This window comes from Cibotium barometz, chromosome 2 (genome assembly GCF_041138505.1).
Source record: "Cibotium barometz isolate CiBa-2024 chromosome 2, ASM4113850v1, whole genome shotgun sequence".
Classification (NCBI taxonomy): domain Eukaryota; kingdom Viridiplantae; phylum Streptophyta; class Polypodiopsida; order Cyatheales; family Cibotiaceae; genus Cibotium; species Cibotium barometz.
Genome location: NC_141047.1, coordinates 75,326,191 through 75,398,279, shown reverse-complemented (window position 1 = coordinate 75,398,279; position 72,089 = coordinate 75,326,191). Strand labels below are relative to the sequence as shown.

At 42.1% G+C, this 72,089-nt stretch overlaps 1 protein-coding gene across 2 annotated transcripts; it reads right to left on the bottom strand.

Moving 5' to 3' along the window:
• Nucleotides 1-35,309: 35,309 nt before the first annotated feature.
• On the bottom strand, nt 35,310-53,962 carry LOC147641472 (uncharacterized). 2 transcript variants are annotated; one of them, XM_086821780.1, is made up of 3 exons: nt 53,343-53,962; nt 35,645-35,792; nt 35,310-35,467 (listed from the first exon to the last, which is right to left on the bottom strand). In XM_086821780.1, the coding sequence occupies exons 1-2, from the start codon at nt 53,898-53,900 to the stop codon at nt 35,655-35,657; spliced, it is 696 nt and encodes a 231-aa protein (XP_086677906.1). In that variant the 5' UTR covers nt 53,901-53,962; the 3' UTR covers nt 35,310-35,467; nt 35,645-35,654. The 2 variants fall into 2 exon arrangements, with proteins under 2 accessions (XP_086677906.1, XP_086677903.1); XM_086821777.1 differs by having other exon boundaries at nt 35,310-35,792.
• Nucleotides 53,963-72,089: the final 18,127 nt, after the last annotated feature.

The following is a 72,089-nucleotide window of genomic DNA, read 5'->3' as shown; positions in this document are numbered from 1 at the left end:
CCCATCGGACTGGATGGGGTTAAGCTGGACTGATGAATCCGTAAATCGAGACTCAATTTCTGTTTAGCTCGATAGATAAAGTAAATCCCAGAGAAAAACTATTCTATGGAAAAAGAATCAATGGTTGTGCCCCTCGATGAGGAAAAAAGCGTTGGTCTCTATGATCCAAGTGCAATCTGTCCCTTGATTTAACTATGGAACTTACGAGTTCGGTCAGATCAGTTCAGTTAGTTAAGGCTTTTGACTACGTTAGGGAATCGCCCGTGCTTTCCAGGCAAGGGAATTTTTTTCGGGTTCGGTTTTTGGAAAAATCGATAGATTAGTCTCTTGTCCGGATATCCATGGGCGAGGCCCCGAGCGTAGGACCCTGCCCCGTGCAAGAAGTGCTACTTCCACTGCTAGCACCCCAGAATTCGTTGCGCGGTGGGGACAGGGATCTTACAGTTGGTATCAGAGCCAAGTTGGCTAATGAGAATCAACCAAGAAGCCAAATATGTCAGAAATTTATCAAGAAGCACTAAAAGGTTGTAATTGTGTGATAAAATTCATACAATTTGATATTCAAACTGAAATTCGTAAATTGGTAATTGGGTCTTCAGATGGAAGTACCGCAATTATATGGAATCCTTGACTTGCGTGAGGCCTAGACATGATGGTATTTACCTTATAGTTCCAAGAACCATGACTACCCGTATATACCGAGGGTATAACTGCAGCTCTTTATTTGGCAGTATATACGAGTAAATCTAAGACTTGAAATTATAAGCATTAATGCTATCCAGATGATGAATTCGAATGTGGTTGATATGATTTTTAAATTCTGGTTGTGAACTGATGAGTTGATTTGGATTCTGATTGAAAAATGATGATTCTTGAAATTTGGTCAAAATGTAATAAGCTGAGCAAAGCCACAATGAGGATGAATGGGACGAGTCCCTGTGATGATGTTCATAATTGGAATGACGTTAATAACTCCAGCAAATCACTATAATATTAGTGGATTGTGCTGACAGATTACTGCTGTTAACACTTGACCCAGTGGATCAAGTTAAAGGAGGTCAAATTAAAATCTTCATAAATGAAAAATTTCCATGAAGGACTGTTCAGATAGAAATTTCGATCTAATGGACCATTATCGTGATAAGGAATTGAATGTTATGATCTGAGTGAATTGTTATTTAATAATGAGTTTTGTATAAGGGATCTTTATCCCAGGTTTCTATTTGGGTTCACCAAAATATGAGGAACCCATAATCAATTGGATCTTAAGAAAAAGAAATCTCCTCTAGTTTTGCGACATAAGGACATCTCGCGTTTTTTAAGTGGGGTAGAATGTAAGATTCCTCCCTAGCCTCTCAGGATGTCCAGTATCTTCCCCTGTAGTCAAATCCCTCTTCAGAAATATCAAAGATCTTGTTTCTACCTGTTTTGATCTAGAGAGAGAAAATATTCTAGAGAGAGATTATTTAGATTTTGAATATTTTTGGATAGAAAAATTTCTCATCCTATTAATATAAGTTCCCCTGAAACAGAAGTTCAAAAAGATTTCCAGAAGGTGCATTAGAAATCAAGTATAATCTGCTCAGAGGCAGTCAAGATTTTTTTAAAATTTTAAATTAAGGTTCCTATGGGCTAATAAGATCAATCCATGTGTGGGGAGGAGATAAATCCAATTCGTAAAAAAAATTACAAAAAATGAGTAAATGCTCACATAAGATGAAGAGTTGACTATGTACAAGGGTTATTAGTAAAAAACTACGAGTATTACTAAAAATATGAGATATTTTGGGTATAATCATTCCATTTTGACACATATGTAAGGAAGGGGAGTCCCTTCAAGGAGGTGCATACTTCAGATGCTTGAATGAGTTTTAAACTCAAAAAGATTGTGATATTTTTATCTCTCCTCTCTCTTGGATCAAACGGAATCAAAAAGGAACCAAACTAGGTCCAAATCTAGTCCAAACTCAACCAAACTGAAATCTAGAAAATTCTAAAAATTAGTTTGTCTTGGTTAAAGCCTCGCTCTCCTATAAATAGAACTTGAGTCTTTAAGTCAATATTAGATAATTTGGAAAAAATCTCACACTTTGGGAATCAATCACTCCATTTAATTTTGGATATATCCTAAACATGTTAACTCCAAATTTGTCGAAGATTGTAGATCTAGATTCTACTCTTTAAGATCTTTCCAATGATATGTCACATAAGGTGGTTTCACAAAATTTTGGACAAGTTTCCATTTTTCAAATGGGAATGGGATTTTAAAGAAATTATCTAATATGGTGTTCTTTGTAAAAAAAGATGAGAATTATACTATGCCAAAATTATGTTGAAATAATGCTAATTTTTACTATTCTCTAAAATTCTCTCTAAATTGAAGAAATTGGAGCTTCTCTCTTTCTTCAATCTCCATTGGTGACTCCATTAGCACACCAAACCAATTGATTGGTTGGGGGCCTCTACCTTGAACAAAGAATCAAGCAATTTGTAAGGTAAAAGGTGAATTTTGATCTTTTATATAAATTCTCAATGTTTCTCTCTTCTCAACCCCTCTCAAGCTTGAGAAGCTTAATTGGAATGGTTTTTGAATGCTATTGAAGTTAATTGATGAATGCTAGTAAAGAATTACATAAACTTCCATTTATGCTTAATTTTAATGGTTTTTATGTAATTTCTCTCTCTCACTCAAAGAACGGTCATTCTCATGACCTATTCTCAATCCAAATGAAGCTTTTCATAAAGCTTTTCTTTAATCCAAGATTAATCTATGCTTGAGGCCAAATTAATAGCTTTTTTCTATGCTTTTAGTTTATGTATTTCATGAATATTGATGATTCAATCCATTATGGGTTAATGATCCAATTAGGCATCATTCTAATCATTCCCTTAATGTTAAGCTTTATCCTTTAAAATAATTGAGATTTATCAGTCATAACAGCAGAGCTATGGCGATTTTTTTTGTAAAAATTGAGGTCTTGACCAGCCTCGGTTCGATTTAAATGGTGAGCTTCCGGTACGGTGGATGAGGGACCAAGGAAGCGGCCTATGAGTGAAGCGCTAGGTGACCTACGAAGGATCCTAGAGGGTGCTGACCATACGGTGCTCGGGCTCTGGGTCGCCGAAGATACCCACACGTGCGTCGTGGAAGATATTGGAACAAGGAGTAAAAGTTCTTTTTTGAAACCGGGCATGGATCTGGTTGATTGACCTTGTTGGTCCTCAACGGATGAGTCCATGGCTCTCTTATATGGATCTGTTGATTGATCTTGCTGATCTTCAACGAGGATTCCATCTTGATTTTTATATGTGAAAATATTGCCGAGTACTATGAGCTAGGAACTATTGAAAAGGCCCCCGAATGAACAGGTGGTGAGCCTTCTGGTTGCCAATGATGCCATAAGTACACCGATGAATGAATGATTGGAAATATGGATTCAACTAGAGATTTTGAGGATTGTCATCAGTGACATGATGGTTTCATTAAAGGATTGTTTTAAAGTTAGCTGATGTGCTGAGAAAAAGGCAATTTCATATTGGGTGTGTAAGTGGTGTGACTAGTTTTATGTTTGCATGAACTTCCGGCTAGGGGGCCTGGGAACTCTTTTCCCTGGTACCCGGGACAAAACCTAACCACATTCCTAATTGGATCCCATCACTACAATAATGGTTGGGCGGTTGGCTAACCCATCGGACTGGATGGGGTTAAGCTGGACTGATGAATCCGTAAATCGAGACTCAATTTCTGTTTAGTTCGATAGATGAAGTAAATCCCAGAGAAAAATTGTTCTATGGAAAAAGAATCAATGGTTGTGCCTCTCGATGAGGAAAAGAGCGTTGGTCTCTATGATCCAAGGGCAATCTGTCCCTTGATTTAACTATGGAACTTACGAGTTTGGTCAGATCAGTTCAGTTAGTTAAGGCTTTTGACTACGTTAGGGAATCGCCCGTGCTTTCCGGGCAAAGGAAGTTTTTTCGGGTTCGGTTTTTGGAAAAACCGATAGATTAGTCTCTTGTCCGGATATCCATGGGCGAGGCCCCGAGTGTAGGACCCTGCCCCGTGCAAGAAGTGCTACTTCCACTACTAGCACCCCAGAATTCGTTGCGCGGTGGGGACAGGGATCTTACAGTTGGTATCAAAGCCAAGTTGGCTAATGAGGATCAACCAAGAAGCCAAATATGTCAAAAATTTATCAAGAAGCACTAAAAGGTTGTAATTGTGTGATAAAATTCATACAATTTGATATTCAAACTGAAATTCGTAAATTGGTAATTGGGTCTTCAGATGGAAGTACCGCAATTATATGGAATCCCTGACTTGCTTGAGGCCTAGACATGATGGTATTTACCTTATAGTTCCAAGAACCATGACTACCCGTATATACCGAGGGTATAACTGCAGCTCTTTATTGGCAGTATATACGAGTAAATCTAAGACTTGAAATTATAAGCATTAATGCTATCCAGATGATGAATTCCAATGTGGTTGATATGATTTTTAAATTCTGGTTGTGAACTGATGAGTTGATTTGGATTCTCATTGAAAAATGATGATTCTTGAAATTTGGTTGAAATGTAATAAGCTGAGCAAAACCACAATGAGGATGAATGGGACGAGTCCCTGTGATGATGTTCATAATTGGAATGACGTTAATAACTCCAGCAAATCACTATGATATTAGTGGATTGTGCTGGACAGATTACTGCTGTTAACACTTGACCCAGTGGATCAAGTTAAAGGAGGTCAAATTAAAATCTTCATAAATGAAAAATTTCCATGAAGGACTGTTCAGATAGAAATTTCAATCTAATGGACCATTATCGTGATAAGGAATTGAATGTTATGATCTGAGTGAATTGTTATTTAATAATGAGTTTTATATAAGGGATCTTTATCCCAGGTTTCTATTTAGGTTCACCAAAATATAAGGAACCCATAATCAGTTGGATCTTAAGAAAAAGAAATCTCCTCTAGTTTTGCGAGATGAGGACATCTCGCATTTTTTAAGTGGGGTAGAATGTAAGATTCCTCCCTCCCCTCTCAAGATGTCCAGTATCTTCCCCTGTAGTCAAATCCCTCTTCAGAAATATCAAAGATCTTGTTTCTACCTATTTTGGCCTAGAGAGAGAAAATATTCTAGAGAGAGATTATTTAGATTTTGAATATTTTTGGAATTTTTTTTTCATCCTATTAATATAAGTTCCCCTGAAACAGAAGTTCAAAAAGATTTCCAGAAGGTGCATTAGAAATCAAGTATAATCTGCTCAAGAGGCATTATCCTGAGGGTCAAGATTTTTTCGAAATTTTAAATTAAGGTTCCTATGGGCCAATAAGATCAATCCATGTGTGGGGAGGAGATAAATCCAATTCATAAAAGAAATTATCCAAAAATGAGTAAATGCTCACATAAGATGAAGAGTTGACTATGTACAAGGGTTATTAGTAAAAAACTACGAGTATTACTAAAAATATGAGATATTTTGGGTATAATCATTCCATTTTCACACATATGTAAGGAAGGGGAGTCCCTTCAAGGAGGTGCATACTTCAGATGCTTGAATGAGTTTTAAACTAAAAAATAATGTGATATTTTTATCTCTCCTCTCTCTTGGATCAAACCGAATCAAAACCGAATCAAAAAGGAACCAAACTAGGTCCAAATCTAGTCCAAATTCAACCAAATTGAAATCTAGAAAATTCTAAAAATTAGTTGGTCTTGGTTAAAGCCTCCCTCTCCTATAAATAGAACTTGAGTCTTAAAGTCAATATTAGATAATTTGGAAAAAATCTCACACTTTGGGAATCAATCACTCCATTTAATTTTGGATATATCCTAAACATGTTAACTCCAAATTTGTCGAAGATTGTAGATCTAGATTCTACTCTTTAAGATCTTTCCAATGATATGTCACATAAGGCGGTTTCACAAAATTTTGGACAAGTTCCCATTTTTCAAATGGGAATGGGATTTTAAAGAAATTATCTAATATGGTGTTCTTTGTAAAAAAAGATGAGAATTATACTATGCCAAAATTATGTTGAAATAATACTAATTTTTACTATTCTCTAAAATTCTCTCTAAATTGAAGAAATTGGAGCTTCTCTCTTTCTTCAATCTCCATTGGTGACTCCATTAGCACACCAAACCAATGGGGGCCTCTACCTTGAACAAAGAATCAAGCAATTTGTAAGGTAAAAGGTGAATTTTGATCTTTTATATAAATTCTCAATGTTTCTCTCTTCTCAACCCCTCTCAAGCTTGAGAAGCTTAATTGGAATGGTTTTTGAATGCTATTGAAGTTAATTGATGAATGCTAGTAAAGAATTACATAAACTTCCATTTATGCTTAATTTTAATGGTTTTTATGTAATTTCTCTCTCTCACTCAAAGAACGGTCATTCTCATGACCTATTCTGAATCCAAATGAAGCTTTTCATAAAGCTTTTCTTTAATCCAAGATTAATCTATGCTTGAGGCCAAATTAATGGCTTTTTTCTATGCTTTTAGTTTATGTATTTCATGAATATTGATGATTCAATCCATTATGGATTAATGATCCAATTAGGCATCATTCTAATCATTCCCTTAATGTTAAGCTTTATCCTTTAAAATAATTGAGATTTATCAGTCATAACAGCGGAGCTATGGCGAATTTTTTTGTAAAAATTGAGGTCTTGACCTCGATTTAAATGGTGAGCTTCCGGTACGGTGGATGAGGGACCAAGGAAGCGGCCTATGAATGAAGCGCTAGGTGACCTGCGAAGGATCCTAGAGGGTGCTGACCATACGGTGCTCAGGCTCTGGGTCACCGAAGATACCCACACGTGCGTCGTGGAAGATATTGGAACAAGGAGTAAAAGTTCTTTTCTGAAACCGGGCATGGATCTGGTTGATTGACCTTGTTGGTCAACGGATGAGTCCATGGCTCTCTTATATGGATCTGTTGATTGATCTTGCTGGCAACGAGGATTCCATCTTGATTTTTATATGTGAAAATATTGCCGAGTACTATGAGCTAGGAACTATTGAAAAGGCCCCCGAATGAACAGGTGGTAAGCCTTCTGGTTGCTAATGATGCCATAAGTACACCGATGAATGAATGATTGGAAATATGGATTCAACCAGAGATTTTGAGGATTGTCATCAGTGACATGATGGTTTCATTAAAGGATTGTTTTAAAGTTAGCTGATGCTGAGAAAAAGGCAATTTCATATTGGGTGTGTAAGTGGTGTGACTAGTTTTATGTTTGCATGAACTTCCGGCTAGGGGGCCTGGGAACTCTTTTCCCTGGTACCCAGGACAAAACCTAACCACATTCCTAATTGGATCCCATCACTACAATGGTTGGGCGGTTGGCTAACCCATCGGACTGGGATGGGGTTAAGCTGGATTGATGAATTCATAAATCGAGACTCAATTTCTGTTTAGTTCAATAGATGAAGTAAATCCCAGAGAAAAAGTGTTCTATGGAGAAAGAATCAATGGTTGTGCCTCTCGATGAGGAAAAAAGCGTTGGTCTCTATGATCCAAGTGCAATCTGTCCCTTGATTTAACTATGGAACTTACGAGTTCGGTCAGATCAGTTCAGTTAGTTAAGGCTTTTGACTACGTTAGGGAATCGCCCGTGCTTTCCGGGCAAAGGAAGTTTTTTCGGGTTCGGTTTTTGGAAAAACCGATAGATTAGTCTCTTGTCCGGATATCCATGGGCGAGGTCCCGAGTGTAGGACCCTGCCCCGTGCAAGAAGTGCTACTTCCACTGCTAGCACCCCAGAATTCGTTGCGCGGTGGGGACAGGGATCTTACAGTTGGTATCAGAGCCAAGTTGGCTAATGAGGATCAACCAAGAAGCCAAATATGTCAAAAATTTATCAAGAAGCACTAAAAGGTTGTAATTGTGTGATAAAATTCATACAATTTGATATTCAAACTGAAATTCGTAAATTGGTAATTGGGTCTTCAGATGGAAATACCGCAATTATATGGAATCCCTGACTTGCTTGAGGCCTAGATATGATGGTATTTACCTTATAGTTCCAAGAACCATGACTACCCGTATATACCGAGGGTATAACTGCAACTCTTTATTGGCAGTATATACGAGTAAATCTAAGAGTTGAAATTATAAGCATTAATGCTATCGAGATGATGAATTCCAATGTGGTTGATATGATTTTTAAATTCTGGTTGTGAACTGATGAGTTGATTTGGATTCTGATTGAAAAATGATGATTCTTGAAATTTGGTTGAAATGTAATAAGCTGAGCAAAACCACAATGAGGATGAATGGGACGAGTCCCTGTGATGATGTTCATAATTGGAATGACGTTAATAACTCCAGCAAATCACTATGATATTAGTGGATTGTGCTGACAGATTACTGCTGTTAACACTTGACCCAGTGGATCAAGTTAAAGGAGGTCAAATTAAAATCTTCATAAAGGAAAAATTTCCATGAAGGACTGTTCAGATAGAAATTTCGATCTAATGGACCATTATCGTGATAAGGAATTGAATGTTATGATCTGAGTGAATTGTTATTTAATAATGAGTTTTATATAAGGGATCTTTATCCCAGGTTTCTATTTGGGTTCACCAAAATATAAGGAACCCATAATCAGTTGGATCTTAAGAAAAAGAAATCTCCTCTAGTTTTGCGAGATGAGGACATCTCGCGTTTTTTAAGTGGGGTAGAATGTAAGATTCCTCCCTAGCCTCTCAGGATGTCCAGTATCTTCCCCTGTAGTCAAATCCCTCTTCAGAAATATCAAAGATCTTGTTTCTACCTATTTTGGCCTAGAGAGAGAAAATATTCTAGAGAGAGATTATTTAGATTTTGAATATTTTTGGAATTTTTTTTTTCATCCTATTAATATAAGTTCCCCTGAAACAGAAGTTCAAAAAGATTTCCAGAAGGTGCATTAGAAATCAAGTATAATCTGCTCAAGAGGCATTATCCTGAGGGTTAATATTTTTTCGAAATTTTAAATTAAGGTTCCTATGGGCCAAGAAGATCAATCCATGTGTGGGGAGGAGGTAAATCCAATTCGTAAAAGAAATTACCCAAAAATGAGTAAATGCTCACATAAGATGAAGAGTTGACTATGTACAAGGGTTATTAGTAAAAAACTACGAGTATTACTAAAAAAAATGAGATATTTTGGGTATAATCATTCCATTTTCACACATATGTAAGGAAGGGGAGTCCCTTCAAGGAGGTGCATACTTCACATGCTTGAATGAGTTTTAAACTAAAAAATAATGTGATATTTTTATCTCTCCTCTCTCTTGATCAAACCGAATCAAAACCGAATCAAAAAGGAACCAAACTAGGTCCAAATCTAGTCCAAATTCAACCATACTGAAATCTAGAAAATTCTAGAAATCAGTTAGTCTTTGTTAGAGCCTCCCTCTCCTATAAATAGAACTTGAGTCTTTAAGTCAATATTAGATAATTTGAAAAAAATCTCACACTTTGGGAATCAATCACTCCATTTAATTTTGGATATATCCTAAACATGTTAACTCCAAATTTGTCGGAGATTGTAGGTCTAGATTCTACTCTTTAAGATCTTTCCAATGATATGTCACATAAGGCGGTTTCGACAAAATTTTGGACAAGTTCACCATGATCCCATTTTTCAAATGGGAATGGGATTTTTACCAAATTATCTAATATGGTGTTCTTTGTAAAAAAAAGATGAGAATTATACTATGCCAAAATTCTGTTGAAATAATGCTAATTTTTACTATTCTCTAAAATTCTCTCTAAATTGAAGAAATTGGAGTTTCCCTCTTTCTTCAATCTCCATTGGTGATTCCATCAACACACCAAACCAATTGATTGTTTGGGGGCCTCTACCGTGAAAAGAATAAGCAATTTGTAAGGTAGATGGTGAATTTTTATCTTTTCTATAAATTCTCAATGTTTCTCTCTTCTCAACCCCTCTCAAGCTTGAGAAGCTTAATTGGAATGGTTTTTTAATGCTATTGAAGTTAATTGATGAATGGTAGTAAAGATATACATAAACTTCCATTTATGCTTAATTTTAATGGTTTTTATGTAATTTCTCTCTCTCTCTCAAAGAACGGTCATTCTCATGACCTATTCTCAATCCAAATGAAGCTTTTCATAAAGCTTTTCTTTAATCCAAGATTAATCTATGCTTGAGGCCAAATTAATGGCTTTTTTCTATGCTTTTAGTTTATGTATTTCATGAATATTGATGATTTAATCCATTATGGATTAATGATCCAATTAGGGATCATTCTAATCATTCCCTTAATGTTAAGCTTTATCCTTTAAAATAATTGAGATTTATCAGTCATAGTAGTGGAGCTATGGCAAAATTTTTGTAAAAATTACACATAAAATAATTTCATTCAAAGCATGAAAAGAGGACTTCTTACCATATTCTAGGAATTATCATCCTAGATTAATTGAAAGAATTTCATTGTAATCATGGAGAAATTGATTTTTATGTTATGCATAATTGACGAATTAAGAAAAAGAGGATTTCTAGTAATTAAATTTTATGTTAAAAAGAGTAATCCCCATCGTATGAGTATTCTTAAAGGGTTATTTTCATTCTAGACATAGAAAAATCTATACTAGAAATATTTTATTATAAAAGTATGATTTTCATCATAATTGATTTTTATGCATAAGCAGATGCATAAAAGAATTTTTTTTATATTAAAAGTGTGATTTTCATCATAAAGGATTTTATGCATAAAAGAAATTCTTTTATATTAAAAAAATGATTTTCATCATAAATGATTTGTATGTATAAACATATGCATAAAAGATTTTTTTATATTAAAAGTGAGATTTTCATCATAATTGGATTTTATGCACAAATTAGATGCATAAGAGAAATTCTTTTCTTCTAAAAGTGTAATTCCTACTAAATTGGATTTATGCATGGAAATATGCATAAAGAAATTATTTTAACCCAAAAGTGTTATTCTCATCAATTTTGATTTTATGCATAGAAAGATGCATAAAGAATTTTATTTTTAATTCAAAAGAGTTATTCTTATCAATTTTGATTTTATGCATAGAAACATGCATAAAGAATTTTATTTTTAATTCAAAAGAGTTATTCTTATCAATTTTGATTTTATGCATAGATAGATGCATAAAAGATTTATTCTAAAAGTGTTAATTTCATTAAGATGGAAATTTATGCATAGAAAGATGTATAAAATATTTATTTTTATTTGGAAAGTATTATTCTCATTAAATTGGAATTTATGCATAGTAAATTGCATAAAAGGATTTTTATAAAAGTGTTATTTCCACTAAAGTTGTCTTTATGCCTAATAATATGTGTATGAGATGTGCTAGGATGTGATAAGAGGTGCATGAGATGTGCTAGGATGTGATAAGATGTGCATGAGATGTGATAGGATGTGATAAGAGGTGTATGAGATGTGATAGGATGTGATAAGATGCGTATGGAAAGTGATAGGATGTGATAAGATGTGTATGAGAAGTGATAAGATGTGATAAGATGCGTATGAGATGTGATAAGATGCATATGAGATGTGATAGGATGTGTATGAGATGTGATAGGATGTGATAAGAGGTGTATGAGATGTGATAAGAGGTGTATGAGATGTGATAGGATGTGACAAGATGCATATGGAATGAGTTAGGATGTGATAAGATGTGTATGGGATGAGGTAAGAAGTGTATCTGATGGGATAAGATCTATATGGGTTGTGATAGGGCGAGAATGGATGTGATGTAAAAGAATAGATGTGAAGGCGTATGTGGTTATATGAATGGGAATGTAGAAATGGATGTATGGATGTGGATGTATGAATGTGAACACGGATGTGAATGTATGGATGTGGATATGGACGTGGATGTATGGATGTAGATGTGAATGTGGATGTATGAATGTGGATGTAGATGTGAAAATGGATGTATGGATGTAGATGTGGATGTGGATGTATAGATGTGGATGTGGATATGGATGTATGAATATGGATGTGTATGTATGGAAGTGGATGTATGAATGTAGATGTGGATGTATGAATGTAGATATGGAATGTGGATAAGGATATGGATGTGGATGTGGATATGGATGTAAGAATGTGGATGTATGTGAATGTGAATGTGGATGTGTGAATGTGGATATGGATGTATGGATGTGGATGTATGAATGTGAACGCAGATGTGAATGTATGATATGGATGTATGGATGTGGATATGGATGTATGGATGTGGATATATGAATGTGAACACGGATGTGAATGTATGATATAGATGTATGGATGTGGATGTATGGATGTAGATGTGAATGTGGATGTATGAATGTGGATGTAGATGTGAAAATGGATGTATGGATGTAGATGTGGATGTAGATGTGAATGTGGATGTATGAATGTGGATGTAGATGTGAAAATGGATGTATGGATGTAGATGTGGATGTGGATGTGGATGTATGGATGTGGATGTGGGTGTGGATGTATGAATATAGATGTGGATATGGATGTGTATGTATGAATGTAGATGTGAATGTGGATGTAAGAATGTGGATGTAGATGCGAAAATGGATGTATGGATGTAGATGTGGATGCGGATGTATGGATGTGGATGTGGGTGTGGATGTATGAATATAGATGTGGATGTATGGATGTGGATGTGGGTGTGGATGTATGAATATAGATGTGGATGTATGGATGTGGATATGGATGTGTATGTATGAATGTAAATGTGAATGTGGATGTAAGAATGTGGATGTAGATGTGAAAATGGATGTATGGATGTAGATGTGGATGTGGATGTATGGATGTGGAGGTGGATGTATGAATATGGATGTGAAAATGGATGTATCGATGTGGATGTATGAATGTGGATGTGAAAATGGATGTGTGGAAAATGGATATATGGATGTAGATGTGAATGTGGATGTACGAATGTGGATGTGTATGTGGAATAATGAATGCAAAAATGTATGTGAATGGATATGAAGTCGATATGCGCGAATGGATGAGATGAGATGTCATGTGAATCAGAATGTGAATGAATAATATAAGATGTGAACGAATGAGATGTAATGAGAAATGGATGTGATGAGACGTAATGTAAATTAAGAAAGATAGGAATGGATGTTATGTGAAGTGAATGAATCTGATGTGATGGGATGGAAAATGATGTATCTGGTCAAGAATGAATACACATATGATTTGGAATTTGGTGAAGTAATATGGATTGATGTGGAACAATCTAGAAAGACGTGAGTTCATTATAGAAACTGTATTTATGACCTGTTTGTAAATGACTGTTTTATGTCAAGAATGCTGGGGAAGCATTTTGACCGTCTTGTCATTAAGGTCTTGGAGACCTAACTGATAAAGTTGCAACTGCTGAACGAAGAGTCAATGGAGGACGTCTCATGTAGCAAGGTCAGCCGAGGTCTTGACCAGCCTCGGTTCGATTTAAATGGTGAGCTTCTGGTACGGTGGATGAGGGACCACGGAAGCGGCCTATGAATGAAGCGCTAGGTGACCTGCGAAGGATCCTAGAGGGTGCTAACCATACGGTGCTCGGGCTCTGGGTCGCCGAAGATACCCACGTGCGTCGTGGAAGATATTGAAACAAGGAGTAAGAGTTGTTTTCTGAAACCGGGCATGGATCTGGTTGATTGACCTTGCTGGCCCTCAACGGATGAGTCCATGGCTCTCTTATATGGATCTGTTGATTGATCTTGCTGATCTTCAACGAGGATTCCATCTTGATTATTATATATGAAAATATTACCGGGTACTATGAGCTAGGAACTATTGAAAAGGCCCCTGAGTGAACAGGTGGTGAGCGTTCTGGTTGCCAATGATGCCATAAGTACACCGATGAATGAATGATTGGAAATATGGATTCAACCAGAGATTTTGAGGATTGTCATCAATGACATAATGGTTTCATTAAAGGATTGTTTTAAAGTTAGCTGATGCTGAGAAAAAGGCAATTTCATATTGGGTGTGTAAGTGGTGTGACTAGTTTTATGTTTGCATGAACTTCCGGCTAGGGGGCCTGGGAACTCTTTCCCTGGTACCCGGGACAAAACCTAACCACATTCCTAATTGGATCCCATCACTACAGTGGTTGGGCAGTTGGCTAGGGTGGACTGATGGATCCGTAAATCGAGACTCAATTTCTGTTTAGTTCGATAGATGAAGTAAATCCCGGACAAAAATTGTTCTATGGAAAAAGAATCAACGGCTATGTCTCTCGATGAGGAAAAAAGCGTTGGTCTCTATGATCCAAGTGCAATCTGTCCCTTGATTTGACTATGGAACTTACGAGTTTGGTCAAATCAGTTCAGTTAGTTAAGGATTTTGACTACGTTAGGGAAAAGTTATCCTGGTGGAATCGCCCGTGCTTTCCGGGCAAAGGAAGTTTTTCCGGGTTCGATTTTTAGAAAAACCGATAGATTAGTCTCTTGTCCGGATATCCATGGGCGAGGCCCCGAGTGTAGGACCCTACCCTGTGCAAGAAGTGCTACTTCCACTGCTAGCACCCCAGAATTCGTTGTGCGGTGGGGACAGGGATCTTACAGAAGCTATGGTGCCTATAGAGTTTTTGGTACCTAGTCTTAGAGTAGCAGTAACATACAAGCTCTTACATGAAGAATCATTAGATTACAGATTGGAAAAGCTTTCGGAATTAGAGCAAGACAGAATACAATCATCCTACATTTCAGAAGTGATTCAGAAAAGAAGACAGGCCTGGGTTAATAGAAATATAGAATTCAAGCTGTTCAGGGAGGGAGATCTGGTAATGTTGTATAATTCAAAGTTAGGTCCATATCCAGGGAAGCTGAAATTGAGGTATGTGGGCCCATTTCTGATTAATCAAGTGTTGGGTGAGGGAACTTTCTTACTGTCTGACTTGTCAAGAAATCAATTTTAGAAACCAGTTAATGGTTTTAGACTTGAGAAATCTTTTGGCCTAAGTCCAGTTGAAAGGGAGATTGATGTCAACCTAATAAGTCTAGTCGGTAGTATGATGAAGAATGTGTTATATAATGTGGGTGTAGATTTCATTAAGGATTCAAATCAGGTGAAATTGTACACAACTCTATAGTGTGGAGCATGTTGGATGCGACATCTGCATAGAAAAATCGGGCGAAAAGATGGGCGACATGCAAAAGCATTTTCTAAAGAATCGCATAAGCTTTCATGAATCTTTCTAAGCAGAAAAATATGATGAGGAGAAGCCCATGCATGAAGGACATGCCGCTTAGAGAGGATAGTTCATATGCCCCTTCAGAGGATGAAGCTGTATATGTTGGGGTTGGGAGACTTCTGCTGCGTTTCTAGATTCTAAGGTAACTTTAGACCTTACAATATCAAAGCATAGAGTGTGGCTGCAGACTGTAGGATTGCTAGATTTTACTTCTTTGCCTTGGGAATCATGGAGGGGCAATGACCAAGCAAAACAACAGTTTAAGTTTTTGCAAACAAGTGATGGATTTATTTCTCCCAATCTATTTATCTCTTTGGAGTTGGTGTCGTATGTCTTTAATTTATCCATGGAAGGCGAGATGCATTTTGACATAGCATCATTGAAGGTGTTAGAGAAGGAGTTTGGGCACCAGAAACAACAAGAAAGTATTATGTTATTAAGAAGGTCCAGGATCCAGAGAGAAGGCTTCAATTAGAATGGTTTCTAGAGAATGTTTTGTTGCTGATCAAGTTAGATAAAAACTATGGATATTTGCATATTGCAGAGAAGGGTAAGACTGTAGCATGGGCGCACATTCTACATCAGAAAATCATGTCAAAAATTAGGGAAAAAGACAAAAGAAAAGTGGATAAAACTTCAAGATTAGGGCCTATTTTGGCTGCAATCTTTTAGAGAGTGAAGAACCTGGAGTATCTGCATGGGGAAAGAAATGGTTATTACATATTGGCTTACAGAAATAAAGGTTACATTTTTTGCTGAATTGGAGGAGTTAACAACAAAGAAGAATACTGAGTTAGTAACAACTAATGAGATTCTATTACAGCAATCAACAGCATTAAAGAAAGTATAGGAGTAGTTGAGGGACTTTGTAGAAGATGAAGAGATTGATGTAGATGGGGTCTTTATAAAATAATCAGCACAGATTTGGAAACAATGAAGGGGAAATTAATGCAGACAGGAAATTTGATTTGGATTGGAATTAAAGAGAGAATTCATGATGTTCTTGGGAGGCATTTGTAGATGAGCAACGCAAATCACAGATACTTTTGCTTAAGGAGCAGATTATAGCTTTGGAGGAGGAAAACTTGAAGTTGCAGATGAAACAGCTGCGAGTTACCCAAGAGTCTCTCCACATAAAACCCCCTGAAAAGTTAGTGTGGGAGGATTCTTTATACTCCCTCAAGGGCTATCATGGTTTAGAAGAGGGTTTTTTTGATGACCGTCAGAGGTCTTTTAAGTTTGCATGTGATTTTATAGGAAAAGTCACTTTTGAAGGACTGAAGAAGCAAGATATGGAAGAGGATAGTGTTAAACTTATTACACCTATACTTGATGTTTCAGAACAGAATGTTGAAAGTTTAGGGATTGTTCCTGAGAAGATTTTTGATGCTCCTGTAAAGATATCAGATGATTAATTGGATCAAATTGACAATGTGGAGTAGATAATTCAAACAGATAATGAGGATGGCATAAAGGAAAGTGAAAACAATGATGTAGAGATGAAGACTGTAATTGAAAAGTAATCAACATACTTTTCAATAAAGTAATATTTTGGAAGTGGGTTCAGGTCTATAAATTTTGAAGAAAATTTTATCCACTGGTGGGTGTGCCAGGTGTTAAACTTGGAGTTTTACATAATCTCCTTTAGATACTTTTAACCTCAGTCTTTTACCTAAGATTTCAGGCGTCATCATTTGGAACTTATATATAGATGTAACTGTCTTGTATCGAGCATTCTGCGCAACTAGTAACTTAATTCTAGTCATCTCTGCAATTCTCTTGTTGTTCTCAAGGTTTACGTGATATTTCAGAAGTCTGTTTTCCTGATATAATGTAATGCTGCAAAGTTGGATTCTATATTCTGTGATGGAGATAGATAGTCAGTTTCTTATTCCTGTGATATGAAATGATGATGAGATGTGTGGGAAGTGTTTAAAGCCTATTCTCTATAATTTTAGATTTCTGTGTGTAGTATTTGTTTGGGGCTTTGTTTAGCCTCAACGATGGGATGACTGAGCTTACAGCTTGTGTAATGCCAGTCATAGGAAGGAATTGTACATAGAGCTAGGAAGACTAGTTTTGGGCCCCCAATTGTAAATGGGTGGCTGACCATTGTAAACTATGAGCTCTTATATATAAGACATTCATGAAATATGAAAAGGGACAATCCCATTACTCTCATTTGAGTCTTGCCTCTCTCTCTCTCTCTCTCTCTCTCTCTCTCTCTCTCTCTCTCTCTCTCTCTCTCTCTCTCTCTCGCTCTCGCTCTCATGAGCTTGTGGTTGTATGCTTGCTTGTGGTGCTTGCATGCTTGATTGTTGGTGTGTGCTTGTAGGGATGGTGATGCTCTAGCTTCTCTCCTTCTCTCCCCTCTCTTTGCTCTCTACCAAGTCCCTCTTGCATGCATGTGGAATGAGGTGAAGGTTTAGATTTCCATAGCTCCCTCCTTCTTGCTTGTGGTGCTTGCATGCTTGATTGTTGGTGTGTGCTTGTAGGGATGGTGATGCTCCAGCTTCTCTCCTTCTCTCCCCTCTCTTTGCTCTCTACCAAGTCCCTCTTGCATGCATGTGGAATGAGGTGAAGGTTGAGATTTCCATAGCTCCCTCCTTCTTGCTCTCTACCTAGCTATTGAATCTCTACTTGGGTGACACAAGTAGAGGTGGAGTGAGCCCCTAGCGGCTTCACATCGAGGAGTTAACCCTCATTAGGGTTGGCTAAGTGCACCTCTCCAGACTTGACCCTTGCATGTTTTTTCTCTTCTCTCTCTCTCTCTCTCTCTCTCTCTCTCTCTCTCTCTCTCTCTCTCTCTCTCTCTCTTGTGTGCAAGTAAGGATGCTAGGATTAACATCTTTGGCACCGCTATCAGGGAATGCATTTAGTTTAGGGTCCTCCACTATTCATTTGCTATAGTCCTTATTTGGCTTAATTGGAGTGCAAATCCATCGGTGGGTTAGTTGAGTTTGACAAATTTTTTTTGATGGTGGTGATTCCATGGAGCAATGGAGGTCGATTGAGCATTGGAGCATTGCGATCTTTACTGAGCACGAGAGAAGCAAGTAAGTACTCAAACAACATTGCCATTGACATTCATGTAAATCTCTAATTTTTTGTTCTTTTTTCATCAAGTTTGCACGTAGCTTAATTCACAAATTAATCTTAGTTAGTTAGGTTTCATTAAGCATTGTAGGCATCAATAGATAGCTTGAGACTAGCTCTAACTCTCTATTAAATCAAAAACCTACTTGAAATTGCAAGATTCTGAGTGAAAAACAAGGCAAAAATCACAATCTTCAAGCAATTTTGAGAAGCGAACGGCTGTTCCTTAACACAAGCCATGGCCGTGGCACTTGTGCCACACCCGTTCCATTCTCTTTGGCTAAATCTGGGAAGATCTCCATTCTTGAATGTGGTAGTTAGCATTAAAAACAAAATAATTTCATTAGGTGGACATAAAGAAATTCCATTCAACCAAGTAGGTACAACTGCATTATTAGGGAATATAGTGGGTGGCTGTGTCAGACCTGTAGCCGTAAATTCCCTTAAATCCCCTAAATAATATGAAACAATCTCTGAATCTGACAGTGCCATGGCTATTCCATTTTTGCCATGGCCGTTCCTTTTGTGCCACAGCCGTTCCTTTTGTGCCACGGTCGTTCCTTCCCCGAAGGGTACCGCCATTCCAAGGCTTCATTTCGTTTGCCATGTCTATGTCAGTTTTGCCACGCCCATGCCATTCTCTTTTGCCCCAGCTCTAGAAAAAGTATGGTCATTCCACTTGTGCCATGCCCATGCCAGTTGTTCTGTCTAAAGCGTACGCCCATGGCAAACTTGCCATGCCCATACTCTCTCCATTATGAAGCGCACACCTATGTCCTTTAGGAAGTAAACTCCCATGCTATCTTCTCCCTGAGAAGTGGTTTCGTATAATAGAGCAACTTGTGCTCAACCTTGTGGTTGTACTTCATTAGGTTGTGGACAATGTGGCTTCTGACTTGTCGCGTGAGGTCTCACCTAGGTGGGAGAGATGAGTAGGGTGCTTCCCATACTCCTTGAAACGAGGACCGTCGAAAGTCGTCTCTTCTTCTGGGGTGTATGAGGTAGGACCTCATAGGAGGAGTCAGCGTGGGCAGGGGACACCATGCTATTAAGGATAAAAAGCTGGCCAGGAAATGTGAAATATCACGAGAAAAAATTGTAAGAGTTTGGCTAGGGGAGAGAGATAAAATTGAGGGAAATGAAGGTGGTGGCCTCCTTTTATAAATTTCCCCGGAAGTGAATGGCCTTCGCTTCATGAGTGAACGACCATGGCTAAGATGAGTGAACGGTCGTGGCTTCATGAGTGAACGGCCGTGGCTAAGATGAGTGAACGGCCATGGCTAAACAAAGGGAACGGTCGAATGGTCGTGGCTTAGCAAATGACAAGGGAATGGACATTGCTTAACATTGGACAAGAGAACAGTTGTGGCTTAATAAATGGCAAGGGAACGATCGTGGCTTCCTGAGTGAATGGCCATGGCTAAGCAGAGTGAAGAGATTGTTAATTTTTTTTGGCACCCTGTAAACAGGTTTTGTACCCTAAGACTATATAGCCAACACCCATTACGAGTTTTGTACTGACTCCTTGCCCAGTTTGCAAGAGTGCGAAGGTAGCTCCAATTAGGCTTTGTGGGTAGCTCCATCAGGAGCTTGGAGGCTTCATTGGAGAGGGAGCAGCTGGGGAAAGGGGGATTGGAGAAGTTAAGGGTTGAATGGGGATGCATCGAGGGAGTCCGATGAGATAAGGACCAATGAAGTAGCTGAGATTGAAGGTATATCACTATCGGGGATAGTGGATGGGGGTTGTATTGCTGCGGCTCCCTCTTGGATCTTTGCTTTCCCTTTGTCTTGTGCAGTAGAGCAGTGGTGGTGACAATGGAGCTATCTTGGGCCGCCATTGGATTTTTTTGGGGTTCCAAGATCATGGGAGTAGGAATGGTGCATCTCGGTTGTCGCAGTACCCAGATGTGCCGATTGCCTTCATAGCAGTGTTAAGCTTGTAGGAGAGGCTTAGGGATCCACCTGTAGTAGGTGGTCGTAGTGTGAGGGCAAGGTTGGTGGCGATGATGGTTTTACTGCGTTGTGAAGGTCTTTGCCGGGGGTTCTCCTGCATCCTGTGGGCTTAGGGCTGTCTTATGGGAGGGCGGTGCGAGGTATGAGTCGTTGGTTTTGTCGGGTTGTGAATGGGGGAAGTGGATCTTCGGGGAATCCACATAGTTATAGCACCTGCATAATATCCTTGGGCTGCAAGGGTCCTTTTGGGCACCAAGTGTGAGGATTCTTGGGTTGTGTGCAGCGGGGCTGAAGTTATGCCTACGGTTGGTTAGTCTTGTTAGTGGGGTTAGCAGTGGTAGTGTCCTCCTTGTTGTGGGCTTGTTGAGGCGAGGGGGTATTCACTATAGGGAGGGGCCTCTTTTTGGGTGGCATGGTTTTATGTTGGTCGAGGAGCAGGGTGATTGTGGTAAGTGGAAGAGAGTGGTCAACTTGGGGCTGGTGATTGGGTGACAAGGGTTCTTTGTCTATCATCACGACTGTAACTTGGCTTGAGGCCAGTTTGCAAGGTTGTCATCCTTGCATCCCAATAAATTTGACATTGGTTGTGTCCCATTCATCCACGCCCTAGAAGGAGCTCTTCGCACATTGTTCCTGCATGCATCATATAAAACTTTCCTTCCAAGGGGTTATTGCCAATGTGAAGTAGAGTTGTAATTGTGCCTAAACATTGGACCAATTGTGAAGCAACAGTAGTGACCGTGGCTGAGGCATTCATTAATGGTGGGCTCCCAAGGGAGTGCCATGTGTCATAGGACATCAGATTATGATTAGCTCATGTATCAACAAGCACTAATTTTTGTGTGAAACTCGTCGAGGTAATCATTCCTAACCACAACCATGGTTTCACTTCCTAGTCCTCTTCTTCGAGGTCCACTACTTGGGCCATGTTTATGCGACGATGTTTTTGCCCCTAAGTTTTGGTTGCCGCTCTTTGGCTCCGTGTTGTGCCATTTCTTTCATTTCCTCATACTGGATCTTTTGTTGTTTTTTGGCATGAATGGCCCTTAATGTGGTTTCAGTGAGTGCGCCATACTAGCATTTTAGTTTGCTAGTATGGCATGAATGGCCCTTAATGTGGTTTCAGTGAGTGCGCCATACTAGCATTTTAGTTTGCTACTGTTGAAATATCCTCCTGCCATCTCGACGTCGTCGAGTGTTTCTATGTGCACTATGCCTTGTGGGTTATTTTAGTGACTAGGAAAGGTCCCAACCCTCTGAAGTTAAGTCTCTTTTTGTGGTTTTTAGTGCTATAGAGGAGAACCATGTCTCCCTCATTGTCTTTGAGTCATCAAACCACTGTTTACGCCTTAGCTTTTCCACAATCATACTGTACACAGCTAGGAGGTGTGTTTCATCAAGCCTTTCAAGTTTGAAAAGGTGACAGCTCAGGAGATTGCCCGTGAGTTTCTCCTTGACCACAATTCTTAGGCTAGGTACTAAGAACTCCATAAGCATGACTGCTTCATTACCATAGTCTGCCATCTATAAGTCTTTCTATTTCCTCCTGGACCACTTGGAGTATTTGGGGTTCATAGGGTACGCTCTTTTGCTTCTTTAGCTAAGAGGTCTTCCCCTAGATGGGTCTCGGATCTTCACATGGGTCTACCAGGTTAATTTCTTTAACTTTGGCCGAACCATCATAAGATGTTCCTGGCTCTCCACCATCATGGGTTCTTTGGGCCGAGTCATATTGTACAAAATGATCAACCATTTTGAAGGTCTTAAAGTGTTTGGGGACTTGTTTAGTCTCCTCAACTTTAGTGATTTCTTCTTCTATCAATTTCTTGGCTTCTTTTTCTACGAGCATTACTTTTTGTTGCATGCCTTGCGCATGGAGAAGAGAAGCTTTTGAGGTTTAGGTTGGGATTCAGTGGGTTCTATCAGTTTGGAGGTTACTGTGTGGACCGAAATGGGGACATTAGCGAGCTCATTTTGTCAAACTTGGCTAAAGTATGTGTGCGCATCAACAACCCCTACATATTTCAGCCAATGTGTTTCTGAGTCAATAGGGAAGACATATGTCTCTTTTCTGGGAAAACCACTGGGTTTATGAGTTTTGCACATATGGTTTCCCGTAAATGGTTCCTCTCCCTATTGTCATTCCCAGGCTCATGACTTGCGACCTTAGGCATACACGTGGTGCTTAGCATGTAGGGGGATGTGATTTCTTGCCCCCGTCAGTTGTAGCAAATCGTGTACATGTGTGTCTTGGAAGTATGTCCAAGGTAGCAAGGATATGCATCCAATTCTAAGAGTCTTCCAACTCTGGCAGAGGTGAAAATTCCATGTTATCCCTCTCCTCATCAATCATATTATTGCACGTTTGGCACAACTGGACTGCAGTAGCTGGACTGCAGTGGATCAAGTTGTTGTTATTGAATCCTTATGAAGGGTCGGCCACTCATAGGATGGACTTTCCAAGTGTGCAGGTTAACCTTAATCATTTGGTCTTTCTTTCAGATATGGATATGATCCATGTCCTAATTGTGGATCATTTTGGTTTCTCTCATGAAGGGACAACCTAGGATGCAATCCTAGGAAATAGGATGTTGGCCAAAATTCATCACCACCACAAATATGTTGAAAGTTGGTTTCGAGGATCTTTATCTTCGTATCTCACAGAAGGCATATGGACCTTGCAGTGGCTCCATCAACAAGTTTCACTAGTAAAGCCATGTCATCCATGGTAGGTTCTCCCCATTTCTCCCAGCATTGTTTGGTAATAATGCTCGCTCCCACTTCTCTGTCCACAATGGAAGTGACTTGAAGGCCATCAAAAGTTATGGGTAGTGTTGTGTTGATTTCATCTCCTTTGAAGTATTGCCCTAGTTTGTTAACTCGAACAGTAAGGGCGCCAGTGATTCCATGGGGCTGTATGAATCCATCCTCATCTGCCTCGTCAAATCTTTCGGTTCTATGGGCTCTTGCATTCCTGCTCCGCGGTGGCGTCCTTCCATCCAATCCTTCAAAATTTCCACAAGCTCACGCTACCTTGGAGTAAGGTTCCAATGGGGATTTGGATTTGAGAAGAAAGGAAGGAGGAGAGACCTGCAATGTCTCTAGGAATGGATGCAATTTCTTGAGCTGTATCACGCTTGCTTGTGTTTGTCTAGGCTTTTGTAAGTGTGGGGTATCGGAACAGGGACTTTCGTTATTTTTGGTTGATCATCTCCAAGGTTTTTGAGATACTCCGCAATCAGGTTTATAGCTGTTGGTAGGGGTGGGAGTATCTACAGCTATTGGTGCTACCATTTGAGGAAGTCTCTCAGAGGATGATTGGTCATGGAAACCTTTTTTATATTCTTGGGCTTCCTCAGTTGGTCTTATGTCGGGAATCGAGGGACATTCTTCAAGGTATGCTGTTTGAGGTTCCTCCTCCAATTGATCTTGACAGTCCTTGACCAACTCTTGCTGCCTTCAACCTTTCTTTCTCTTCAATGGGGTTAGGATATTCGGCTAACTTCCAGGGCACTTGTTTAGGGTCTATGTGTCCTCTGATGAGAGGGGCTGAAGGTAGACCTTTATCCTCTTCATCGGCCATGTTCTCTAAAAGCCAAAGAAGGCAAGAAAGAAGGCAGGTTATTTAAGTTGGATGTTGGGATTCCTGAGTTGAAATTGGCCATGTTCTCTAAAAGCCAAAGAAGGCAGGTTATTTAAGTTGGATGTTGGGATTCCTGAGTTGAAATCGGCCATGTTCTCTAAAAGCCAAAGAAGGCGGGTTATTTAAGTTGGATGTTGGGATTCCTGAGTTGAAATCGGCCATGTTCTCTAAAAGCCAAAATGTGGTACAAGACATTGACATGTGGTATAAAAGGATTGGACATGTGAACATACAAAGGTTAAAGAACATGCAAGCAAGAGGCATTGTTAGTGGGCTGCCTAGATTCAAGTATGATGGGAATATGTATGTCTCTGATGCTTGCCAGTTTGGAAAGCAAGCAAGGTTGCCATTTCCTAAAGAAGGCAACATGAGTAGCAGGCCACTTGAGATAGTTCATAGTGATGTATGGGGTCCTACACAAAACCCATCCATTAAAGGCAGCTTGTATTATGTGACATTCATTGATTGATGATTTCAGCAGAATGACTTGGATTTACTTTCTCAGAGAGAAAAGTGAAGTGTTGGGAAAGTTTATGGACTTTAAAGCTTTTGCAGAGAAGCAATATGGCTCTTGGATAAAATGTTTGAGGACAGATGGAGGTGGAGAATACACCTCACATGTTTTTGAGAATTTTTTGAGAAAGCATGGCATAAGAAGGCAGCTAACTTGCAGGTACACACCTCAGCAAAATGGTGTTGCTGAGAGGAAAAATAGTCATTTGTGATATGGCTAGGGCAATGCTCAATGAAAAGAGCATGATAGACTATTATTGGGCAGAAGCATGTGCCACAGTGGTGTATGTACTTAATAAGACACCCACAGTAGCCATACATGGAAGTATGCAGAGATGCGTCTTACAGGTTTTAGGCTAGACATTGGACACCTCAAAGTGTTTGGTAGCATAGCTTATGTGCATGTGCTAGATGAGAGAAGGAAGAAGTTGGATCCTAACGCAAAAAAGTGCATTTTTGTTGGGTATACACAGGATTGCAAGGCATGTAAATGTTACAATCCACAAACTAGGAAAGTGGTTATCTTATGAGATGTGGTGTTTGATGAACTTACTAGTTGGTACAAGGCAAAGGATGAGGGTGTCATTGATTCCGTTGATGCTGATGTGCATGTGAACTTGCCACAAGCAAGTTCTATTTCTATGTCTAGGCCAGCAGAGTCTGAGAGTAACACTACATCCATGGTCAGGACACTTGAGACATGAGAGTGTGAGCACTCAGAGTAGTGCTATGGATAAAGGGAAAACGAAGGTTGAAGGAATTGGCATTACAGGTTATGAGTCATCAAGTTCAGATTGTTTGGATGAGGAACCTGGCATACCAGTTTTACGCACACCAGGTGCAAGGCAAGATAGATATGTGCCTCCACATGCTAGACTGACAGGTGTTCAAAGTGATCCGCATGCATTGCGGAGGTCCCATGAAAAGATGCAGGGGGGAAGAGAGCTTGAGCTCTTGCAAGCACACACACACTCACAAAACCCTAATAGAGAACAGACAAGGTGAGAGGCTGAAAATCTTCTTCTTCTTCACTCAACACTCATCACTCAACACTCAACACACCATATACAAGATAAGAGTACACACAATATGAAAGGTACTCAACCAAATACATACAAGGGTTCTCTATAGTGTGAACCCGACTAAATGAGCTGGAGCTATAACTATGCCAGTCTCAGAATGGCTGTCACACAGCCTGTCATCCCACTGGCTGCATATCACCCAAGATCTCACCAACCATGCCAGTGGTGTAAGTGTGGGGCCTATCCCCCAGGCGGGTCATTAGTGTCCACCGCCTCACCAGATGAGCTCAATATCTCAACACTCCCCCTCGAGCTCAACTCCATCTCATGTACACCAAGTGAAGTCCTGAATCTGCGGAGCTTCTCTGTACCCAATGCTTTGGTGAAGATGTCAGCTACCTGATCTTGTGTGCTGACATATACAAGGTCAAGGTCTCCTGCCAAGACCTTCTCTCTGACAAAATGGTAGTGGACCTCTATATACTTCGTACGAGCATGAAAAACTGGGTTCCTGGCCAACTGTATACTGCTAATGTTGTCATAGAAAATGACAACTTGTCTATCCACTGATAGACCCAAATCTGCAACAAGTAGCTTTCTCAACCAAGCTACCTCACATGCTGCCATAGCATCTCCTTTGTACTCGGCCTCTGTACTGGATAGAGCAACCGTAGGTTGCTTCTTACTGCTCCAAGTCACAGCAGCACTCCCTAAAGAAATCATGAAGCCACTAGTAGATCTTCTATCTAAGATACTACTAGCCCAATCAGCATCTGTGTACCCATGTACACATATCTCTGTCCCAGTCTCATAAAATAGTCCACAATGCAAAGTAGACCTCACATACCTCAGTATGCATCTCAAATGCATCCAAATGCGGTTTTCGTGGAACCTGCATAAACTAACTCACCAACCCAATAGCATAGCTCAAATCTGGTCTGGTGATCGTCATGTAGATCAAGCTTCCTACTATGCGCCTATACATAGTAGGATCCTCCAAGATCTCTCCTGAATCTGCACTCAACTTGCCATTCTGATCCAATGGCACAGAAATAGGCTTACAGCCTGTCATACCATGCTTGGACAACATGTCCAAGCCATACTGTCTCTGCAGTAATCCAATACCATGTGGTGACCTAATCACCTCAATGCCCAAGAAATATCTGAGCTCCCCCAGATCCTTCATCTCGAACTTCTGTCTAAGCAAGATCTTTACATCAAAGATCTCTGCATCATGGTCCCCCGTAATGATCAAGTCATCTACATAGATGACAATAAGCACAACCCCTCTATCACCATGTCTCACATACAGCAAGAAATCTGCATTGGCTACATGAAAGCCAATAGTGACAAGATATTCAGAAATCTTGTCAGACCATGCTCTTGGTGCTTGTTTTAAGCCATACAAGGCTTTCTTCAACCTGTAAACATGCTCGGGGTGACTCGCATCCTCATAACCAGGTGGCTGCAACATATACACCTCTTCTTGCAAATCCCCATGCAAGAATGCATTCTTTACATCCATCTGATGTAAAGACCATTGCTTTGACATAGCCACTGCTATCACAACTCTCACTGTTGCCATCTTGGCAACTGGGCTGAAAGTTTCCTCATAATCAACGCCATATGTCTGCGTATACCCTTTGGCTACCAATCTAGCCTTATACCTGTTTATGCTTCCATCACTATTATGTTTTACTTTGTACACCCACTTGCATCCAATGGCTTTCTTGCCTTCAGGCCATTGCACTAAATCCCAAGTTTCATCTCCATATAGTGCATCCATCTCCTCATCCATAGCTTTCTCCCAACACACATTTCCAACAGCCTCATCAATGCACGTGGGCTCTACAACCTGCACAACCTTTGCCATATATGCATAGTGATGTGCCACATAACCATCATAGGTAAACCTCTGCATAGGGTTTTTCATTCAGGGTTTTTCATTCATGGCTTCCATAGCCTTCTTTACACCAGGTGTTCTCATAGCTGGGATCCCAAGCTCCTCATCAAGGCTCATATCTGAGCCACTAGACTCTCCATCAACATGAGAATGCCCTGCAAAAATGTCAGGCATACCAAGGGGCTCAACCACTTTCTCTTTTCCTTTACGTGATGTACTAATCACATTTGCAGGACTGGTATTATGATGCAGCCTGCCACTCCATGGTCTATCAACATACCCACTAGATGAGGACTCTCCTGGTCCACTCAAAGACTGTGATTGCTGACCTGCATTCTGTGCAACCACACTTCCACTCACATCATCCCCAACAGCTTCTTTTTCAGCAGCATACCAGCTGCTCAATCTCATCAAAGACAACATCCCTGCTTACCCTCAACTTGAAAAGATGCAGGGGGGAAGAGAGCTTGAGCTCTTGCAAGCACACACACACACTCACAAAACCCTAATAGAGAACACACAAGGTGAGAGGCTGAAAATCTTCTTCTTCTCTACTCAACACTCAACACACCATTTACAAGAATAAGAGTACACAATAATATGAAAGGTACTCAACCAATACATACACGGGTTCTCTATAGTGTGAACCCGACTAAATGAGCTGGCGCTATAACTATGCCAGTCTCTAGAGTGGCTGTCACACAGCCTATCATCCCACTGGCCGCATATCACCCAAGATCTCACCAACCATGCCAGTGGTGTAAGTGCGGGGCCTATCCCCCAGGCGGGTCATCAGTGTCCACCGCCTCACTAGAGCTCGATATCTCAACACTCCCCCTCGAGCTCAACTCCATCTCATGTACACCAAGCGAAGCCCTGAATCTGCGGAGCTTCTCTGTACCCAATGCTTTGGTGAAAATGTCAGCTACCTGATCCTCTGTGCTGACATAAACAAGGTCAAGGTCTCCTGCCAAGACCTTCTCTCTGACGAAGTGGTAGTGGACCTCTATGTGCTTCGTACGAGCATGAAAGACTGGGTTCCTGGCCAACTGTATACTACTAATGTTGTCACAGAAAATGACAACTTGTCTATCCACTGATAGACCCAAATCTGCAAGTAGCTTTCTCAACCAAGCTACCTCACATGCTGCCATAGCAGCTCCTCTGTACTCGGCCTCTGTACTCGATAGAGCAACCGTAGGTTGCTTCTTGCTGCTCCAAGTCACAGCAGCACTCCCCAAAGAAAACATGAATCCACTGGTAGATCTTCTATCTGAGATACTACCAGCCCAATCAGCATCTGTGTACCCATGTACACATATCTCTTTCCCAGTCTCATAGAATAGTCCACAATGCAAAGTAGACCTCACATACCTCAGTATGCGTCTCACAGCATCCAAATGCGGTTTCCGTGGAACCTGCATAAACTGACTCACCAACCCAACAGCATAGCTCAAATCTGGTCTGGTGATCGTCATGTAGATCAAACTTCCTACTATGCTCCTGTACATAGTAGGATCCTCCAAGATCTCTCCTGAGTCTGCACTCAACTTGCCATTCTGATCCAATGGCACAGAAATAGGCTTACAGCCTGTCATACCATACTTGGACAACATGTCCAAGCCATACTGTCTCTGCAGTAATCCAATACCATGTGGTGACCTAATCACCTCAATGCCCAAGAAATATCTGAGCTCCCCCAGATCCTTCATCTCGAACTTCTGTCTAAGCAAGATCTTTACATCGAAGATCTCTGTATCATGGTCCCCCGTAATGATCAAGTCATCTACATAGATGACGACAAGCACAACTCCTCTATCACCATGTCTCACATACAGCGAGAAATCTGCATTGGCTACATGAAAGCCAATAGTGACAAGATATTCAGAAATCTTGTCAGACCATGCTCTTGGTGCTTGCTTTAAGCCATACAAGGCTTTCTTCAACCTGCAAACATGCTCGGGGTGACCCACATCCTCATATCCAGGTGGCTGCAACATATACACCTCTTCTTGCAAATCCCCATGCAAGAATGCATTATTTACATCCATCTGATGTAAAGACCATTGCTTTGACGCAGCCACTGCTATCACAACTCTCACCGTTGCCATCTTGGCAACTGGGCTGAAAGTTTCCTCATAATCAATCCCATATGTCTGCGCATATCCTTTGGCTACCAATCTAGCCTTGTACCTGTTTATGCTTCCATCACTGTTATGTTTAACTTTGTACACCCACTTGCAGCCAATGGCTTTCTTGCCTTCAGGCAATTGCACTAAATCCCAAGTTTCATTTCCATATAGTGCATCCATCTCCTCATCCATAGCTTTTTCCCAATTCACATTTCCAACAGCCTCATCAATGCATGTGGGCTCAACAACCTGCACAACCTTTGCCATATATGCATAGTGATGTGCCACATAACCATCATATGTAAATCTCTGCACAGGATTTTTCACTCTCCCAGATCTTCGCAGCTTTTCATTCATGGCTTCCATAGCCTTCTTTGCACCAGGTGTTCTCATAGCTGGGATCCCAAGCTCCTCATCAAGGCTCATATCTGAGCCACTAGACTCTCCATCAACATGAGAATGCCCTACAGAAATGTCAGGCATACCAAGGGGCTCAACCACTTTCTCCTTTCCTTTACGTGATGTACTAACCACATTTGCAGGGCTGGTATTATGACGCAGCCTGCCACTCCATGGTCTATCAGTAGACCCACTAGATGAGGACTCTCCTGGTCCACTCAAAGACTGTGATTGCTGACCTGCATTCTGTGCAACCACACTTCCACTCACATCAGCCCCAACAGCTTCTTTTTCAGCAGCATACCAACTGCTCATCTCATCAAAGACAACATCCCTGCTTACCCTCAACTCACGTGTAGCAGGGTTATAACACCTGTATCCCTTTTGCTCAAGGGAATATCCAATAAACACACATTTAGAAACAAGATGAAATCACACAAACAAGCATAACAAACCTACTACCGGTGGATTTACATTCTAATCGGGAAAATCAAAACTCTAGCAAAGTAATAGAATGTGGAGGACTCTAAGCTAAATGCCAATCCCCGATAGTGGTGCCAAACATGTTCACCAAATCAAATATGTTATCTTGCACAAGAGAGGGAGAAAAGAAGAGGAGGAAGATCATGCAAGGGTCGGTTTGGGGGCTAATACTTAGTCAACCCTAATGAGGCTTAACTCCCCTATGTGAGGCTGCTAGGGGCTCCCTCCACCTCCACTTATGTCACTCAAATGGAGCTTCCACAAGCTAGGGGGCTAATACTTAGCCAACCCTAATGAGGCTGCTAGGGGCTTCCTCCACCTCCACTTATGTCACTCAAATGGAGCTTCCACAAGCTAGGTAGTAAGCAAAGAGGAAGGGAGCTATGGAGAGCTCAACCTCTACTCTATGCCTTTGTGTGCGCAAGAGTGATATCAAGAAGAAGACAAGAAGAGGGAGAAGATGAAGCAAGATAAGAACCATCACCTACATGCACACCCCCACAATCAAGCAAGCAAGCATAATTATACACAAGCCTACCACCATAGCCACAAGAGAGAGAGAGAGAGAGAGAGAGAAGGCAAACTCAATTGTGATGATGGGATTCTCTCTTTTCATATTTCATAAGTCACTTATATACATGAACTCTCTTTTTACAACGGCCGGCCGCCCATTTAACAATTGGGGGCCCAAAACTGATTTCCTAGCTCTATGTACACCTAGGCTTATTTCTATGGTGGCGGCCAGTATTATACAAGTCATAAGCTCAGTCATCCCATATATCTTTTACATGAAGCACTTATCACTTTTACATAAAAATGAGTTACAACAAGCGTAACCACGCTTAGAAATGATGTTAACCAATGTGGTTAGCATGCTCTCAGCCTAGCCATTGGCTTGGGGATAGTAGGGTGAGGATTTGTTGTGTACTACCATGAATTCACTTATTAGGAACTTGATTACATCATTGATGAATTGAGTCCCTCTGTCGCTTACTAGTTCGAGTGGGAACCTAAATCTAGGCCTAGTGATAGTTAAGTAGATGAGAGAACCAATGAGTTGCTGGTACAAAGTAGTATCAAAAGGATGACATGTTTCATCCTTTGTCAGCTTCAGAGTGGATTCCATTGGTATAGACACTCATAGGCCGAGTTCGGTCTTTTGGAAGACGTTAATAAAATCTTTCTTTCTTTCTCTCTCTCTCTCTTTCTATCTCTTTATCTATCTCTCTATCTATTGCACACTTTTGCGAGATATTGATAATAGTTGCTTCCATACATGAGACATTGAATACAAAATCTCTCTCTCTCTCTCTCTCTCTCTCTCTCTCTCTCTCTCTCTCTCTCTCTCTCTCTCTCTCTCTCTCTCTCTCTCTCTATTTTTGTCTCTCTTATCTATATCTGTCAATCTTTATCATAGCAAAATAAAATTATCCCAATGAAATGATACAAGCTTTCAATAAAATTACTCCATTGAAATTGTTCCAATAAAATGATACCCCAAAACATTTTTGCACATCCCATATATCTCTAAAGTTAAATTAGGAACATGAGTTGTCCACTAAACCAATTCAGGGTAGGTTCGTTCTCTACATAGACATTCGGTTATCTCCCTTTCTATCAAAAATTTTTTTGGTGAATAAACATATTTTCATTTTGGCTCAATCCCATGACTCTCATATACACAAAGTACAAGTGCTTGCATGCTAAGTAGGGTTTTGCTGGTTAACCCTTCACAAAAATCTAGACATGAGCATGATGGATGAATTTTGATATGCACATCATAACTTCCCACATGATAACCTTCTCCAAAAGTCTCAATGGTGAAAGCCTCATGTTTGGAAGATTGAAACACCTGCACTTGTGTAACTTGTGTATTTATGTCTAGTGCTTTCTTGATCCTTTTTGCAACTTCTTATGAAATGCCTGTTCTATATCTTGTGCGACAACCATCTCGTGACATATCATTTTTTAATGTGTTTGTCTCTCCTCTAGGCACTTCTGGGGTTGACTTGAGCTCAATGGAGTTTGTTGCTCCTTCCCAATGGCTTACTCTGTAAGTTATACCCTGCAAAGCACCAATGCATTTACCTCCTCAACTCTTAGATTTGTGCATTAGCCACTGGCCATATACTAGGCACATTGTGTGGGGGATGGTCAATGTTCTTGTTCATAGCCCTTGTATGCATGATGTCATTATTGCAAAACCACATCATTTGACTAGTTTTCCCAATAGCATGGGACCTTGTTGAAAAAAATGATGGTGTAGGTACTCCTTTTGCACATCCTACAATCATGCGACCACACTTACTACTACCTATAACACTTTGCTTTGCTGCCCTTTGGAGTTTTCCTAATTGCCGAAAATGTCGTGTTTGGGTGCTTCCTTTGTGATTTTGTCACACTCGATTCATTTCTTGTGTCCACAGCTTCATCCATGAGGGTATTTTCCTGCGACGTCCATTAGACTTCCTATCTCTCACGTGCATGTTGTACTTAGGTCTATGACTAGCATCATCATCCACATCAATTACATTACATTGTTGTCTCTTGTGTCGGGTTGATTCCTGATCACCTGCCAAAGGAGTTAGGGCCTTGAACATAGGTGTGCCTGTAGTTTTACTGTTTACTGTCCTTACAACTTGTGTTGGGCTTAGAGTATGCTCATTCACCCTCTCAATGAGCTTTTCAAGACTTGGACCTACTCCAATATGCTTGCCCATCATGTATGAATTTTTCTTTGCACTATGTAATAAAGCATTAGCCATGTCTGATACACATGCATTGTAGAGTGTTATTTTTTGTTTGAAACCCTCCCCGGCTAACCAGCTTCCATGTTTAGACTATGACAAGTTTGTTCGTGGTGTACATGATTGATCACCACTCTTCTCCACCTATACAATAGTTAGAACATATTAGAAACATCAATAAAGACAATGGTTCTTATACATACCGAAATCATTACATTGTCCCAATGTGCAATGCGCACTTCCCACCAGCTCAGCCAAAGATCCATGGCAGTATATTTGAATATTTTATATTTCTACTAGGCCACCATTGTCGGATAAATCGCCCTTGAGCTAGTGTAGCCTTTTTTGTTGACTTGGTCTACCACTTCTTGCACATGCTCTTATACATGCCTTGGAATGCCTTTATAACATACTTTGCAGTATGTATATTTACGCTTTGTGCCCAATGAAATAAACATGAGTGTTCTCGACCTTTCGGATGGGGCCTAACAAGTCATCATGGAGAGCACCAGTTCTTCTAACAAAAATTTTGATCTTAACAAGTTTACTGTTAAAAATAACTATCTGTCACCCAAAATTGATAAGCTTACTGATCAACTTTGTGGAACATGATACTTCACGAAGATTGATCTAAGAAAATATTACCACCAGATTAGCATATTTGAGAGAGACATGTTTTAAGACTAATTTTAGAACCATGTATGGACATCATAAGTTTTTGGTTTTATCATTTGGACTCACGAATGCACCAACTAGTTTCTAACAGACGCAAGTGTGTACATGTAGACACCACCCCTAGTCTTACAAATTTTGGTAACCATCAAAGTTGGTGAAAGCGTCTCACACATTAAAACCAAATGTGTGCCAATGATGACCAAACTTTACAAGTGTATATATGTGGACTCTACCCTCACTCTTGCAAAGTTTGGACACCATCTCAACTCATTTGCTTGCAATGTGCATGCCAAATACATAATTTTCAATGTGACGTGACTTCCATATCTAAGAAAATTCTTAATAGTATTTTTGGATGACATCCTCATAAATAAAACCCTCCAAGAACATGCTCAACATTGCATGTGATATTCTCAAAAAGTGACAAAGTGCTAGTCGAACCCTTCTATGTTCCAATTGATACTCTCAAGCAATGCGAACTAGAAAGATCTATAAGTTGTCTACAAATATTCCATACCTTGTATGATCTTGAAAAATATTAATAAGGTTCTTATAGACTATCTCTCTCGAATGAAGTACCTCTGCAACATGTCTTTCATGTGAGTAGATTGAAAGAGGTGTTGGGTGCAAGAAATAGCTTGGTTTCTTACCACCAACTTACGAAACTTAAGGATATGTCTTATCTTATGTTCCCCATGTGAGCTAGTGGTTGTTGTGGATCGTAGGGATTGCACCTTTAAAAACGGGCTACCTTCTTCTAAGTGGTTGATTGGATGGAAGGATCATGCAAAAGACAACACTTGGGAGAATGTTACTTCTCTCTGGCGCAAGTATCCAAATTTTATCTCCGAGTCTTCCTCTTAGTAGCACATGAAGAATGTTATGTCCTATGCTTCAATATAACGAGACTAGTGATTCAAGACCGACCACACACATTTCTTATAGTAGTGTGAACTGGTCATTGTGCTATACAATTGGGATTGTGGCTCATTTGTGGTGTTGGTGTGTTCATGTGTGGAACTCTGCCTTGGGAGAGGACACTTAGCTTGTGGTTAAAGCACTAGCTAGCCATACTAGTGACAATCTCGTGAGCACTCGGGGGGTGTGGTATGGGACCTGCATGCCTTGAGGGTGCAAGCTTTCCAAGGTTGTGTTGGTCTCTAGCTTTACCATTGCATATGGTTTGGAGCCTCCGTTGGTGGCAAGCGCTAACCCTTCTATGTTCTTGTGGATATTCATGTGCTCATTACATGGTGTATGATGATTACAATGTTCCAGACATGCTTCACGGGCATTCTTTTGTGAGTATCATTCTTGGGTGGACACACATGTTAGTGAATGCATACTATGGGGTGTTCCATAGACACTCTCGACCTATTACATAAAGACTCTTTCAAAACTCACAAGATATAAGAAAAACCATTATTTGTATTGCAGCATCACACATTAAATGTCCTTAAAGAGCAACCATTATGACTCAGCTTTCATAACGGTAAAGACGTTCGCTAGTAGCAAGCCACATGAAGGGTGATTGACAAATAAACAAACCATTAAACATCAACCTCCGAATTACTTAGAGAAATGACTGTTGCTCTCTTCACTTTGTATAGTATGTACAGGCTGCACGAATCAAATCCTTTCATACACCAAGTACGCATGTTCAATCTTATTCTTCCATGCACCAAGCATGCATGTTTTGATCCTTTAACAAAAAAGCTCCATCAGTTTCACGGCTGGGACATGAGGAGATTAACTGTATCTTAGCCCTAATTGTTGTGAAGTTAAAGCTCTTTATTCCGAAAAAACGTGCTGCTTTTTTCCTACTCTTCATAACTAGAAAATAGTAAGTAGAACAAGACAACTCAGTTGAAAAGATCACCCCATATATTTCATTGGCCTTGAGAAGCCTGATTAAGTGGATTATCAGGTGACTTCCTCCAGAGTTTCCAAATCATCTCTCCGTACTGTGTGTGAGTCAGCCCAGGTTTCTCTTCCCTCAGCCTAGGAAGTTCAGCTTCTTCAAAGGCCTGCTCAAAACAAGTAGAACAGATCAAATAATGAAACCCACAACCAAAATCACAAAAGCAACTAAGAGATGGGACACAGGCACGGTCAAGGTAGCTTCACTGCATTTGCAATCCAACATCTGGAGCCTTTCAACTATTCCCTTACATGCAACCAGGCACAGCCTTGGTTAGCACAAGGGGACCCAATTTTTCTCACAAAGCCTAGCATACCCATAATGTGGGACCCACATTACGGCATAATCTTAACCACACTACAGACTTCATGGTATTATTAAAAGTGTTGAAAGTGAACTATACAAGCATTGTGAGAAAAAAGTCCCTTTGCATTAGTACAAATTAGGGGACGAATGGACTCAAAGTGGGCCTCTTCTTGGTGAAGAATCTTTAGTTTTAATAAAAAGACTGGACCAGTGCTGAGGGGGGCGGGGGGCGGGGGGGGGGGGGGGGGGGGGGGGGGAGTGGTTTACTCTGAAAGAAGCATTTACCTTTCATCCAAATTATGATACCCGGCTAAAGAAAGCTTTGTATGGTCTGAAGCAGGCTCCGCAAGCTTGGTACCAGCAGATTGATGAGTTCTTTCAAAAGCTTGGCCTGCGCCATTATCATGCAGATTCGAGCCTTTATATCCTCCTTGAGAGGGGGGTAGTTGTTATCATTGTGGTATATGTTGATGACCTCATCTTTACAAGTTCTTATTCTGTGAGCATCCGTTCAGTCATGGATGCTTTGGAGAGAGTGTTTGAGATGACGGATCTTGGCTTTAAGATTTGGCAGACCCCTCAAGGTATGTTCTTCTCTCAACAGATGTACTGCATCAGAAAGCACTCTGCATCCTGCATAATATGCATTCATATGGCTGTGCATCATTTAGAACATCCCAGAAGCCTTAGGGAATTTACTAGGATTTATCTGGTATTTTTTTCATATTTTATAGTATTTATTTAGCATTTATTGTCATTTATAATTATAAACTTTATTAAATGACCAACCAGCTTGACCAGCCTCTAGTTAGTATAAATAGGCTTGCATAGGGCTTAGTTTCTCATTCAGTCTTCAGTGTGCTAAGAGCTTTCCTCCTCAGCCCTAGGAGTTCCCTCGCCTTCAGCACTAGACTAGTCTCATCCAACCCTTGGAGTGCTTGAGTTTGCTTCAGCCAACCTTGGTTCTCCAACGCATGCAATTCAGCAGTCCCCACAGCCATAAGCGCTTCAGTTCAGCCCCAAATCAGCATATACTCTTGCATTTTCTCTATGTGAATCAGCCACCTGCAGTTCAGTCCCCTACAAGCTGCGTTTACAGATCTTCAGCCCTTCAAACCTGCGTTTCTGTCCAGCAGCAGCCCTGTAGCTTGCGTTCCAGTCCAGCATCAGTTCTACGCCAGAATACAGCCCTGCAGCCCTGCGTTTGCAGATTTCCAGCAGTCCTTTCATGCGTTTTCAGTCCTACAGCAGTTTACATCAGTATTCAGCCTTCCGTGCATCATCCAGTCATACACCAGCCCTCTGGTGAAGGTAACCAAGCATTCATAAGCATTTACAGCATTCTAACATAGCTTAGAACAGTCCACTGCCTTCTTTTCTCAGCCTCAGGTGTGCAGCCCTTCCTCATGCCCTTGGGAAGAGTGCATAGGCTCGAGATCAGTTCATCGAGGTGTTTCTACAACCGTGTACAGTTCAGCCAAGCTTCGATCCTCCGAGATCTTGCGTTTGGCTTATCTACAGTCCACAGTCATTCTCTCTAAAGAAATAAAGCAAATACTATCTCGTTATCGGATAGGGGACCCTTCAGTGGGTAATTCGGGACCCAATCTGGTGTACAGTTCTCATATCTCGCTCTTGTATCTCTTTAAAGTTTGAAGTATTAAAGTGGATTGCTAAACTCACGAAACTCAGGATACAGAAGACGGTGTGAGCATTTGTGTGACAGGATCTTCCAATACAAAGACTTCCGCTGCATATCACATTGGTATCACATTCAGATTGGTCCACACACACCGTATCCTAGCGTGGGGGCATCCTTGGATGGTTAGATTGCGTTCCGGCACGACCACCGACTTCAGCATCATGTCTACAGAAGAGAGTACTCATCAGCCGGAAGACGTCTCCCCCGAAGGAGACCATGTTCTTCCGCCTACAGCAGACACCATAGCTCTTCTTAGAGCTTGGAACCAGCTCCTCATGGAGCATCTCCAACTCTTGGAGGCAGCAGCAGCACGTCCTTCTACACCTCCAGCAGCACCCGACTACATCTCCCTCTTCTTTCAGATGGAACAACAAAGGAGAGAGGATGAGGCCCGAAGGAAAAGAGAAAAAGCAGAAAGACGGGACTATGAGGAAGCCCAACGCAGGATCGATGAAGACCGACGTCAGGCTGAACTCGCCGCTCGGGAACACCAACGTGAGCTTGATCGCGAACGTATGTTACTTGAGCACCAACGGGAAAAGGAGGCCATACACTTGAGGTATCAACAACTCTTCTCAGTCTCCCCAGTCATAAGTGTCACCAGCCAGCAGTCCGCAGCAGCATCAACCACCATCATTCGCAGTCAACCAAACTTCAGTAAGTATGATGGTAAGTGTGATCATTCATCAGTTAATCAATTTATTCATCAGTTTAATGCTCATTTTCCTTTAGCTAGGATCACAGACCCTCAAAAGAAAGTCCACTTAGCGGCTCCCCATCTCACTGGTGAGGCAGTCACTTGGTGGCAGCATTGGTCTAGTATTCATACAGACCAGGCCACAGGTGTCACAGCCTTTGACTGGGACATCTTTGTCCATGACCTGAAGACCAGATTTCTCCCGCCCCAGTACATGACCGGTCTGAAAGACGAGTTCTATGGACTCAGACAGAACGGATCCCCAATGCTTCAGTTTTTCGGTAAGGTTATTACTTTAGCACATCAGTTCGTGTTATCTGAGCAGGCTAAGATGGAGAAATTCATTCGTGGATTGGACCCTAACATTCGGTTCACAGTTCGTAACTTAGAACCAAGTACATATGACCGGGCTCTCACTCTTGCTCAGAATGAAGAAATGAAGATGAACGGAGGCAAGCCCAAGCAGTCATTCTCAGTCCAGTACCAAACCCCAACAGGGGAAGGGTAATTCATCTTCTAAAGACACTAAGACAGACAACAGTCCTAGCTCTAATTCAGGGGGTAAGGAATCCAAGCCTAAGAAGACCCCTGAGGAAAAGGCTCAAGCAGGCGTCACTGGAGGCTATCTTCCTCGAGAGGAGCAAAGACAGTATCAGTCAGAAAACAGATGTTTTGTCTGTCATACCATTGGGCATGGTAAGAAAGATTGTCCAAAAAGACAAGCGGAGCAAGCCTCCAAAGAGCCTTCTGCCACTGTTGCCGCAGTATCCCCGCTCCTCCAGACCCGCTTGCTACCACCAATGCGGTTCAGATCTTACCTTCTATGCATTCCATGCCATCCGTGGTACTTGATGCTAAGCAGGAGGGTGAGGCAACAACCACACAGAAAAGCCTGATCTGAGCTTATGGCTCTACCAAGGGCCGACAGTTCATAATCCTTTTTGACATGGGCAATTCTGAGGATGCCATCTCTCCCCAGTTGGCTACCAACATGAGCTGTACCTTAGTGTCCTATCATTTGGAGGTAGACGGGTTTACACCTGGTCTCCGCACCCACATCTCTCAGAAGGCACAACAGTTTTCTTTTCAAGTTCAAAAGGCCTCATTCCAGCGAGAATTCATTCTCTCCTCTTTTGGGATATGACATGATCTTAGGAATCCAGTGGTTTCGTCAATATGAACCTATTCCCAATTGGGGGCAGGACACCTTTATTATCTCTAAAGGTTTTCCTGAGCCTGTCATGATTCGGGGGGATAGGAGCATTCTTAGCGTTCCTATGATTTCTCATCTCCAGGCCCGACGAGCTATGTGCAAGGGAGCAGAAGGAGCATTAATTTATGCTCATACAACTTCTATCTCATCAATAACCGCTGTCTCATCATCTTCAATCCCTCAGTTAGCAGATCTCCTTTCTCATTTAGACATTTTTAAGGATGATCTCCTACCCAGTATCCCACAGTTAGCAGAACTTCCTAGCAAGTTTCCTCTTGTCTTTCCAAGACTTTCAAGGGCAAGCTAGAACAGCAGTCCCTTCTCAAACATTTGAAACATGTTCCTTATAGACACATTTTCACAGTCACCAATTATGTGGCTCCCGACGATGCCAAGTGCCCAGTGGAGTGCTCAGCACACTAGACAGGGTCAGCTCTTCCAACAAGTTGAAGAAATGATTAAGTACATCCCTGGTCAGCATAACCCAGTAGCAGCTGTTCTTAGTAGAAAGACCAGCATCCTGACCAGTCAGGAGTCTACCATTCTCAACATCTCTGGAAAAGACTTAGAAGATCAGTATGTCAATTCCGCAAAGTTTGGTACTCAACCCAGTTTGGCCCTCAATTTTGAGCTTGGCCATCATTCAGTTCACAGACAGGCATGTAAGTTTAGACGAGATATCCACTTCAAGGAAGGGGATTGGGTCTCTTAGTGCATCATGAAACAAAGATTGAAACAGGTGGGCAAACATTGTCCCAAGCTTTCATTCCATAGTTTTGGCTCTTTTCCAATAGTCAAAAAGTTAAATGATGTCTCCATGAAGTTAAAATTGCCTACCAGTTGGACAATGCATGATGTTTTCCATGTTTCTTGGCTAAAACCATATGTTGGTCCAGAAGTGTTTGATGTTTCAGATGAACAGCAGCCAGACGTGGTAGACAAAGCAGAAGTGATTGAGCCTGAGCAAATTCTTCTTCATCGATGGAAGTATGGTTCCGGTCGACGGATACGTCAGCTCTATACGAAATTCCGAGATCGAGGCACCCACGAAGCCGTATGGCTCGACGAGGAGTTCTTCCAGGAGTACCCCCAGTTGTTGGCGGACTACTTGGAAGCCATGAACCTGCCGCCAAGCTAAGCAGGAGGGAATGTCACATGCACTCTGCACTCAGTGCATGGTGACAAGATGACTCATCATCAGCAGTGCAACAATTGTACAGTATTAGAACCTAGTAGGATGATATTTGTCATACGCCGTGACCCCATTGTACATCCTCAATCCAAGATAAATCAGGCACGAGCTACGTAGGTCATTCCTCAGCCTTAGCAGGTCAGTCAGTCAATCAAGTCCCTTAACCCACTTGGAGAGAATCATTCATGCATGTAGAGTCAGTAGAAGCCTTAGGGTTTGCATCATCAGAAAGCACTCTGCATCCTGCATAATATACATTCATATGCCTATGCATCATTTAGAACATCCCAGAAGCCTTAGGAAATTTACTAGGATTTATCTAGTATTTTTTTAATATTTTATAGTATTTATTTAGCATTTATTGTCATTTATAATTATAAACTTTATTAAATGACCAGCCAACTTGACCAGCCTCTAGTTAGTATAAATAGGCTTGCATAGAGCTTAGTTTCTCATTCAGTCTTCAGTGTGCTAAGAGCTTTCCTCCTCAGCTCTAGGAGTTCCCTTGCATTCAGCACTAGACTAGTCTCATCCAGCCCTTGGAGTGCTTGAGTTTGCTTCAGCCAACCTTGGTTCTCCAACGCATGCAATTCAGCAGTCCCCACAGCCATAAGCGCTTCAGTTCAGCCCCAAATCAGCATATACTCTTGCATTTTCTCTATGTGAATCAGCCACCTGCAGTTCAGTCCCCTACAAGCTGCGTTTACAGATCTTCAGCCCTTCAAACCTGCGTTTCTGTCCAGCAGCAGCCCTGTAGCTTGCGTTCCAGTCCAGCATCAGTTCTACGCCAGAATACAGCCCTGCAGCCCTGCGTTTGCAGATTTCCAGCAGTCCTTTCATGCGTTTTCAGTCCTACAGCAGTTTACATCAGTATTCAGCCTTCCGTGCATCATCCAGTCATACACCAGCCCTCTGGTGAAGGTAACCAAGCATTCATAAGCATTTACAGCATTCTAACATAGCTTAGAACAGTCCACTGCCTTCTTTTCTCAGCCTCAGGTGTGCAGCCCTTCCTCATGCCCTTGGGAAGAGTGCATAGGCTCGAGATCAGTTCATCGAGGTGTTTCTACAGCCGTGTACAGTTCAGCCAAGCTCCGATCCTCCGAGATCTTGCGTTTGGCTTATCTACAGTCCACAGTCATTCTCTCTAAAGAAATAAAGCAAATACTATATCTTGTTATCGTGGGTAATTCGGGACCCAATCTGGTGTACAGTTCTCATATCTCTTTAAAGTTTGAAGTATTAAAGTGGATTGCTAAACTCACGAAACTCAGGATACAGAAGACGGTGTGAGCATTTATGTGACAGGATCTTCCAATACAACGACTTCCGCTGCATATCACACGACTCCCCTTGTAACTTGATTGTATTACCAAGATAGATTACATACAAGCTTCATGGGCAATGCTTGCCAGATTTCCAATGACATCCATGCATACGAAAATATCTTCAAACAAGTTGTGTCATTGGAGAGGTTGAATCCACAGCTTCTTTCGAAAAAGAATCTCACTCCCCAATCCCCAGTGTCTTCCCACAAGCAGCTATGCTCCACTAGCATCCAATGTGTGTGCCAAGCCGAGACATAAGAGACCTTAATGGCCAAGAACGCGGATGTAGAGTAGATTAGAGAACACAATAAGCTCTTACCCAAAAACAGTTGCCAAATGCAAATGCAAACTCCTTCCAGCTTTAGGTTGAAGTAATGATGAAAGAATTCTCCATTGTACTCCCAACTGAAATTAGGGTTTTTGCAAATTAAGGTTTCAAATGAATTAGGATTTCTGCAAATTAGAGTTTCAGCTGAATTAGAGGTTCTGCATATTAGGGTTTCAGCTAAATTCAGAGTTTCTACAACACTAGGACTCTGAAATTGGGTTTTTTGCAAAAATTAGAATTTGTGCAGAAATTAGGGTTTCTGAAATTTAGGGTTTTAGAATTCAGCAATACCATATGTAGAGATAAGCATAAGCAAAGGTTGAATAACCTGTTTTTGTTAAGAAAATTCTTCAAAAATAGGTTTTTTGCAAAATTAGGGTTTTACATATGCATCCATCTAATGAGAGAGAGAAAGAAAGAAAGAAAGAAAGATTTTATTGATGTCTTCCAAAAAAAGACTGAACTCGGCCTATAAGACAAATCAGTGTACCTGTGTGGGGTATCCTCTGTCATCCCAACAAATTGAAAAAGTACTGAACTAAAAAGCTGAATCTGGGTGTGCAATAAGTACAATGAGTGGGGGAGGGGATGGAGCTCTACTACTAGGAGAATGCAAAGCTATATGTATGCTCGAAGCATATCCTCCAAAATCTGATTCACTCTTTCAGTCTGGCCATCAGATTGAGAATGATCAGAGGAACTCAAATTCAATGTTGTTTCCAACTTCTCAAAAACAAGTTTCCAAAAATCACTCGTAAACTTAGAGTCCCTATCACTGACTATGTCCTGCGGTAACCCGTACAGTCTAAACAATTGCTCGATAAACTGCCGTGCTAATTGCGTAGCTGTAATAGTCTCCGGGTCGGTAAAAATCTAGCCATTTTTGTCAAGCGATCTACCACAACCCAAATAGAATCATGGCCTTGATGTGTTCTTGGCAATCCGGTAATAAAATCCATGGAAATACTTTCCCATTTATTACCTGGGATTTGCAAAGGATGCAACAACCCAGCCTATCTAAAGCGTTCAGCTTTATTTACCTGACAAATTTGACACTTGAGAACATAATCTTCTACATACCCTTTCATCTTTGGCCAATAAAAAGTGTGTTTCACTAACGATAGTGTCCTGTGTACCCCAGGGTGTCCAGCAGAAGGGGCGTCGTGACACTCCTTAAGAATCTTGGACCTAATATCCGAGATCTCTGGTACACAAATTTTGTCATTACGGAATAGTAAACCATTCCGAATCATCCACTGGCCTCCTGCAGCCTAAATGGTAAACTGCTCAATCATTTGAGTCTTGGTCAATCAATGAGCTCCCGTCCTGGATCTTCTGCCAAAATGGACCAAAATAACTATCAGTCCTACAAAGCCCTCTCAATGACTGAAATAAGTCGGTAGAAATCTTGGTGAACGACAAAGAATTCACCTCTCTAATTCGACTAAGCGCACCTGCAACACTATTCATGGACCCTTTCCGATAACGGATCTCAAAATCAAAATCTTGCATTAACTCAGCCCAACGAGCTTTCCTTCCTTCACGTGCATCCAGCACTTGGATGCCACGTAGACATTTCTTTACAGAAGGTGCAGGACCTGGGATGGTGAACTGGTCCCATGTGAGCCCAGTCCGGGACGAGTCAGCCAGGGATCCATCTCACTAGTCCGAGGTCAGGTGTGCATTGTCCTGCACATGAGTCCAAGGTTAGATGTGCACTGTCCTGCACATGAAACAGTGCCAGTCCGCGCTGTGAGTCTCCCTCTAGAATGATGTCAGTGGTTCTGTGTATCTGGTATGGTACCGGATGCCAAATCACTGAGTAGACTATGTTTAGGACAAAGGGGCCAGCCCATAGGGCTACCCCGGAGCTTGGTATGGGCATGGGAATGGTGTTAAACCATCCCCATGTGGGCCAATAAGGCCCAGGACCCACCAGCCATGGAAGGGCTGTGGGACAGCCCTAAGGCAAGAATAAGGCCATTTTCAGGAGGTTACAGCCTTCATGGGGCTGTAGGGCAAGTATGGGGCAGCCCATACAGGCTGCCCAGCCCATGGATTGTGGGCAAAGGCTATGCCCAGCCTTCTAGAAGCAAGCGCCTGCCTCCCCAGCTTGCTAGGGAATTTACGCAGCATTTATTGGAATTTATTTGAGCATTTAATGCTGAAAATACTCAGTCGTGGGAATATGCTGCTGGCCGCCTGCTTTTATGCTGGCCGACTGCCCCCGAAGGGTAGTATAAATAGGAGAGGTCCACAATCCCATCATTCATATCAGTATTCACCAAGAGCTCAAGCCAATCAAGGGCCAGACAAGCCAAGGAGATTGCTAAGCAAAGGGGTGGACTTCTGAAAGTCAAGGGCAGGGATTTCCCAGCCAAGAAAGGTCAAGTTTTCTGTATTCATTCTAATAAAGCAAATACACCATCCGTGGTGGGGGCCCTACAGAGGGTAATTGGGACCCAATACTGTGTCCTCTCCATCTTCCCCTTCTCTCTCTATTTTCTGCACTTCTCCTTTCAGTTGTGCGTTAATTTCCGTCACGAAAAGAGTGCTGATTTCTGAGTTTTGAAGTACCGATCCTTCTCCGAAGCTTCCGCATATTACAGTGGTATCAGAGCCTACTTCAAAGACAAAGATTCAGCAAAGAAAACCAAAAAATTTATTCTCGCTCGTGTGGTTGGTTTTTAGACGCCAGTGGACTACCCCTTTCGGAGTGACTCCTGTCCCTCTTAGGACTGTTGGTTTTTAGCCTCCAGAAGCCTCCGGAAGTCCCCCACACATATAGTGGATGGTCAGATTGCGTTCCGGAAAGGAATTGCATTTTCCCGCTATGGCGAGCTTCGGCGACGAGAGAGAACCAGAACCATGCGACCAGAGTGCACCAGGCAGCCCAGCTAGGGCGCCCGGCTTGAGTGTCACACACATGTTCCAGCAGATGATGCGAGCACTCGCAGAACAGACAGCCAAGTTGGATGAGCAGAAGGCACGGATCTTGGCTCTTGAAGGAGCGTACCCGCCCTCCAGCGCCGCGTTTTCCATCTCCTCCTCCCTCTCCTTCCGTATCCCAGATACCAGATCCTCGTCACAGGGACCCTCTCGCGGGGTCACAGCCGCAGCCAAGCTCCTTGCTTGAGTTGCAGATGCGTGCATTGGAGATCCGACAACGAGAAGACGACGCCATGCGCAGCTACATGGATACTCATCTTTCTCATGGGGTATGGTGTGCTATTGGTCAGATGCACACATCCTCACACCAGCTAGAGATTGAGACTGGCAGATTTAGAGGAATACCAGCTGAGGCCAGGATTTGTCAGTTGTGCCAGATGGAGCCAGAGACAGAGTTACATTACATATGTCACTGTCCAGTATATTATGAGATACGAGGCCGTTTTCACTGCCTATTTAGAGAGGGTTTCGGACCACTTTCTAGAGTCATGAGATACCAGGATCAGAGATGCCTCGATACAAGCAAAAATTACCCAAAAAAAAGCTAATGTGGAGCTTGCCACAGAATGCACAAAGATGCTACCAGCCTACAGAGGCAGATTACAGACTTCTTTCGACCAGAGATTGAGCAGTCCGGCCAGCAGGCATTGCAGCTAGCCCCAGAGTATAGCCGCACTAGTACACTGATTGATCGGGCTATAGAGCTGGGGCGGTCCAGGCGCCCCAAGATGAGAGGCCCATCTCGACACCGGCGGAGACTACAACAGAGGATCAAGACCATACTAGCACGGCATGGGAGACGTCCAGTCAGAGTACTCACCATGGAGGACATTGAGGATATCCGCCATCGACCGATGAGAGACATCTTTGGGTGATGTGTATGATGCTTACCTTTGTTGCTGGAGTTTTCCTCCTAGATGTTATCCATTAGGAGCTCCTAGTACCGTACTTTTCCTCATAGTTATTTTTTTTTTTTTTCCGAGAAAAGATCCTTTCATTAGTTATGTAAAAAAACGCCCGTAGGGCTACAAAAGAGATCTCTCCTGCTCCTAACAGAGAGAAGAGCAGTGAATACATCATGGCAGCCCGGGAGACTCTCCCTAGGTGCTGCAAAATACAAGCATCAGTCTAAAGGACTGAGCGGCTAAATCATACAATGGGGGGGGGGAAGAGCCAAACAGGTGGCCTGTAGTGCCAACGGGGGGATCCCGTGTGTAGGGTGTAGAACGGGCCGCAGCGCCAAGTGGTATGAAAGGCCTGGCGCCGTAAAATCGCCTCATCCGAGTCTCCCCGGATGCGGTCGTACTGTCCTCGCAGGGTGTGGATCAACTCCTGCCAAATCCCCCGAACAGTCTCTGCTGGTGGCTCTAATCTCCCCTCAAAGGCCGTGAAGCACCGGGCCCTCCAGGTGAACCAGATGGTGAGGCTGCTGAGGAGCTCCCATCGTAAATCCCTCTCCTGTGTCCAGCTGTCGGACGAGAAATCCGGTGCCGGAACCAGGCGAGGCTGGCCCCTAATAAATCTGATGGCCTGACTGCCCTGCTCCATCTCATAGCCCATAGCAGGCCCTGACGAAGTCGACCAAGCAGCGGCACCCCACGTAAACATACCCTCTGGAGAGAGGGGGGCTAGAATACGCAGCATCCGCAGCCAAATCTGCTGTGCCTGAGGGCAGTCCCAAAGGCAATGTCTCTGTGTCTCCATAGGGTGGCCGCATCGGACGCAGGCCGCCGGAAGACCGCTATAAACAAGCCAAGTGCCAACTGCTGAGCCCCTGTGGGCGACCAGCCACTGAAAAGCCGAGATCCTGCGGGCCTGTCGACTAGCCCAGAGTCGAGCCCAGAAATCCTCCAGGAACTCCTGTGATAGTCCCTGCAATCGCCAATGCCCCGCTGCCGCTGGAGAAACCGTCCTCCTCGCCGTCAAAATATGCCGTCCCAGCCGAACAGTATACTGGAAAAATGTGATCTCTGTGGCCTCAAGGGATGCATAAGGATCATGCCACTCGTACTCTCCGGGGTCCCACTGTAGCCTGGCCAAGGGGCGTGCTGCATATGCCCATATACGCCAATCCGGGAGCACGTCAGCAGGGTCGGGGTCAATATGCCACTTCCGAGAAGCGGCAGCCACTACCCGAATCCTCTGAAAGGTGCACTCTGCAACCAAAGGCGACTCCACCTCCACTCTCTGGAGTCGGCCCTCATCCTGAATCTCATAATAGAGGCATCTGCCATCCTCAGTGCTAGCTCTGACAGCAATCAGGATCTCCAACTGTGTGAAGGCACCCATCCACCGTGGGGCCACTGGCTCGAGAGGTGTGAACCACTCCTCTGAAAGTGCCTCCTGAATATCATCCCTCATAATCAACCCCCCTCTGAAGTGACTCAGCCTCTCCACCTGGGTCTCCTCTGGTAGACTGCAGAAAGCCTGCCAGTCTCCAAAACTACGAGCTGGGCCTGCCGCTAAAGGTCCCCAGGCTAGACGAGGCCGAGAACCCAGCATATGACCCTGCTCTGTACAAACCGCTGGGCTCCAGATGAGCGGCTGCCTGGCCCGCTCCTCAACACAAGACGGAGGCCGCTGAGAGAGCCCCGGTCTCAGCAGCTCCCAAGCTCTCAGGATACTCAAAGCAAATCTGTCCTCCCATCCTCTACTGAGGCCTGTCCTCCTCATCTCTATGAATATCCAGCGAATCTCTGGTGCCCAAGTACCCCCTGCAGGAGGCGCCCGGGCCTGCAATCGCTGCAAGAGGAGCTCTTTCCAAGGCTCAGCGCCTGGAAGCAGCCCCCGAACAATAAGCTTCCCCAATAAGGCTCTACTCTGATCGACTGGATCTATAATGCCCAAACCGCCCTGAGCCAGCGGGAGTGTAATAACTGCCCATGCAACCTTTGCCCGAGCTGGCTGACCGTCCCGCCCAGACCACAGAAAGTTCCTGATCAGCCTCTGTACCTGGCTGATGCAAGAGCTCGAAAAAATCCAGCAAGACGTAATGTACCACATGGTCGCTAACAGCACCTGATTTGCCACCACCACCCTCCCAGCCAAGGATAGTCGAGCTGTACTCCAATACAATAGCTTCTTCCGAATGCTCAGAAGAAGCGGGGCAATCTGCTGCTCAGGTGACAAATCGAGGCCAATCTGGCATCCCAAATACCGCACTGCTGTGCCGGGAGGGATCCATCTAAAACCGGGGTCCGGACTCCATGCCGGAGTGGGAGCACTACTGATCCAAAAGGCCACTGTCTTGCGCCAATTGATCAATGCTCCCGAAGCTGCACTAAAAACCTGGAGCGACTGCTCTGCCCGAATAAGATTGGCCTCTTGGCCATGCAAAAATAAGCCCGTGTCGTCTGCAAACTCAGCATCAAGCAAATCCTCCCCCCGGACTGGGAGCTGAAGTCCTCTCAAACCAACCTCCTCTGCCGTCAAATACATACTCATAGCCTCCGCAAAGAAGAGAAAAAGGAAAGGGGCGAGAGGACACCCCTGACGGACTGATCTGGTCAGCTCAAAACTCGGCCCCCGACCTCCTGCAATCAGCACCTGGCTGCGAGCTGTGGAATACAAAGCTGCCACCCCTCTGATCCATCCTGGCTCAAAGCCCAGGCGTAGCATAGTGCCCTCTAAGAATCCCCAATCAACTCTATCGTATGCCTTCTCAAAATCGAGAAGCATCACGACCAAGTCCTCGCCAAGAAACCTAGCTCGGGCCGTCGCCTCCCAGAAAGTAAAGATGTTGTCAAGGATACTGCGCTCCTTGACAAATCCTGTCTGAGTAGCATGAATCAACTCCCCCAGGAAGGGCTGGATCCTCAAACTCAAGGCCTTTGCCAAGACCTTGTATACAGTATTGAGGATCGTAATAGGCCTCCAATGCCGAATGTCATCCGATACTCCCTCCCCCTTGGGGATAAGATAGATCAAGCCCTCTGAAAAGCTCTGCGGCATCACCCCAGTGTCCAAAACATGCTGAAAGCCCCTGCGGAGGCCTGGCCCCAAAAGGTCCCAATAGCGCATAAAAAAGGCCGGCGTCAGTCCGTCCTCCCCTGGGCAACTATGTCGCGGCAGGACCCTCAAGGCCTCGGCAAGCTCAATCTCTGACAGAGGCGCACCTAGAACTGTGCGCATATGGTCTGTGACCCTCCTCTGCACATGGGCCCACACAGTCTGTCTGCATACATCTCGATCCTCAGTGGCTGGCTCCGCTGAAAGCAAGTCACGATAAAAAGCAGTGGCAATGGCTCTGATCTCCCCGAGCTCAGTAGCTATCGATCCATCCGGTCTAGCAAGCTGGCGAACCCCTGCTCGCGCATGACGGGGTCCAGTGATCTCAAAAAACTCCCCAGTCACTCTATCACCAAGCTGCGTCCACTGAGAGGCCTGACGACGATAGTAAAACTCATGTCTCTGCTCCTCTGCCTCTCTAACCTCCTGGCGTGCCTGGCTCAGCTGGGACGCCACCCATCCTCATAGTTATTTTAGTTTCAGTTAGTTGTTTTTAGCTTTTCTTACACAGACATTGTATCAGATCCACCGATTGTTGTAACCTTTTTGGTCTCATAGGTCATTTTGGCCTTTTGAAGACGTTAATATATCATTTCATTTCATTCATATCTCTCTCTCTCTCTCTCTCTCTCTCTCTCTCTCTCTCTCTCTCTCTCTCTCTCTCTCTCTCTCTCTCTCTCTCTCTCTCTCTCTCTCTCTATATATATATATATATATATATATATATATATATATATATATATATATATCTATCTATCTATCTATTGTCCGGTAGCCGATTCAGTATCACTATGTTCGTGAACGGGTTCTTGCTGGAGATTTGTGTTTGGAGTATTGTCCTTCAGCAGAGAACGCAACAGATTTATTTACCAAGCTGGTTTCTCAGGCTTCCTTAGCTCCTCCATCTTCGGCTTCTCGGAGTTTGTTCAGCATCTGGTGCTGAGAGAGGGTGTTAGCATATTCTACCCATGTATTGTGTCCACATTTGATCCCTTTTATGGCCCTTGGTTGTGGGCTGGCCACCCCTATTTTTCCCCATTTTCTTGGTATTTTTCTCAAGGCGGGTGATGCTCTTCCAGTCAGCTCCTGTTTGTCCAGTCAGCCAGTTATTTTGTTCCAATTGGCCAGTCCTCATGACCTATATATAGGTGGGCTAGCCTCTTCACAATTCAGTAGTTTGGTCATCTTTTGTATCCCTCACTTATGAGACTTTTATGTCTCTTGCTCAGGATTGCTTTCATTGCAATATATTCACCTTAGTTGCTTCATATCTCTCTCTCTCTCTCTCTCTCTTGCACATCTCAGATCAACACACTCTAGTGCTTATCTGGCTTCCGCTCTATGCACTCTTTCACTCAGGACTGCCTACAAGATTTTGTCCAAGGCCATCAACCAGAGACTTCAACCCTTCCTCCCCGACTTGATTCATGATACTTACACAAGTTTTGTTCAAGATCGGAGCAATCTAGACAACATCTTCACTTTCTGGGAGGCGACAGCTTCGGCCGGGATGCGCCAACAGGATCTCATTGTGCTCCTACTAGACTTTGAGAAAGCCTATGATAAAGTGGATTGGGGCTTTTTGGAGGGGACGATGCATCGGATGGGATTTCTAAAGGAGTGGATCCGTGGTGTTTCCAGAATTTACTCAGCCACTCAGCCAAAGGTGACAGATTTCCCCTTTCTCGCTCAGTCCAGTTGGACTGCCCTTTGGCACCATCTCTCTTTCTATTTGTTGCCCATACCATGAGCCCAGGTGCTCCTCATAAAGGGAGCCTTACAAAATAGAGCACATGTCACCCACAGTAACAACACAAGGGTGGAGCATTGAGTAAATGCTTTTCCAACACAATCATTGCATTATTCATGATTATTCATTTTATTAATGCATATACGTTAAATTAGGCTGGAATTCTTGGCAAGGTCACGCAGCAGCAGCAACACGCACACCACCCCAGGGCACTGAGCAACGTCGATGGCTGGGCTCCCATCTCCCAGTCGTTGCACCCCCAAAAAACCCGGCCAGAGGAGATATCTATGACAAGGTGCCACCACACCCTATATATGGCTCTTCAACTTCCCATGCTCTCGCATATGCGATAATCCACCACAACTTACAGTCATGAGATAACCCGAGAGTAGCTATGCGAGTTGCCACCTCCAACACCCTCGTTCAATTCGAGCACCTCGATCAACAGAGGTTAGGACCACACAAGTCGAGCTCTGATACCATGTCAAAATCGCACAACAGCAGCACGCACACCACCCCAAGGCACTGAGTAACGTCGATGGTTGGGCTCCCATCTCCTAGCCGTTGCTCTCCCCAAAAACACGACCGGAGGAGATATCTATGACAAGGTGCCACCACACCCTATATATAGCTCTTCAACTTCCCATGCTCTCGCATATGTGATAATCCACCACAACTTCCAGTCATGCGATAACCCAAGAGTAGCTATGCAAATTGCCACCTCCAACAATTCTACCTCTTCTCTTTGTGCATGTTTTACATTTAAACGTTGATATACCAAAAATTTGCCTTTTTTCCTTGTACCATGCTAAAACATGCATTTTTAACCCCTTCATTGCATGGAAAAGGGCGTTCAAAATACGTTTAGAAAAATATGTAACGTACAAAATCTTATGGAAATGGAGTTTCTACAAGGCGTTTCAAAAACGCCACACAACACTGCATAGGTATATTTGCTTGCATTGCTGTTGATGCAAAGTGAAATACAATAGTCATTGCAAGGCCTACGACTGCAACTCTACACTATTTGCTTGTATTACTGTTGATGCAAAGTGAAGCACGATACTGCTTGTGGACTGAAGTGCACAAGAACTCCTAGCTAAAGACCTACGTTTTCCATCTGCTGAATTGCACACGAGTCCTACGTTCTCTCATGCTACTACCCAACGCACCTGCTGAAGACTGCCTCTACAAGAAGATATGCTGTGTTTACTTGCTTGCACAAGCTGCCCTTGTAAATTAGCAACTAGTTGTGCTCAAGCATTTGGAGTCGACTATTGTGTGTGCCCATTAGCCCATAATCCTTTTCTCCCATTGCAAAAGGTGTCCTATTTGCTCGCGTTAGTGCCTGAGACTTGGGTTTTGCACCTCGCCTTGACAAGTGGACCTACCACTCACACCGGACTCAAATTCCGATGTCCACCAATTGCTTTTCATCGTACAATTGGGTTATTCAATGAACAAACTGCGTAGGATTATAGGAAAGACTTCCATCAAACTCGAAGGGTGACAATCTACTCTACAACAAATGAAATATTATCTTGGTGTTAGAAGAGGATCATATATATACCTACATGAATCCAGAAACATGCCCAAATTCACCTTTTAGGAACATGCATGTTATATACTCATGGTAGTCAACCCACAAGACTATATAACTATGAACTCCATTATACATAGTATGGACTAGATACTACGACATCCCCACTAACGTCATCATTGCCCAATAGTGGGTGTAGAACTCTATATCAAGATATGCTCTCACACGCACTCCACACACACACACACACACACACACACACACACATAAGAGCATATATTCACACTAAGGCCTTCATACTGAGTTTCTATCAAACCTCCGGAGATGCAAGGCAGACTCAACCATAATGAAGCCAAGCACTAAGGGAAGTAGCAAATAGAAAGAATTAGACTCATCAGCCCCAGCACCTTTGGGCTACCCAAGACTCAAGCCAACCACTAAGGGAAGAAGCAAATAGAAAGAATTAGACTCATCAGCCCCAGCACCTTTGGGCTACCCAAGCCAAACCCTCTGCAACACTTTTCTTCATCGGTGTGGCTGTCATATAACTTGCCACTATCATGCTTGCACCGTTCTTGATGTGTGGATGTGAAAATCACATTGCGTCTCTCATTATTTAAAAAAAAATTAAAGACAAGAATACCTTAAATGCTGCTTTTAATCTCCTCTCTGGATGGCGATCAGGGGGGAGGTCGCTGGCCAAGGTCATCTGAGCGAGGGCAGTGTCAACGGAGCGGGCATCCACGATGTTATCCTCACGATTGGTATTCTCCACAGCAATAAGCCTCTCGTACTCCTCTGTGTCGGCCATCCTGCGGTCCCTTTTCTTGGCGGCTTCAGCATCAGCCTGGAGCTTGACCTGATCTTGCTCTTTCTGGCGGGCGAGCTCAACAGCGGTGACTTTGGGCGTGGGCAGGGCGACCCTGCCCTGCTTTTTGTCTACTCTTTTGCCGTATTTCTCCAGCTCTTTCTCCTCCTGTTCCGCAAGCCTCTTGGCCTCCGCCTTCTTGGCAAGCATCTCCGCCCGCCTGATCGCGTCGTCGTCCTTCTTCTTGGCTGCCCTCGACTTGGCCCCCTCCGCATCCTTCCAAAAGGTATCCTCCTTGTCTTTGGCTTCCTTGTCCTTCTTCTCTGCGTCCGTGGCCGCTTTCCGAGCGCGCGCCTCCTCGGCCTTGCTGTTGATTCCCATCTTCTTCGGCATTGCGACGACGACGATGATGCGCTCGATCACGCAACGCAATAAAGATCATAGACGATATTCGATGTATGAGAGTGCCTTCGACTGCCTATATATATATATATATATGGGGGTGGGTGCCAAATTTTGGAAGACATTAATTAATTAGTTGAGGCAAGGGCAACCTTAGGCCTTTTTTACCAATAATATTTATTTATATTAACTGTTCAAAATCTGGCATACATCACCTCCAAAGACTCAACTCTCTACTCTTTTTTAACCTCATTCAAGGTTTTACAAAGAAATTCCCATCTTTCATACTCACACAAGAAACAAGACTGATCCCACGAGATCTAATACCCCAAGAATAAGCAAGCCTCCATCATGGCCTCACTAGTGCAGCCCTAGGGGAGACTGTTTTTCTAACATACCCCCATGCTTTGACCAAACCTTGACAGTAGGTCTAGTGCCAACCAGGTTCTCAATAAAGGCAACAAGTGTGTGATCCGTCTGTTTTTCCTTGTTGTACCATCTCTGAGTTTTAGGACCAAATCTTGGAGGGCTATTCTTCTCCATCCAACTCCTCACCTGCAGCCAACAATCCATCATTAGGGAGAGAACCCTAGTATGCATGAAGCTCAGCCAAACTCAAGGAAACAATCAAGGCATATTCCTCTGTAGGTTCTGAATCAACAAATCCAATTCCAGAGATCTAATTTTATTTACATTACATACAGACCAACACATGCATATACATTTATACATCAACCTAGTATCCTGCAATCCTGTACATGTAGCCCTCAAAAACATAATTTCATTTCTACTAGTCTAGATTTCCCATAAGATGCAAGTTCTGATAATGTTAAATACTAACCCACTAAGCTCATCATTACTGTCCACTTCCCAAGTAACCAGTCCTCCCAAAAGGTTTGCATATTCAAACCCCTCTCTATTCACTTAGTCATTTTGCACCAGGTGCTCCTTAAGGCTGGACATTCCCAAAGCACATGCTTGCCACTTTCTATTGAAGACATGCATCTAGGGCAAATGCCTGTTCCTTTTTTGCAGCTTATAACCAATAGGTAATGCCCAGATGCTAACCTTCCACAAAAAAACTTGAAATTTCCTAGGGACCTGGCAATTCCAGATCAAGTGCCATCTCTTTTTCCAGCTAGAGGCACTCCACTTTACATTCCATATTTTGTTGCAATACAAAACATTGGCATCCCCTTTTCTCATAATGCATAAATATCCCTAGTTTTTCCCTCCTTCAGTTTGACACCATTAGTCCAAGTCAAGTCCCTAGACTGAAGTATCAGTAGCTGTGGAGCATAATTCACTATGTAACATCTCCATCACCTGAGTCATCAAGTCTCTCTCTCTCCTGGTTAACTGAAACTCCTCAGATTAGAGGTTCACCTCTGTCCACCCAGCCAAATCCCTGTCCCAACAGTCAGCCAGATATCTAATACCTTTGTTGCTGAGAATCTTTGCCACATCAGTATCAAGTGAAGCTAGGGGGGATTAAACTTATGAGTCCACCATAACCCCAAGGACAGCATGGAGTTACCAATTACCCTCCCCCACCATCCCAAGCCATGAAACCTAAATTATCTTTCCAGTAATTACATAGCATTTTGCAAAAATCTGAACATGTGACTTTCAGAGGAGCATATGAAACGATTTGTCTTTCCGGTTTAAGTCCCCCCATCTACCCTTGGCTAGCACATCAGCCATTTCCACCAACTCCCTTATCATTAAGGCCCAAGTAGTATTTTGAGATAGCATCAGAGTTCTTCTCACAACACAATGAGTGGGCAAATGAATGATACCAATGCCCCGTTCCCTTTTAGGCACTGACACCTTCTCCCAGGCCAACCAGGCAGGAACTCTTTTCTTACCATTGCCATTTCTCCACAGAAAGTCTCTGATAGGGCCTATGATTTCCTTCCAACGACAATTCCCAAATTTTAACACAGGACTTAGAAACATGATAGAAGCATTCAACATAGAGTTGCAGATATCAATTCTGTTATGGAAGGGAACTTTCAAACCTTCCCACTTTTTCAATTTCTCCACAATCTATTAATGGTCCACATTACCAGTTGTTTATTAGTAAGTCCAACCCCAAAAGGAACCACAAGCAATCTGACAATATGACCCTTTTGCACCACCTCACATCCCCACCTTTGAAGATCAAAATCATTGTCTTCAGTCAGGCTTATGATCCTAGACTTCAGAATGTTTCATTTAGAACATGAGGCATTCGCATACTCATGTACAAGTTCTAGGGCCCATCTCACATTGTTGTTCTCAACCTTTAAGAATAACAGAGAGTCATCAGCAAAACATTGAATTACCAGTTGCTCACTGTGCTTGAGTTTTAAACTTGTAATCTTCCCTTCACTGCATGCTAGCTCTAATGACAAAATTAAAGGGTGAGAGGCAATAGCAAAAAGCAGGGGGGCTAATGGGCAACCTTGCCTAACTGACCTATTGATCTCAAATCCCCCGACAACTCTTCCATTAAGAAGCACTTTAGAATATCCACCCAAGGAGAGAGTAAAAATGCATGTAGCCATTTTAACTCCAAATCCCATTTTTTCCATCACCCTGGCAATGAATGACCATTGTATCCTATCATAATCTTTCTCTAAGTCCAATTCTATCATAATACATTTCTGCTAAGTTTTAATGGCCACATCTCTACCCAGTAGAGCAGCAAAAATATTATCATAAATAGACCTGCCTTTGATAAAGCCATGTTGTTTTTTTGAGATAACCTCTTGCAACATAGGAGTGATTATGAGGAAAATCGCCTTAGCTAGAATTTTGTACATCACATTTAATAAAGCAATAGGCCTTGAATGCCCAAACCTACTACAAGCAGTCTGTTTAGGGATGAGTTTCACAAGTCCTTCTTTAAAGACCTTGTCCCAAAGACCCAATTTAAAAGCTTTCTTGCAGATGTCAGCCACCACCTCTTTTAATGAAGGCTAGAAGGCTATGAAGAACTTAGTTGAAAGACCATCCCAACCAAGAGCTTTCTCCCTACCCAGCTTTAGCAAAGCACACCAACACTCATCAACCTCAATATCTCTTTCTAACCACTTAGCTCTATCAGGGTGAAAATGATGCTTGATGCATTTTACCAAGAATACACCCCTTACATACATGTCTAGAAGCGGTCTCAAGAGTTGGCAACTCAGACACCATATCATGCCTTTGAAGGTGTAATAAATTGCCATAATTTAGATGGCCAAATTGTGCATGCCATAATTCTGCATCACTCATAGCACGAGTCATAGAGACTGAGTAAGCATCATGCTGCAACTTCTCAAATACATCCATCTTATATAGGCCATGAAATAAGGTATCTGAGACAATGATAGAATAACGATCGTTTCTATCCTGAATTATACATCTGTCATCCACAAATTTCACCATCAAGCCTGACAAGGCTAAGACTGAAACTGACAGCAAGTTCTTCTTAATGCCTGGCACATATAAAACTTTAGAAAGAGTGAATGCACCCCCGTTTTTTGCAGTGAGCACAACTCTATCAACTCCTTTGACATATGAGGAACCATTTGCACATGTGATGGTTCCTGCACTTGGGACAGATTCAAGAGATGAGAACATATTTTTTGGTCAAGTAATGTGCTTACTAGCACCATTGTCAAAGTACCAAGCATCCGATTCTACCACTGACATGCATACATCATGAACAGAAGGGTCATAACTGCAATGTACACTCCATGCTCAATCATCTTGAGCAAAACTTGCAGATTTCTTCTTCTTTGCTTCTACAATAGTGTCACTTGCCCTTTTTTTAAGGCTTATCACCTTCTTCTTTGCATCCTTACCTGAAGATTCTGATTTTGGCTTATAACCACTATGCGAAGAAGGTTTACCTTTGCCTTTCTGACTGGCAACAACAAAAGCTTGGTCTCCAACTTGCATAATAGATCTATATTGCCTAGAATGCTCTTCTTGCAAGAGTACTAAAACCAGCTCATCAAATGTAAGGGCATTTGGATTTCCCTTCATCATGAGTCTAAGGGTAAAGGCAAAACTTTGATAAGAATCCGGCAATGTATTGAGAACTGTGGGCACCAATGTACGATTAGGATATATCTCATTCACACTAGCGAGCTGCTCCTTAAAATCTTTGATCTTGGTCAAGAAGCTGTCCATTGAGTCTCCCTCATTCATGTACTCAAACTCCAACTATTTACGCAGATATGCAACACGTGCTTCATTACGCACCTGGTATAATGTAGAAAATGCATTTCATGCCTGTTTTGAAGTCTTACATGATTGAATATGAGGAATAATGCTTCGCTTCACAAAAAGTGCAAGCAATGCATGTGCGCGTGCATCTCTTCCATCCCATCTCGTTTGAGTAGCAGTGGGAGGTACTGGTGGTGCATGTGGAGGAGCCACATCTGTATTAAATCCTACTTCAAATGTACCTACAGCACCTAGTTGCACTGGTAGTTGTGAAACTGGACGAGTTTCACTACCACTGACCACATTCCAAGGCCTTTAGCAACTAGTACATGCCTCATCATATAGGACCACAATGGGTAGTTAGTCCCATCAAGTTTGTCCTTAGTAGACAACATGTTGAATACATCACTACTCCCAGCCATGACTGTCTACCAACTGCAAAATCTTTCAACACACTGCCAGTACTCAGTATTCACGGAATGCAACCCCGGATGGCTGCCAACTGGCTGAATCACCTGAAAAGTGTATGAAAAATAGCACAGTAGAGAATAGAGTGTTACTGGCGCGAAAGCATGATGGTCGATGTTGTTGAAGACACTGTAGATGCTGCTGCACACCAAAAATCTTTGCCGTTGCATAGCCTAAACACCCAAAATCGAGCAGAACCAATCTAAAATGACGCCTCTCTAGAACGTCTATAGAAACCTTGTGGTGCCCGAATCACACCGCGGACTCCGAAAATATTGGTGGTCCTAAGTGTGTTCACACACATCACTACCATATAATGCTACATGATACCATAAAGAGAATGCAGGGGAGAGGGAGAGCGTGAGTTCATTGCAAGCAAACACACACACACACACACACAAGAGAGTGCAAGACACAAGAGAGAGATGGATGGCTGAATTTTCTTCTATCTTCTTCTTTTCTATGCAACCATATAACAAAAAGATAAGAGTGCATACATAAAGGGAAAGTACTCTCCTACAATAACATACAATGGTCGGTCTATAGTGCAAACCCGACTATATGAGCTGGCGCTATAACTATGCCATAACTCTAGTACTCCAAAGTGGTTGTCACACAGCCTGTTATCCACCACTGGCGGCATATCAACTATAACCTCACTGACCATGCTAGTGGCATAAGTGTGAAAGCTATTACCTATGTGGGTCATTAATGTGTGCAGTTAGCACTAGTTGAGCTCGATATCTCAACAATGGTTCCCTTACCTATGTGGGTCATTAATGTGTGCAGTTAGCACTAGTTGAGCTCGATATCTCAACAATGGTTCCCTTATCCAGAGATGTACTTGGAGGTTTGGCACTTACAACTAACCTTGTCAAAGTAGAAATCTCTACGGCTATGGACTTGACATGGAAGGGTCCCGATTGTAGGGAGCACCCCCCCATCTAGAAATGCACTTGGATGGATATTAGTGTTGAGGCTCAATGCAGGTTTGTGAAAGAATAGTGCCTAGGTGTTTAGTATATGCTGAGCTAGTGGATATTATAGGTGGCATGCATCAACATTGGGGGAAACAGGTGGGCCCACGTAGAGCTTCTTTCTGGTGAAAACTCCAACACTTTGCTTTCTTTGACAGTTTTCATTCTGCTTTTTATTAGACTCATTTACATGGTTTGAGATAGGAAATTAGTATATAATGTGTAACAAGACTGGTCAATAAGGTGGGTAGGAATGAGATTGGGTTTTCCATGAGAACGAAAGCACCCAATCTAGTAGGAACATGGGTAAACCATGGACTATGAGGTGGCTTGCCGCCAGACATGGCCGAATGGGTGCTTCTTGAGCCCTTTTTTGAAATGTGGGTGGCTATACAATCCGCTTACTTGAAGCATTGCGAAGTTGATGAATTGAAGAGAAGAATTACAAAGTGGTCGTGGCTTGGAGATGAAATGTTGGAATGTTGAACATTGCCAACCTTTGAATGCAACATTGCTTTATTAACCCTTTGGGCAACTTGACCTCACTAGACTAGCACGGATGGAGGCAAATGTTATGCCTTGGAGGGAGATACAGAGCATGCTTATGGAATCACCGCCCTGCTGAGTGTGGAGGTCTCCATTTGGGTGCATGGATCTAATGGCTCCAAAAGAATGCATGTGATTGGGAAAGATGGAGGATTTTGTGATGGCATCTTCTTGTAAAGTCCAAGCATGATGGATGGAGGGCGAATAGCCCTTATGAGTATACATAGATGTCGGAATTGTGTTGCATAGAAAGAAGGCTAGATTGAGCAAGAAAAAGGCTCAATGAAGAAGTCAGGATAACAGGATCAAAGGAATCCATACAAAGTGTTGGCATGGGGTATGGATGTTGCATGCAAGAGTAGGATCTGGTGTTGGAGTGCCTTGATAAGGTGTGGTGGAGACTGTGGATGTGATCGGTGATGAAAGGCATGAGTGCACGGATGGGTTTTGATGAACCTTAAGGTACGAAGGGTGGGTTGAAGTTCCTAAGTGTTAGTGGTGAACGGATGTGACTGAAGAGGGTTGATGGCACACTAAAAACTTGTCAAGGTTTACTTTGTAAATGAAAGTTGTTTTGGGTTTGGTGGGGTAGTTAAATTTGAGGTTTGGCAATTGGCTATATTTGCACGATTTACCTCCAAACAATCCTAGCTCTAGCTCTACCTTCCATGGGGAGTGCTCTACCAACTCAATCAGTGGTGGTGGAGAGACAATATAAGTAGTAAAAGGAGGGTAAAGTGTTTACTTGTACTTACCGGGTTATAAAGAAGATGTGGATGTTGACATTGCATTGATCATTTGTAGGTCAGTATGCTAGGATTGAAACTGATAGATTGGGGTAGCAGATCGATGGCTTCTTTTTGGTGGCAATGTTGCCTTGTTGTCAGCATTGAGGTGGGTGTGCAGTGGCTTAGCCATCTTGTCGGTGTGGTAGTGTCACCTTGTTGTTAGTGTTGAGATGGGTGTGTCAGTGGCTTGGCCATCTCGTTGGGTAGCTTGTAGCTTTGTTGGGTTGCAGTTGGTGCTTGGAATGAGCCAGTGGGATGGTGTTGAAGAGACTAGGTGGGTTACATTAGGAGGTCGGTGATGATGTCGTTTCACTAAGTGCCTTGCGGGCATGGCGGTGGCATGGTTGGGACAAAGGTTGCTTGACTTAAGTGCTAGGTTGAGGTTGGAGAAAAGCTCGAGTTGTCTTGGTGTGGTCAGTGGTGTTGCCTATTGGGGGTATTGGGATGTTAGTGGTGGTTTGGCTCGTGAAGAGGTTGGATCCTTGTGGTTAAACCATACGCTTGCTCTCTCCACATCATACATAGATACACATGCATGAACATAAAATAGGGTGAGGAAGGAAGAGCCTTGTAACTGTGTTAAAACAACAGAAGAAATCATATCTCATTCTCTCTTTCTTGCTTTCTCACTCACACTCTCAATCATCTACTTTTTGAGCAATGCTAGCCTTTTGTGTAAGCTATAAAGTAGTGTAAGATCAATGGAGGCATTTTCTTATTAGTGTCATAGTAGGGACAGAGACAGAGAGAAAAACCATGGTTAAAGAGGGCATCTATGGACTGCTCCACCACCAAAGCTAAGAACCAAAGTGCTTATGTCTCCATTTCTTGGGAGCTCAATCAATCCCACAAAAATTTTAGGATCCATGTCTAGGGAGGCAGACAATTGGTACTAGGAGGCATCAATCCAGGAGCTACAAGAATCTTTGAAGATGGATCACTATTAGCACAATTACCTTGGCATGTGGTAGCATTGGTAATGTCTTGATGTTACGTACCGATTTGATGATTATATCTTCCTCTGTAAATCTTGTGAATAAACGTGCCCTCCACTTGAAAAATTTGACCATCTAGTCTTCGGCTATGCTTCATGTCTTGGAATTCGTCATGGGCCATTTGTGTACTATGCTTCCTTGCCCCAAAATCCACGTTCCCATTCCTTACTAGGGGGCTTTCAAAAACATTTTTATTGGCGATTGAATGTCAAGGATATAAATTTTGTAATACAGTAACCAAGCATATTACATTCACCACATTGAAACTCACGTTTAAGTAATTGATCTAGCCAACACAAAAATGATGGAATCATGGAGGCTCATAATGGATCAAGAAGCAACATTGTCAAGCATAATGAAGAGCTTAAGCTAAAGATATTAAGACATGGATTAAGTTAATCATAAGAGTGATTACTATAATCATGCATAGCTTAAGGTAAAGATATTAAGACATGGATTAAATTAATCACATAGGAGTGATTAGTATAATCATGCACACATTGTATTAACTGATTTGCCTCTTAAATATGCATCATGGATACATTGATTCATCAAAGGAACGTGTGGGCATGAACCTAAAGAGCATCTCCAACTTCTCCAAAACCTCCTCCATAAAGTCTAGAATCTCTCCACCTCTCCATAACTCATGGGCTCTAATTTTTAACTCATGTACTAGTGATGTTAGATGGATAAAATGATTAAACCTTAGTCCCTTGTTCCCTAAAACCATAAAGGATATTTTGGTGTATTTGATCCAATGCCCCCCCAACAAAATATCCATTACTAAAGTTGATAACAATGCTAGTCCTAGTTACTATTTACAATGATGTGTATGATGACCATGTTGGTGCCCATGGGTCTTACTTCAGTTAGGTTTACAATGCCATTTATGATGCCAGATGCTAGAACCTATTTATGTTTAAAACTAGTTTAGGATAAGGGGATGACTCTATAGGAGAGGGTAGGTTCTCTTTTGTCTAGAAAGCCCAGCTATCTTTAAGGCAGTTAGCCTTAAAGATAGGAGAGGGTAGGTTCTCTTTTGTCTAGAAAGCCCAGCTATCTTTAAGGCAGTTGGCCTCATGCGAGGCTCCTTCTTCCTTTTCTTTGTCTCCACTTGAATGTGCTTCCTTTGCAAGTAAGGCTTTTTGAGCCATTTTCTAGGCAAAACAATCCTTCTCTTCATGGTGAGTTTTCCCATCATAGAATTTACAAGGCTTCTTAGGAAACTCCTTTTTTGAAATGATAATTTGAAAGATGCATTTGGTCCATGTTTCTTGTAGCCTCCTTGGTTAAAGTAAGTTTCCTCCTTGTAATAGTGACCTTGCCTCTGCTTTATCTTATTCTCCTCTTCGAGTAGAGAAGCCTCTACATCTAGTAGTGATGGAGAAGGGAGGTTGGTAAGTGTGGTAAAAATGTTACCATACTCATGTTGGGGTAGGTTCTTTAGAAGTACTACGGTAACTTCATCAACTTCAATGTGTTTTTTGATTCCTACAAGTTGGGTTAGAATTCTCTTCATATAATTTAGGTGAGTGGGAAGAGAATTTAGGTGTGCTCAAAACATGACATCGAGTGTTTTTCCAAGCTTCATTTGAGGTGTCCTTCCCATCGATATGGTGGATGCGATGATCACTTAAACCTAAAGCTATAATGGGCAAGTGCTTTTTCATCTTTGATTAGCCATGTAGCCTATGCATCCCTTGTACTTGGTTTCTTGTCTTTACCATTTGCAACTTCCACAATCCTTTCTTCATTAAAGTAAATTTAACTTTAGTTTGTCAAGTGTGAAAATTTTGGCCTTCAAACTTATCTATCTTCATTGAATAAGCCATTGTAGGGAAGGTCTTACCTTTGGGATGAATACCCAAAAGCACTGTCTAGTCTCTTTATAGATTTGAATAGAAAAACATCCTAGAATTCACCCTCTCCATACATATGCATGTTACTTCTTAAAAATTCACTTAGACCTATAGCCCTTGCATAAGCATAGTAGTGTGGCTTCTTTTTGATCTTTGTAATCTTCTTTTTAATGTAGTTTTTATTAGATGACTCACTTGAGCTTGGCATTATGAAAGGAGAGTGTATATTGGCTACCAATATTAATGAGAAACTATAATGTGAGCTGATAGAGGATTGGAACAACTCTCTAATGGCATGAATGAACAACCAAATGCAAAGAATTACTAGGATTAGGGTTGATTAAACATTGATTATAAAACAAAAAAATGGGGCATGCAATTGATTACCTTCCACTTATCCAATGCCAAAATGCTTCAAGACTGATGTTGTTCTATGTGTTAAATTATGATTGACGAGTCCATAAATCATGTCCTTAAACTTAATGAACATGAGTTTAAGACCATATTACCAAAATAACTTTATGTGAAGAACACAATCATGAACTGGCTGCTACATGCCTTCATTCGAAAAACGCACACCATAATCAAATCCGTAGGGTCAAAAAACCCCGAGATCCGTTGTTATGGCACTGATTTGATGTGTATGTGTCGAGATCTTTCTGGATTTCTCCAAAAAACTAGGCAACTAGTTCTGCTGCTCCCGCCGGTGAATGGGACCGTTTCAATTCAATTCCTCCGAGCTGTGGCTGTGTCGATGGGTTGTGAAGAACCTCCTTTTCTAAGATTTGAAAATGATGTTCTTTAATAGGAGATATTAGGCCTCCACTACAGATGAGTCTGACAGAGAGAGGAATTAATGTAGCTAAAACATGATTAGACTAATGATGGTAATTAATTGGGATAATAATAAGCATAATGCAAGTATAACTCATGATCCCGATGGCTCTGATACCAATTGACGGAATCATGGAGGCTCATAATGATCAAGAAGCATCATTGTCAAACATAATAAAGAGCTTAAGCTAAAGATATTAAGATATGGATTAACTTAATCATAAGAGTGATTAGTATAATCATGCACACATTGTATTAAAACTGATTTGCCTCTTAAATAGGCATCATGGATACATTGATTCAAAGAAACCCGTGGGCGCATGAACCTAGGGAGCATCTCCTACAACTTCTCCTAAACCTCCTCCATGAAGATTAGAATATCCCCACTCATGGGCTTTAATTTTTAACTCATCTACTACTACTATTGATGCTTTTACATGGATAAAATGATTATGAACCTTAGTCCCTTGTTCCCTAATGTCATAAAGGATATTTTGGTGTATTTAATCCAACAAGAAATTATAGCATAGTTCAAGTCTCTTTCTCGCATCCCTAAAAATATAGGATATAGAAGATATAAACAAGATCCATATAATCCATAAAACAGGGTCTTCTTTCATAGTGTGACTTTTTTTTTGAATACAAGCTATTGAAACAAAACATCTTCTCAATGACACCCTAAAATCATAGAGTCTAGGATCATTCCTCCATGCACTCGTCATCAACATAGAGGCTCTTTGTTGACTTTTTTTTCCCTTACCAAGATGTCATACATCTCATTCTCTTCCATAGCATGTGCCTACGCTTTAGCATAGTAAGGTAAAGTACTACAAAAACTACCAATGCACCCATTAAAGGTGTAACCTTGGATTGATCTACATGTATTAGTATCATATCTGACAAATCACAAACTTGCATTCTAGAACTAAAAGTAGGTTGTATAAGACTTCTTTATGTTGTAACAAAATAACTTAGAACCATACAATATTGTTAATTTCAAAACAAAAAAAAACTAGCATGTAAAACAATATTTGTGTTCAATGTCACCAAAATAAATAAACTTACTAGGTGTCATAAGTCTGTAGGCTCCACCAAGAACTCTTGTAGAGTGCTCTCATGCTCAATGGTTTTGCCCACTACTAACTTCATGCTACGAAAGATAAGAGACTTAACCACATCCTTAATTACACTAAAATCATTATCAAATGAATACATGCATTCCTTGAAACCATGCAATGTTTCATTATGGGTGCTAAGCCACAACCCATCTCCAAAACTAGCCCATCAAGAGCACAACATAATCCCAGTACACATGCCATAAAGCAAGGAGACCTCTCCGCCCCACCTTGCAAGTATCTTATAGAACTGGAAACCATTGTGAACTTGATTTTTAGCATGTAGTGAGTCTAATAGTTAGTCTTTGCATTTAAATCTAGCACATCAAAGAGAGGCTTTCTCTCTTTGATATGAAAGAATGGAAATTTTCCAACCCTATGCACAATTAGTATCATACTTGATCTTAGTTGCATAAAAGAATGTAATCAAAGAAGACATTTAGAAAGAAATAAAAAACCACTAGAAAGTTCTCTGATGCAAGCTGCTCTTCCACACTAGCACTCGTTCCTACTGCCTTCACTTCCTTGTCATCCCTCAAATACCCTGCCAACTGCAATGCAGGCATCTCTACCTCCTCATCCAAATCCTCATCTCGCTGATGAGGAACGCAAAAGTGGTGAGCCACGAGAGGAATCTAGTTCCTAAATTGCCCTTCCCCAACCTCTTCACCTCTTGCTTATTGAAGGTACAATAAGCTCCTGCGGGGATGCAGATGTTGATGAAGCGTTCAAGGCGTTGGATGTAGGGGCGGACATATTGTTGAATGTACTGAAGTAGCTCAATAGGCACCCATCGACCATTGGGGAAATGGGGAAAGGAGATGGAGTGGGGAGCCAAGTGTTGCTCCATGTATGCAATTTGAGTCTCATAATGTTGGGATGCAAGGGCGAGCGACTTTTCAAAGTTGACTTCACGAGAGAACATGACAAAGAACTTGCTCTTGCCCGCCCACGGGGTGGTGGAGAAAAACTCACAGAAGTTGTCAAAGTGGGTAGCCATGTGAATGCAAAGAGATAGTGTGAGCTCGTGCTTAGTTTCTATCGCGTGAAAATGAGAAAGAAGGTACCTTTGGCTATTTATAGTTTAAATTTAAAGTTTGGCCTTTTCACACTAGATCGCTAAACAAAAAAATTAGAGTTTGCAAAAATATTAAGATTTCAATTAAATAAAGATTGGTTAAAAAAGAGCCTGCTACAAAATTACAAGCATGTCATCTAATCTAAAATTGTTATAATGTCTTCATTTTTTGCCCCTCTTGTGACATTTACTTCATGTTGATCTCCATCTCCTTGTTGACTTGAAAGCTTGTCATTGCCTTCACCTCGATCCTAAAACTCTTGCCCCTCACATGCATAAAAAAAGAGGCTATTTTCCCATATACTCAGTTCATCTTCAAGCTCTTCCACATGCCTACTATGTGTTGGTAGGGCTATGCACCTTGCTCAAGGTCCCCCATTTGCCATGATTCTGAGACCATGGTTGTCCCCTCCTTATGCTTCCCAATCTATAAAAATATAAAAAGTGGCACAATAACCAGAAAGTGTAAGGGTTGATTCTCGACATATAGTGGAATCAGATATACCTTTCTTCTCATCAACTTGAAACTTGACTCTTCCACATTGTCAAAGCCCATGATGCTAAAGTGTCGCAGGTCTGCTTAGGCTCCAATGCTTGCTTGCTCCCACTCGCTCAATCCATCCATTTTGCATCATCACAGCTACCTTAATAGGCATAATTTCTTCTTTTGAGGCTTGAAGTGGGATCCACGTCCCGTGCTTTTGCATCCATCTTTGGTAGTGCAGATGCATGTACAAAATAGAGCATGCCTTCAAGAACTTGAAAGACACTGTAGAATCTACTACATTGCACTTGTACACATCACCTTGATGTGACCCCTCATTAACCTCCCAACCCTCTCCTAGTAATCCTTGAATGAGGTCAGACCGTACCTCCTTACAAATATACATTGTTTTTGTTTGGTGCATTGTCATGGAATTGAACATGTGCACAAAAATATGTAAGGGACAAAACCAATTTAGCCCTACAGACCTAGTTGCCTTTGAAAACTTGAGTGATGTCTTGATATCACTTACCATCTTAAACTTTAAGCATAAGATGGTCCAAGCATCAGCAGGTTTGGGCCATTCGGGATTGTTAAGAGGGGGGTTGGGGATCTCTTCTAGCTTGCCAAAATAAACCTGGTTTTTTATCTACAAAATATGAGTGTGAGAAAAGAAAAAGATATTGTTCTGTACAAGATCACTTGGGCTTTGAGATACAAACATTGCCTCTCCAATGGATGCATGCATAGCATAGAAAACTCTAGTGAGGCTTTGGAGTGGTTATTCCTCAACATAATTAGAGGAAAATATCTACAGAGAGACATAAGAAAATGGAGAATCATAGGAAAATTTGAAACAAAAAATCCAATATTAGCATGTTGTTAAAGCTGTGTTTATGTTACACTGACAATTTGAAGGAAACCTTGGTCGTTGGCCTTGAATGTACAGGTCTCCAAGGGTATACACATGTTGCACTATGGCACAACCAGTCCTTCCTTCTTAGTATGCTTGAAGCCTTGTAGCCGCCCCTTCTAATGATGTAGCATATTCCCCAGTTTTGTTGATGCACTCGATGTGGTCCCTTAGAGCTTGGCTGCATGTAGACCCAAGCCCCAACCCTGAATCTTGTTGGAGCCCAAACTCCATTCTCATCTCTTGTGTTATGTAGCACAAGCTCTTCCACCTTCTCCCTAGGTCTTCTCACATTACTGGAAGAGGCCATGGTGGTGGTAAGGAAAGAGAAGAAGGGAAAAGAAAAGCTTGTTTTACAATAGAGGAGAGAAAGTTCAGGGTTTTCAGTGCAACAATGGAAAGCTTAAAAGAGGGTTAGAGTTTGAGAATAGGCTTCCTAAACCTAGAGTAGACTAAAGAGGGATAGAGTAGACTAAAGAGCGATAGAGTTTCTGCAGCAAAGGAGAGGGAGAAAGCTTGAGAGAGAGAGAGAGGGAGATTGAGAGGGAGGGAGCTTGAGAAGGAGGGAAAGCTTGAGAGGGATGGAGTTTTTGCAGCAATGGAGAGCTTAGAAAAGGAAGAAAGAGGTTCAAAATGAGCTTTCCAAACCTAGAATAGTATGTTGGGGGGAAGTTTGAGAGGGAAAACACACTTTTGGGAAAAAATTAAAATTTTTAATTTTTAGGGTTTTTAATTTGCGCGATTCTAGGTGGGGGGACCTCTAAGTTTGGGCCCAAGAGGTAGGGGGACAAGAGTAGTAATTAGGCCCCATTAGCAAACCAAAGCCTAGGCCCCCTAGGGTCAAAGAAGTAAAAAATGTGCACCCAGCCCTCTTCCTATTGGTCCATTCCCAATCAAAAGTTAATCCAAGAGGCCCTCTTTGGGTCCAAAAAATTCCTAATGGCCTGCACTTTTGAAGCCATGATTGTTACTTGTATGCAGATAGGGTATCACATCTCATGGTGGGGACAATCTTCTTTTTTCTGGATGAAAGGTGGGACTTCATATGCAAGTTACTCAATAGTGAATTGGAAGATCTCTGAATGTTTGGTGTGGTCTCTTGGCTTCAAAAACTGATGTAACTAAGTGAAGGGATGTAGGAAATTAAACATTTTGAGAAGGAGTTTCTTTATAAATTTTGCAAAACATGACTAAAACTTGAAAATTTAGAAGAGGATTCTTTTCCTTCTCCCACAAATTTGAGCAAGCGTTGCACAAATTTGAACAAATTCTGGGCTAAGTCGAACCTATGTTTTCCCGAACCGTGGTGGGGAGTGAATGTTTGACAACGTTCAAGCCACTGAGGTGTGCAGTGTGCATTACCCGTTTTTCATAACTTTGTATGCTATAGCACCGAACAACTACTTTTGCTATTAATTTTTATGAAATATGCTTTGGTTTAATGTGTTTTGGACTTTCGATTTTTTAAGGTTTTAGAAAGTGGACACACAAGATTTGGTAGATTCATGTCATGATGCTGTTAATTTAATGATGAAGGTGATTTTTTTTTTAAAAGGGGAGGGGTTGCATGGTGGAAACGACTAAATGAAGGAAGGAGCTTCACTTCTCTTAGTTAGTTTGAGCCTTATTTGCAGGCTCTCCATCTTTGTCCTCTTACTCTCTCACTATTTGGCAAGCTTGTCATCTTCACTTTTAAGGCGTGCTTGGCATCTGGTATAGAGGCAAACCACTTCCCCATTCAATTTCCTAACTTGCCTTTTGAAGAGACCCCAGGGGATTCACTCTTAGAAAACTTATGATATCACTAGAGTGTACAAGAGGGGGTTTTTCGAAATGAGGCATAAGTTTATAAGGTAGAGGTAAGGCCATGTATTTAGCTGAATACTAAATCTTAAATTTAAGCTAGGGGGAGGCGACCTCGGAGGGGAGGGGGGTATATAAACATTAAGGATATGTCATATGTTCGCTCAATAAGGCTCAAAGTAATATACTTTAATCTAAGGAGAGGGTGTGTGTAAATGGTAGAGAAAAAAAATAGACATAAGGAAGGGGGGTAACATAGTCATTTTTAAAGGTATCCTTATAAGCTTAAAAGTAGGGCATGTTATCATCTTATGAGCATCGTATATAGGGGGTTCTCTCGAGGTTTATGCACGCAAGTGACGTCTCCCTTTATTGTGAGTGAATCCCCTAGGAAAGAGACTCCAATTGTTCACTCCATCTTCTCCTTTCCTACCTTCTCTCATTGGTTCTCAGTTTCCCCACTTTTCTGATGATACCCTGCATATCATTGGCAAAGGATCTCCATGACCCCACATTGTTCCCTCTCTCTCAATCTACCAATTGCCTATTCAATGTAGGTAATAAACAAATCATCCTTGAGCAACAAATTGTTTACCATCAATTTCCTTGTAGGGAACTCATTTAGTTTCTCCTCCTGCCAATCTTTCACATACCATTCCCACTTCAAGGACATGTGGTTAGATGAGGCAGTGCAAGGGTCAATTCTAACCTTCAGGGTGTGAGGGACCCATATAGCTTGCTGGCTAAAGAAGACTCTGTCAATTTTGGAGGAAGAGCCAAAGTATTGCAGACTAAAGTAAGTGTGGCTAGGGTCGGATCCCCAGTCTCCCATGTTCCACCTATTAGCAAGCCCCATTTTTCCCCTCAACTCTTCCCATTTCCTTTTTTCTTGACCCATTCAAATAATGTTCCCCCCACACCTATCCAATTGCCTCTCAACCATGTTGAAGTCACCCATCAAGATACAAGGGCCCTAAATATCAAGGTTGGAAATCCACTCCCACATTCCACACCTTACCTTATATTTGTGAGCCCCATACACATTCATCACCCATAACCTTTCACCCCCAATTTGAATCTCAACTATTAGAATCCTACCATTAGGATGGTTTGCAGCTATACAAGGTTTTTTTTTAAATGATGGTCATCACCCCGCTATAGCCCCCATACATCACAACCCAATGTTTATACCTATCTTTCCTAACCGATTTAAGACCAAAATGTTGTGTTCTTGGATAGCCATAATAGATAGCCCCCACTCTCTAACTAGTCCCCAAAATCAGCATTCTTCTTCCTATCTTTAATCCCCTTCACATTCCAAGTATAGCCTCGAACTTCCTCGCTCTTACTCATATCAAGGGGTGGTTGCAAGATGAGGGTACTCACTTTCGTTCACTCTCTCTAAAATTGGGACATCCATGCATCTCGGGCGGAGTACCTCGATCGTGATAGTGCCGCGAATTAAAAGACGACACGTGCCTCCCGAGCCTAAATCGACATATCTCGATCGAGATGCCAACTAATGCCACGCTAGCAGGTCCGGGTTTCCAGGCGTCATCCATGTCACCAATACATGTCACCGCCACCACATTATCTCGATCGAGATATCTATGCCACTCGGATCCACATCAGGGCCACGCTGTATCCCCCTAGGCATATTTGACTAGCACATCTCCATCGTCCACGTATCTCGAACGAGAAATTAACATCAAATCGCGACCATTCATTGTTCGAGGTAATGGGATACAATCTCCACCGTCCCCATATCTCGATCGAGATAGTGAGATCAAATCTCAGTCGTCCAAATATCTCGATCGAGATACAGAGATACAATCTGCACCGTCCAAATATCTCGATCGAGATACGTAGATGCAATATCCACCGTCCAATTATCTCGATCGAGATACATAAACGCAATCTATACTGTCCATTCACGTACGTTGGAAGATGCGATCTCGGCCGTTTAAATATCTCGATCGAGGTATATAATGAATCTTGACCATCGAGATACCTTGTCGTGGTAATGCCTTTAAATCGTGGCCGTCCATGTACCTCGAACGAGATAGTAATATCAAATCTCAGCCGTCGATCCTTCCCCAACCCTAAAATTAGGTGTGTAT

Coding starts and splice junctions, on each gene's coding strand:
- LOC147641472 (XM_086821777.1), bottom strand. CDS start 53,900: ATGCCGAAGAAGATGGGAATCAACAGCAAGGCCGAGGAGGCGCGCGCT. Junction 35,793..53,342: donor GATTAAAAGCAGCATTTAAG/GTATTCTTGTCT, acceptor TGTTTTGAGCAG/GCCTTTGAAGAAGCTGAACT.